General features: G+C 38.3%; 1 protein-coding gene and 1 pseudogene across 1 annotated transcript; both read left to right on the top strand.

Moving 5' to 3' along the window:
- The first annotated feature begins 9013 nt into the window (after positions 1 to 9013).
- LOC138887034 (uncharacterized) lies at positions 9014 to 10735 on the top strand. Its single transcript, XM_070168746.1, has 3 exons — positions 9014 to 9295; positions 9550 to 9837; positions 10217 to 10735. The coding sequence occupies exons 1-3, from the start codon at positions 9014 to 9016 to the stop codon at positions 10733 to 10735; spliced, it is 1089 nt and encodes a 362-aa protein (XP_070024847.1).
- Positions 10736 to 23358: 12623 nt separating this feature from the next.
- LOC104215562 (protein RRC1-like) lies at positions 23359 to 43279 on the top strand (annotated as a pseudogene).
- Positions 43280 to 66475: the final 23196 nt, after the last annotated feature.

Here is a 66475-nt window from a genome sequence, read left to right on the forward strand (position 1 = left end):
TTCAAGCCTAAATTAGCTATAGACCTCCAAAACACAATCCGAACATACCCCTAATCCCGAAATCACTCAACGAAGATAACGGAACCATCAGAATTCCATTATGAGGCCATCTTCATACTGTTCCGACTACGGTCAAATTTCCAAAACTTAAGCTCTCATTTAGGGACTAAGTGTCCCAAAACTCTCAGAAACTCCAAATAAACCCTCTTGGCAACTCACAATAGCAGAAACAAACACGAGGAAAGCAGTTAATAGGGGATCGGGGTGTAAATTCTTAAAACGACTGGCCGGGTCATTACATAGCAACTGTATAATCCCTTCTACAAGTGATGTCTTGTATCTGAAACTGTCCATACTTTGATTCATAGTCACCTAGAAATCATGTCTATAGGTTCAAGGTTCTGAATTTTTAAATCTCTCAATTTGCATATGTGTGTGCTTGCATTTGTTGTCTAAGTGTGGAGGTCAATGTGAGCCTTTAGTTGCCTTTATGTGAAGTCTTTATATGTTTTGTTTGTCGCTTAGTTTTATCATTTTGAGCAGCCTAAGTAAAGTCTAGAACTACCCAAATAGAGGTCCAAAACCTCTTGGACCGTAGGCATGGGACGAGTAGTGCAAATATAAGGCACGATTTAGAATCAACTAGTGCACTTTAGGTAACAACTTAAAGATAGTAATCGGCTAGTAGGAGATAATAGTCTGTGCCCGCTGAATAGTACGAGTAACACCCCATCTTGAGGGAGTTACGAAGTATTATTTATGTTGCACGAGGTGATCATTTAGGCTAAAAAATTTAGGACCCCCCTCTCAGCTTGTCTTTAAATCAATTATTTGTGTTTAATAAAACTTCCCAAACTTCTTGCTTTCTTTGTCTTTGTTTGTCTGACTAATTCATATAATTCGAGTTCGGCGAGACCCACAGTTGTGGACTTCGAAGAGTGCCTAAGACCTTCTCTTCGAGGTAATTTGAGCCCTTACCCGATCATTGGTGATGCAAATTGGTTAAACCAGAGTTTCTTGAAAATAGGTGCCCTAACGCACCTCAAACCCGTTAAGTGGAGACTCTCTCTTTTAACACCTTCCTTAAAAGAGTTGTCACATGTCGAAACTCGCTTTCGCGAGAAAAAGGGGCGCGACAGCATGACGACTCTGCTGGGGATATTTTTAGGCCCTTACCATAGCGAACTTGGTCTATATGAATTAGTCTTCTTTGATAAACATGTCTTTATTATTTTTGTTGTTACATGAATATCCCGCTCCCGTTTCCCTCTTATTGCTACTTGTACACCCTTGTCTTCTTTTTACCTTTATTTGAATTCACATGCAAATCTCTGCTTAATGTGGTCATAAAATGCGTTTTCCTTTAGACATTTTTAAGAATTGATACATCATGTCTCTCCCCACCCTCATTCCTTGTCTACTTTATTACAATTTTCATATTACGCGAATTAACTTCTTCCTTGTTTTCCTTTCTTTTATGTCTTTACGTTTCATTCAATACTGCATTTACTGTTTTTTATCATGCAAAATATTTGACAACATGTTGTTTTATCTTTACATAAAGCATGTTCCACATCATATTCCACTCGTGCGTAATTAATACCATAGCGACACTTGATGAGTGTCCTCTCTCTTCCTAAATCACCCTTTAAATTTGGAAAGGTTTATTTGCAGTAAAACTAGTCGATCAGCGGTGCAGTAGACGGTTCCATGTCTTTCCCTCTCAAGTTGTTCGCTTGAGGGTACCGGTCTAGACTCTTCTAGAAACCCCTGCTCTAATAATGTGCATGCATCATGTCCAAACCTAGTATGGGTTAGAACGATGTCCGCGTAATAACTCGCTAAGACAAGCCTTGTTCAAAGTCCACCAGAAATGGACACAATCACGATCTGTGCATTATGTGGAGAAAATATGCCAATATGTTGATCATTAACATGTAAATTGCCAAATCTGGAGGGGGAAAGAGCTAACTCTATTTGTTTTGTAAAAATGAGGCACGAAGTCCCCAAGTTCGGCATGATTTAAAATATCCCACATTTGCTGTTGGATTAGTGGGAAAATATCCCGCCAAGTGACAAAAATCATGTGAAAATGGTCCTCAGAAATTTACCCTCCTTGTTAGACATTCATCCAAACAATACATTAATTGAGGCCGCTACTATGTTTTGGGATGAGAAGAGAGTCGTCTTCCGTTTTGGCGACCTAGAAATGACTCCCCTTTTAGAAGAAATAGGAGGCTTCGCTGGGCTCTCATGGGATAGCCTTGGTTTGTTGGTACCGAAAAACCGCACTTCTCGAGGTTTCTTGAAAATGGTGGGTTTTAGGAAAAATGGTAAGTTAGTCTGTCTAAAGAAGTCTTACATACCATTCGACTTCCTTTATAAGCGTTATAGGTACAACAAGCCATATCGCCTTTATCATGATGAGTTTACCATCACTTCTTTGGGTTGGACTCACCGCCGAGTTTTTGTATTCATTATCTGCTTTCTGGGGATGCTGGTATTTACGATATAGGGAAAAAGGGTACACACTCGCCTATCTATGGTCATTAAGACTTTAATGGAGGGGATTGAGGGGCAAACTTACACTATTGTCCCTATGATTTTGGCTGATATGTACCGGGCTTTAGACCGTTGCAAAAAGGGGTATAGGCATTTCGAGGGCTGTAATCTGTTGTTGTAAGTATGGTTGTTAGAACACCTCCAGAGAGGAGAATACCGTCAAGAACCTCCGCGACGGCCATGGAGTGACCACATAGACTATCACCATCCGAAGAGAATGATATTTATCCCAAACAAGTTTTCGCAACCAGAAAACCCTGTGAGCTGGGTACATATCTTTAGAAATTTGACTGATGACAATGTACATTAGATGTTCGAGTGGTTCCCTAGCAGTAAATTCATCATCAGGTCAAGAGATACTCCTCATCTAGTGTTAATCAGATTGAGGGGGATCTATCCTTATGCTCCTATTAGGTTTATGAGGCAAGCTGGGAGAAAATAGGTTATACCACGAGTTTCCAAAATGGTTCAGTACAAAGCAGACTTCCAGGGAAACGCCATTCTCTTCAGGTTTGTGGCACAACACATGTGGCATAAAAAGATCATTGTGGAGAAAGATACCATCGAGTCAGATCGGTATCATGCCAGCCATGTGCACTTCTATCCATCATGGTTGGTAGATGATATAGTTGGGGATGTTAAGCCAGGGATTAATTTGAAGAATAGGGTTATAGACGATGTCGTTGAAGCACAAGTCAAATACAGGATGTTGCGCAAAAAGGTTTTTGAGTCTAAAGCCAGGCATTTGGAACAACATAAAGTGGACATGGAAGCAATCAACGAGTGGAAATAAATCGCTACTAAGTCAACAAAGAGGTTGGAGTATTTGGAGCAGGGGTTGATGGAGCTTGAGGGAATGATGATGGAAAATGATCTCGGACTGTCAGAATGCAGAGGGCAATGAAGGAGGGCATCTAGCAAGGGCGTATCTGTTGTTGGACATACGCGACCTAGGGAATCTGATCGATGGAGCAAATAAGGCCAAGCATGTAGAAGGTATCTCTAGGACTAAATAGATTAGGAAAGATATTTTACTTGCTTTCTAGACTCGTTTTAGACTTTGATTGTAATAAGGAAAATGCCATTAGTGACTCTTTATAATTATTATCGTTTTAGTAGGGATTTGGTTCATTTATCATAATAATAAGATGACGCATTTATTGGCATTGATTTTCTCCAAATCTATATGTCGCTTAGGCCCACCTCGGGCACTATGAGGTCCCCAAACTAGGACGCGAATTTATAATTCTGCAATATGTGTTTAAATACTGCAAATATCCTTTTAATACTCCTTACTGACTTGTTTACCTTTTGTTTTCTTCTTTTGTTTGTTTATTCCCATCCCCTAAGGTTGGTTCGTGCATACTGGCATCATCCGCATATCACGCCATATCTAGAGGTCCTCTACCTCCTTCTCCTCCGAGTAATCCTAAAATCAAAGGAAAAGCCATCATGGATGATATGAGCAATATCAGGAAAGGCAACGCTACGCATGAGGAGAATATCGAGACTTCGAATGGTCGGATTACTCTGGCCCATAATGATTTGGTCTTACGGTTGGAATAGAAAATACTGGAGTTACAAGGGGAACTTGAGAAGGTCCAGAACTTGGCAAACCTTTCCCTTACATCGAACGTCCCCGATGTCAACCAACAAAATGCCCAAAACCCAGCACCTCCCCAGAACACACAAAACCAACAAAATCCTCCCGCACCTCATCAGTATGACACACCTCCTCAAAATCCTAATCCTCTACTAGTACCAACCCCTCCTCAAAATCATCACCATCCGACCCAATATCCACAAACTACCACCTACCACACTCCTCAGAACGCACCACAACCTACCCCTAATCCCCAAAACTCAACCAACGACCACCACTACTCCCAAATTCCTGGAGTCCATCAAAGCAACCCCATATACGTGGAAACCTTACCCTATACTCCACAACAGACCCTGTACATAATGGAGTTTGCCGAGAAGGACCTATTCATCAAGAACATAGCAGAGGAGCTCAAGAAACTTACTAGTCGAGTCCAAGGTGTTGAAGGTGGTAAATGCATCAAATGTTTGAACTATGAGGATTTTTGTATTCAGCCAGACATAGAACTACCAGAGGGTTACAAACCTCCTAAGTTCGAAATGTTCGATGGGACAGATGATCCGAAGGTACACTTGAGAATATATTGTGACAAGCTCGTAGGGGTTAGTAAAAATGAAAGAATCCGCATGAAGCTGTTTATGAGAAGCCTCACTAGAGATGCCCTATCCTGGTACATTAGTCAAAACCCAAAGAAATGGGTTAACTGGGTAAGTATGGCACAGATTTTATGGATCGGTTCAGGTTCAATACAGAAAATACTCCAGACGTCTTCTACATTCAGAATATCAACAAGAAACCAAAAGAAACTTTCCATGAGTATGCTACTCGATGGAGGTCGAAAGTTTGAAGGTAAGGCCAGCACTAGAAGAAGAACAGATGAATAAGTTCTTTGTCAGAGCTCAAGATCCACAATACTATGAAAGGTTGATGGTTATTGAAAACCATACGTTCCCCGATATCATCAAACTGGGAGAAAGAATAGAGGAAGGAATTAAAAGCGGAATGGTGACAAATTTTGAGGCACTATAGGCTACAAACAAAGCCTTACAGTCAGTCGGTATTTCTAAAAAGAAGGAAGTAAGGGCAGTGATGGTAGCCCAAGGTCCAAAGTCTCCCCTCACATACCAAACACCACCACCCACATATCAGCCTTCACCTCCCAGATACTAATAACCTGCCGCCACTTACCATACTTATAACACTCAGCTAGAATACTACCACTCGCCACCAGCTCACTAAAACTACTAAAAACCCAAACTAAATTTTGACTATAGATCGCCCAGACAATACACTCCTATTGTTGAACCCATCGATAAGTTGTACGAGAGACTGAAGGGTGCCAGTTATGTCACTTATATTCCCGCTGTTGCCATGGAAAACATCTCCCAATGGGTCAATCCAAACAATACATGTGCCTACCACTCGGGCATGAAATGTTATACTATTGATGAATCCCACACTTTGAAGGATAAGATTCAGACATTAATAGACACCAAGGTTATACAAGCAAAAGAGGTTGCACTTAATGTCCGCAACAATCCTCTCCCAGATCACAAAGGCGAGGGGGTAAATGTGATAGAAACTTATGAAGAATAGGATCCGGAAGGGTCAATCAGACTCATTCGGGAAGGGGACGATCCTAAAATACCTCCAGTCGTTCTCACACCTATTGTGGTGCAGATTCAGTCGACAATTAAGGTTGAAGTAACCATACTAACCCCGTTTGAGGTTGAAGTAATAACGCCCTCAGCTACGCCAACTCCGTTTGAGGTAGAAGTGACCATACCCTTCACCGTGATGGTAGTACCCACACCATCCTTTAAGTCTAATGCCATACCATGGGACTATGTTGTAGAGGCGAGAAGGAAAGGAAAGGGGGAAATGGAAGAAACCGGTGCATCACAGGGTATGACCAGGACCGGTAGGGTTTACATGCCCGAGCATTTGGGAGGAACAAGTAAAGAAGCCCCACCCAAGCGGCCTATCATTGAAACTGGTCCGGATGATCTTTGGAGAAAGGTGCAAGCAAGAGAGTACTATGTGGTTGATCATCTGAACAAGACCTCTGCTCAGATATCCATTCTATCACTACTACGGAATTCTGAAGCGCATAGGAATGCATTGATGAAAGTGTTGAACAAAGCCTATGTACCCAACAACATTACTAGTGGAGAGATGGCTAATATGGTAGGACAAGTGTTGGAAAGCCACAAGATCAATTTTCACGAAGACTAGCTGCCACCGGAAGGACTGAGTCACAATAGGTCACTACATATCACAGTGCAATTTGAGGAGAAATTCATTGCCATGGTCCTGATAGATGGGGGTTCAAGTCTCAACATTCGTCCATTGACTACTTTAAAGAGATTGGGTAAAGACTTGCATAAAATACGAGCAGGAACTATGAATGTGAAAGCATTCGATGGGTCCCAAAAGGCCATGATTAGGGAAATCAACTTATGTTTGTAGTTGGGCCCGACTTGGCTTGATGTTGAATTTCAAGTATTGGACATATCTGCCACATACAATCTGTTGTTAGGACGATCCTGGATATATGTTACTGGAGCCGTAACCTCTACTCTACACAAGGCCGTGAAGTTTGAATGGAATCATCAGGAAGTAATTATCCACGTGGATGGAAGTAATCCCATTTACACTAATCAAACTTTTTCGGTTGTCGAGAATAGAAGGAAGTTGGGTGGAGAAACATACCATCGCATTGAGCGTGTCAATGCAATTGAGAAAGACAAATGGTGGAGTAACAAGATTGAAAGCGTATTGTCATGGACAGGGTATGAGCCCGACAAGGGTCTCGAAAAGAATCTCTAGGGTATCACCAAACTGGTGCAACCAAAGCATCATGGTACCACTTTTGGTCTTGGGTATGAATACACTTGGCATGAGTATTAGAATTGGTCGCTACCATGGCGTGATCCTTATTACCCTCTTGAATATCCAATGTCGCATATGCACTAGACATTTCAACAGACTGGCGTGATATGGGGATCTGAAGAAGATGAGGCTTTAGCTGGCCTGAGGAATCTATTTCTGGATGATGAAGACATGGATTGCAATACAGTAGTTGAGGAGGAGGAGGAAGAAGACCTTACAATTCAGACCATGGGAAAAGGAGTTGTTCTCAAGAACTGGAATGTTGCATCGTCCTGGGCCCGTCGAGTTCCTGGGTAGCCTAGCAATTAGCATGATCTATTTTTAAAAAGCAATTTTAAGCATTTAAGACATTTTCAGTATGTTTTAGACGTACTTTGTTTTGAAATAATTGCTCGAGTCATTGAGCCGTACTTATTTTCAAGATTTATTTAATGCATTGTTGTTTTAGTATTCATTATTATCCTTTACATTTCTCTACAACATTATTATTACTTATCCTGATGAACTAACAATTGTGACACGTAATGAGACAATGCAACATAAGGATAGCAATTCAGAGGAAATAGAAGAAAAAGACATAATACCTGAGGAAATTGTCAGAGAAGTGGAAAATTTTGAGAACAAGCCTAAGTCCAATTTGGACGAAACTAAGATAGTCAATTTGGGAGATTTTGAAACAGTCAAAGAAACTTTCATAAGTATTTACCTATCACCATCAGAGAAAGAAGAGTACATCCATTTCCTGAAAGAGTATGAAGATATTTTCGCATGGTCTTATGATGATATGACCGGTTTGAGAACATCTATAGAGTCTCATAAGCTACCTACCAATCCGATGTGTCCACCTATAAAGTAGAAACTCAGAAAGTTCAAGCCACATATGAGCCTAAAAATAAAAGAGGAAGTCACCAAGCAGATCAAAGCTAAGGTTCTCTGAGTGGTTGAATATCCTACCTGGTTGGCTAACATCGTGCCAGTTCTGAAGAAGGATGGGAAGGTCAGAGTATGTGTCGACTATCGGGATTTAAATAAAGTAAGTCCCAAGTATGATTTCACATTGCCCAATATACACATATTGATCGACAACTGTGCCAAGCATGAAATCCAATCCTTTGTGGATTGCTTCGTGGGGTATCATCAGATCTGGATGGATGAAGAAAATGCCGAGAAGACAGCCTTTATTACGCCATAGGGAGTGTATTGCTATAAAATGATTCCATTTGGTCTAAAGAATGTTGGGGCCAATTATATGAGAGCCATGACAACCATTTTCCACGAGATGATACACAAGGAGGTAGAAGTATATGTGGACGACGTCATCATCAAATCCAAGAAGGGTACAAATCACATGGCAAACTTGAGAAAGTTCTTTGATCAGCTTCGAAGTTATAATCTGAAACTGAACCTTGCAAAATGTGTTTTTGGGGTCCCTGCCGGGAAGTTGTTAGGGTTCATCGTCAGCCGCCGAGGAATAGAGCTAGACCCATCAAAGGTCAAAGCTATCCATGATTTGCCACCTCCGAAGAGCAAGAAAGTTGTGATGAGTTTCTTGGGGCGTCTCAACTACATCATCCACTTCATAGCATAATCGACCGTGATCTGTGAGCCAATTTTCAAAATGTTAAAGAAGGATGTCGCAACAAGTTGGACTGAAGACCGCCAGAAAGGTTTTGACAAAATCAAGGAATATTTGTCCATACCACTAGTCCTGGTCCCGCAAGAACCTAAGAGACCGCTTCTACTCTATTTGTCTGTACTAGATGGGGCTTTCGGTTGTGTCTTGAGACAACACGACAAGACGGGAGAAAGGAACATGCCATATATTATCTGAGTAAGAAGTTCACACCCTATGAAGTGCGATATTCTTTGCTGGAATGCACCTGCTGTGCTCTGACGTGGATAGCTTAGAAATTGAGGCACTATTTCTGTGCCTACACTACATATCTCATATTGAGGATGGATCCTCTGAAATATAGTTTTCAAAAACCCATGCCTACAGGGAAACTAGAAAAATGGCAGATACTGTTAAATGAATTGGATATTGTCTATGTAACTCAGAATGCGGTCAAGGGACAGGCGTTAACAGATAATCTTGCAAAAAATCCTGTAGGAGGAGAATATAAACCATTGCAAACGTATTTTCCTAATAAAGAAGTATCATTTGTAGGAGAAGATATCACCGAAATTTACGATGGTTGGAGAATGTTCTTTGACGGGGCTGCAATTTTAAAGGAGTGGGTATTAGAGCTATTTTGGTGTCAGAGACAAGTCAACATTATCCTATATCCGCAAAACTCAGATTTTTGTGCACCAACAATATGGCAAAATACGAGGCTTGCATCTTGGGGCTCAATTTGGCCATTGACATAAATATCTATGAGTTGTTGGTAATTGGTGATTCAGACCTTCTGGTACATTAGGTTTTAGGAGAGTGGGCTATAAAGAATACCAAAATACTACCGTATCTGTATCATGTGTAAGAGTTGATGAAGAGGTTCACAAAGATAGAGTTCAAACGTGTTCTGAGAATCCAGAATGAGTTCGCAAATGTGCTGGCCACTTTGTCCTCCATGATACAGCACCCGGACAAGAATTTAATCGACCTAATTCCAGTGGGAATCCATAATCAGCCAGCTTATTGTACTCATGTTGAAGAGGAAACATATGGGAATCCCTGGTTCCATGATATCAAGGAATACTTGGCAAAAGGAGAATACCCAGAGCATGCAAATCTACTCAGAAATGCATACTCCGAAGATTATCCAACCATTTCTTCCAAAGTGAAGGAATTTTATACAAAAGGACTCCAAATCTAGGATTATTGCGGTGCGTTGATGCCAAGGAAGCTTCCAAACTGCTCCAAGAGATACATGCCGGAACATGCGGACCATACATGGACGATTTGTTTTAGCCAAAAAAATATTGAGAGTATGATATTTTTGGATGACTATGGAAACGGACTGCATCAGGTATGTCCAAAAGTGTCACCAGTGTCAAATACATGTAGATATGATACAAGTGCCACCAAATGAACTCAATGCAACAAGTGCACCTTGGCCTTTTACCGCTTGGGGAATGGATGTCATCGGTCCGATTGAGCCTGCCACTTCAAATGGGCACATGTTCATTCTAGTGGCCATAGACTACTTCACAAAATAGATTGAGGCTACATCTTACAAGGCTGTAACCAAGAAAGTTGTCGTAGATTTTGTCAGGGACCGTATTGTTTGCCGATTCGGGGTGCTAGAATCCATCATCACCAACAATGTTGCCAACCTCAATAGTGACTTAATGAAGGGTATGTGTGAAACTTTCAAAATCAAGTATAAGAATTTTACAGCATACATGCCTCAAATGAATGGAACTATGGAGGCTGCCAATAAGAATATCAAGAAGATTCTAAGAAAAATGGTGGACAATCACAAGAAATGGCACGAGAAACTACCATTTGCCTTATTGGGGTATTGTACCATAGTCTACACCTCAACCGAAGCAACTCCCTACATGTTGGTCTACGGTACTGAAGCTGTCATTTCCGCCGAGGTTGAAATTCCTTCCTTAAGAATTATACAAGAAGCTGAACTCAGTGATGCAGAATGGATAAGAAGTCGCTATGAACAATTGGCTCTTATTTATAGGAAAAGAATGAATATGGTATGCCATGGTCAACTTTATTAGAACAGAATGTCCAGAGCTTTCGACAAAAGGGTCAGACCTAGACAGTTCACACCGGGGTAGCTGGTGCTGAAGCGAATCTTTCCACATCAGGATAAAGCCAAAGGGAAGTTTTTACCCAACTGGTAAGGTCCCTACATGGTTCACAGAGTACTAACGGGAGGAGCACTTATACTTGCAGAAATGGACGGAGAAATTTAACCAAAGCCTATCAATTCAGACGCAGTCAAAAGATACTATGTTTAGGATTGCTTACATTTCTTCATTTGATGTAACTGAACTACGCTTGACTTGATTCTCATTTAAGAGGGGATACGTAGGCAGCCCTGTGGGTTCGGTCACATCTTAATAAAATCTTCATTTTCCCCATGATCAGAAACTGGGGCAGAATTTTGAAGAGGGCCCTCAAAATTCTAAAGCAAGTCCAGCCAATTTCATCATATGCAGAACGGTCAAAGAATCGCTTATTAAATTGGGGCAGAATTTTGAAGAGGATTCCTCAAAATTTTAGTGCAAAGAAGTCGTAATGTCTTTGAAAGTGTCACAGTCATTGGTTCATCTAATTTACTTGTTATTACATACCACTATGTTTTTTAAATAACTATATTTATCAAATGCATGCATATTTTTCGAAAACTCTGTTTCTATGGCAGCCAGATGTTACCCAGGGTAACTCAAACAGGATCTCCAGAGCAAAGCGGAGCAAAGCAAGCAGACGAAGGCACAAGCCAACCTTCCCCACAAAACTCACAATGTTTTTTGGATGCAGGAACAAGGAATATTCACAAATACGTATACACACAAAATCACTATCTTCATAACGACAAAATTACCAAACACAAACATGTCTCCAGATAAGAAATACTCTACTTTCACACTGCCTTCTTATCACTTGCATGAGGCTAAGTCTTGCCTCCCTAATTACGTAAGGCTAAGTATTGCCTTCCATTGCATGACACTAAGCATTGTATCCTCTCCTTGCATGAGGCTAAGCCCTGCCTCCCTAGTTGCATAAGGATAAGCATTGTCTTCCATTGCATGAGACTAAGCCATGTCTCCTCTTCTTGCATGAGACTAACATTGTCTCCCATTCTACATGAGGCTATAAGCCCTGCCTCCCTAATTGCATAAGGCTAAGCATTGCCTTCCATTGCATGAGACTAAGCCTTATCTCCTTTTCTTGCATGAGACTAAGTATTGTCTCACATTCTGCATGAGGCTAAGCTCTGCCTCCTCAACTGCATAAGGCTAAGCTCTACCTTTCCTTGCATAATACCAAATGCTATGCTACTTGAAATCTCACACTATTTTTTGCTTTCCCGGGGCTAAGCTCTGCCCCAATCCTATACAAGACTAAGCTCTATCTTGTTTCAATTCTCATATGACTCAGTATCATATCTTTGCATCTCATGGAATGAAACATCGCCATTTTGTCCAAAGGCGTCATAGTCCGAAGGCATCACCCTCATAGCGGAAGACACCATGCCATGGCCTGAGGATCTCTCAATATTGCACATCATTATTCAAAGGTATCATAGTTTAGAGGCACTATTTTGATGGCCCAAGAACGTCATTTCATGGCCTGAGAATCCCTTATCACATGATTCATGGCCCGGGACGTCATGGTCTAGGGACACTATCCTCACCGTCCAAAGACAACCTTCATGGTCCAAAGGAAATTTGCATCATATTTAGATTCTCGCAATAATCTATATATTTGCATCCATCGTGTTTTGAGTTTTGCAGTTAATTCAAGAAGTAACCATTCTTCAAACGGGAGCAATCTTCGCTCCAATTTTCGTTTACAATGTTCACATCCTGCAATTATTTCAAAACGTAACCGCTCACCATCAGTTGCCCACTTTTACTTGATAACTATTCAGATACATGCCCTATGATGCCGCATAACATCTCAAATTCATATTCATGACTTCGCATAAATTCACCAGACACTGTCCTACCCAAAAGACCCCTTTCCAAAACAGACAAACATTCCTATAACAATTCCATCGGTTTCGTCCATCGTTGGATCCAAAACTACACACGGCCTGATTCCCGTAACACTAGGGATATGTAAGCAACTCAGGAACTAGGGTTCGACCCCCATTTTTTTAAAAATCACATCATTTTTCATTCTATTCGGCCAAAATTGGTCATCATTTTCTTTACCCGACAACTCTTCCATCAATCCCGGGTAAAGAGGGGCAGTTGTTGATATCTAATTTTTTCCTAATATTTTTTTAATTTATATATATATATATATATATATATATATATATATATATATATATACACTTTCAAAATGGTACATATGCATCATCATTTAGCTTATAAGCCTATACAAGCATTTTTCATAATTTTAAAAGGCTTTAAATTAATTTATTTCTGTATTTACACCAACATGCATATTTTTAAATATTTTATTTTATTTATCATAATTATATTTGCATTTTAGGCTAATTGCATATCTTTGCAATAATAGCCTATATTCATGTATAATTATATTATTTATGCAAAAAATATATTTTTATATTTTTATAATGTTAAGTTATTATTTTTAATCATTTTAGTGCACAAATAATATTTTTGCTATTTATTAATTATTTTTATAAATTATTTCTTGCTAAATATTGAGTATTTAGAAACTAGCCTAAATTCCTAATCAATTTCGGACCTAATAACCCATCCCAATTACTCAGGACCAAGACCAAATGACCATGTCTAATACCCGGTCGGTACCCGTTTTATTTTAACCCGCCCGATTTGTTTTTAATCCCAGCCATTGATTTTTCAAGATCAATGACCCTTATCCTTACCCCCCCCCCCTTTTAATTAACCAAAACCCCTAAAACCCTAGCCATTCTCTCCAATCTGCCGTCCTCATATGCTCTCATATCTCTTCTCTTCTGAAAAACCCTAGCCGCCTCCCTCTTAATCCCCTCCCCAAATCCCGTTGAAAAATGGGATTTTACCATTATTTTCTTAGCATATTTGGGTTCCTTCGGTATTGGTTACTCGATTATGGTAATACTTAAGTATTTGCCTAATTTTGGCAAATACCACCTTTATACCGGACGAGAATCGACTCAATCTTGAAGATTTGTGTGATATTCTGTCCATATAAACGAGATGAATTGGATCCTTCATACTAGTTGTCCGATTTCGAGTTTAAAACCCTAACTAGGGTTTGGACTTTGATACTTTTTCGTTTTCTGTTGTTTTACACTTGCATATGAGATTTCTCCTTTTCTTCGTCTGTGTTTATTCGATTTCTTTCCTTACCTATGTTTAATCAATTATTTTCCTTGTTTGTGCATCCGATTTTACTACTATATAAACCCACCCCCCATTTCCTTTAGACATACCTGAATCTAGATGATCTCACTAAAAACTTGAAGCTTTGCTCTGTAAATTCCTTTATTATCTTGTTCTTTGTTTTGTGGTGGCCGGCTGAAAGCCAAGGCCACAGAGAATTTACTGTCCGAACTCTTCTTAGTGAAACCATTGCCCAGGGTCCTCTAAAGCCCTTAGGAAATTTGATGCATTGAGGTTTCTGGGTTCTTGTTGATCTTTTGCTCTAATTTGTTGTCCACTTAACTAGTGAGTTGCTTGACTTCATAATTTCCTCCCTAGATGTCTTCGATTTGCATGTGTTTTCACCTCTGAAATCCTTGGGTCGATATGTTTTCTGGATTGCTTTTGCACGTGATTCTGTTAATTCTACCTTGTTCTAAGTCTTTTAGCATCAGACTCTCCTCCTAATGCTACTAATTATGTGTTTACCCAAGCCTAACTTGGGTAATCTGAGTGCAAGGGTGTCTGGATGTTTCCCTAATCATGCTTGTTTGTTTTATCTTTAGCTTTTATAATGAATGCTAGAATGTATGGTTTAATTATGACCTGTTCACTTGCTATTTTGTCAATCAGCATGAACCACATACCCCATTATAACTGATTGAGATCTTACATTTACCTCAACCTATTTTCCCATGCCCTGCTTGAACTATTTTGTGACATGATTTAATCTTCTCTAGTTGTTTAGTCTATTGTAACAGTCCCAAAATACCCATATGTGATATTTGGTATGAGTTTGCCATCTTACACTGTTCTAAGTCATTGCAATGGTTGTTCTGCATGTACAATGTGTTGCAATTTGCATTAAAACTATTTTCTATCGACTATGATCTTGCTTCTATGCTAATATGTTTTCCAGTCTGTTCTTTGTCCATTTGATACCGTGTTTCTTCCATTGTTTATCACAAAATATATTCCCCGTCATATCTAAATACTGATTAGCATAACCTTAGAATATATGTTTAGCTTAATCTAATCCTCTTAAGCCTCAATTGGTTTAGTGTCATGACTGCTAATCCTGCAAACTTGTTTCTTTCCCCAACTCTTTCAATATGTGGCTATATATGTGGTACTTTGCTCTGTGTTAGAAACCTGCTGAACCAGCTAGCTTGTTTGATTAGTTGCTCTCCATAGCTATGACTGCTTTAGGTTATAAGTGTGTTCCCCACTTTTGTCCCTCAGCTATTGTACATTTTCCTACATTGTCACTTATTCTATTCAGAACTCCTTATTCTTAGCTGGCTGAAAACCAAGGCTATCAAGGCTCTTACTACTGACCTCCCTAGTGTGAGCACTACTCGGGGTCCATTTGAGGCCCTTATGAACTATGACATATTAGGAGTTGGGGTCTTTTAATCACTCCCTCTACTGCTGAAACCTGCACTGTTCCTAACACTTAACCCTCTCTTCCTATGGTCTACTTAATATATAAATCGATTGGTCAGTCTATGGTTGTGTGATCTAGCTTAATTTCTGCTATGGATTCTGGGTTGTGTTGATTCCTGGGTATGCTTACTGAAGGTCCAAACAGTGTTGGGTATCTTAGTCGGGCATGTTGAAGGCTTATTGTCATCATTTTTGTAAAATATTTTGATTTTATTCTTTATTGGGCCTCTAATAACATTTGTATAAATGATTGGGGTGCTAGTAAAAAGGGGAAATGGGTAGAACTTAATATTTGCATGCAAAAATGGGTAGATAACATGCTTATAGGACTTGATAATTATTTGCTACACGTGTTGTTCAATTACTATTGTAGACATGTAATTTTTGACCCTCCCCAAGATTTTTCATATTATAGTACGTAAATATTTAATTTAGGCCCGATATAGCTATTTCAACTCATTTTTACTCTTTTACTCTATTTTATTACAAGAAAATGAAAATTAAAAAAAAATATTTTATTTTATGTACCTTTCATAAAGTAAAAATAAATAAATAAAAATAGTACCTTATTTTTATCTTTATATAATTTTGAAAAATACAAAAAATATGTAATAGTTTCATCTTTTAATATAGTTTAGTTTAATTAATTAGAATTTATTTTTGCATCATGTATTATAGTTATTTTATATTAAGGGAATTTAACTATGGTTTTAAATAATAATTTTTGGAGTCTTCTTAGCCCAAAATTGAGACACAAAAAATATGGTCCAACCCAATTACCCTTAGCCCATTCTTCCCAAACCATTAGCCCATTTAAGTGCAAGATTTAATCCTAGCCATCTATTTCCTTCTAATCCAATGACCATCATCCCTTCTCACTTCCATATAAAATACCCAATTATAGAAACCCTACCCTAAGTTTTTCAATTCCTAGACCCTAACAAAAACAGAAAACGGCGCCCAAGAGCTCCTTCTTCTTCTTCTTTCATTTTCTGAAAAATCCGCCGCACAACTTACCCAAAATTCCCTAAGCTAAGGGCCTTACACCATCAACTTCCCTGTTTACAAGAAATAACCGCCACCCCAGTTCCCTTCTCGTCGGTTTCGCTAAAATAGGATTAGATATGTGGAATTGGTAACAATGGCGCAACAAGACATTTGTATTTTATCAGACTGAAACTCTTTTGTTCCACAACAACTACGGCAAATGTAGAGCAACTTAATGTCAAAATTTTTGGTAATCTTTCATCTATCTGATCAGTATAGTCATCGAATTTCTAGTAATTTTTCATTTCTATTTCCCGTTATTATTTTTTACTTCATCTATGTGTTCGTCGCCACTCTAAAATGAGCAAAACTACTGCATTTTTGGCCAATATTGAATTAAGAGAGTTGGAAAATGTGATCAAAGGTTGTAATGTAGCCACACTTTTATGCACCCCATTAACTCTCTTTTGTCTTATAGTATTATATTTTTTGTCCTTCAGAATCTTACTTTTCTCTTATTACTAATTTGTTTACAATTTTTTGACTAATTGAACCATTAAATGATAGTAGTCGTACTTTTAGAAAAAATAAATAAATTTGAAGTCTTTGTTTAGGAGGAATAATGAATAACGCAATAACATCGTAGCTTGCTTTAGGCGCGTTAATTATAATAAATTATCGTGGCTATGGGTACGGTTCCTGTGGCATGGTCACAATACATAAATATCAATTGGGGTGTGCATTTATGTGACCCAAATCTAAATCTCACAACGTTAGGTAAAATGTGTCATGGACTGTGGGTGCATTTATGTGACGTGATTCAAAACATATTTTAAATGACGTTGCAATTTTCTTTAAAAATGAATAAAAGTGGTTAAAGGTTTAAAATTGCACCATAGGTTAAAACATGTACTAAAATCAGATAATAGGCCAATTATAACAGTTGAGCGACCGTGCTAGAACCACGGAACTCGGGAATGCCTAACACCTTCTCCCGGGTAAACAGAATTCCTTACCCGGATTTCTGGTTCGCGGACTGTAATACAGAGTCAATCTTTTCCTCGATTCGGAATTTAAAACCGGTGACTTGGGACACCATTAATTATCCCAAGTGACGACTCTAAACAACTAAATAAATAATCCCGTTTCGATTGTCACTTTAAGTTGGAAAAAACTCCATTTATATGCCCCTTTCGAGGTATAGGTAAAAAGGAGGTGTGACAACTATATGCACTATAGAAACCATGCCATTAGAGAAAAGCACGCGCACATACTGTTTATTAGCAAACACAAGTAGAAAATACTGCAATTATGTTTATTGCTATGTGTTACTAGAAATCCTGCCTATAGGACTCCAATTATTTTATTTGACGTTGTTCACGTAGAAAATATGCTCATAGGATTAAGATATGTACTATTCATTAGATATCATGCCTATAGGGAATAAACGCTAATAACATCCCTTTTAATTTGCACCGTACACTAGAAATTATGTCTATAGGAATTTGATCACTTCATTATTGTCTTTCACTGTTCACTAGAAATCATGCCCATAAGATTAAGTATAACGATAAAAAATGTGAATGCCAAGCATCAAAGGTTAGGGATCCTGCTTATAGGGTATAATTGCTCATTCTGATAGACCTCTAAAAACCCACTTACTACCTGTTCATACCGTTGTCAGCTAGCATGAATAATTTTGTGATTCTCCTAATAGACTTCCCCATCATTCAGCGTGTAGATCACTTAAGATTGCAACATCCGTAAGGTTTAATAACTTGAAACATGCGATTTTGATAATCAGCTTATAGCAACTGCATAATCCCTTCTACAAGCGATGTCTTGTATCTGAAACTGCCCATACTTTGATTCACACTCACCTAGAAATCATGTCTATAGGTTCAAGGTTCTGAATTTTGAAATCTCCCAATTTGCATATGTGTTTGCGTGCATTTGCTGTATAAGTGTGGAGGTCAATGTGAGCCTTTAGTTTCCTTTATGTAAAGTCTTTATATGTTTTGTTTGTCGCTTAGTTTATCATTTTGAGCAGCCTAAGTAAAGTATATAACTACCCAAATAGAGGTCCAAAACCTCCTGGACCGTAGGCATGGGACGGGTAGTACATGCATAAGGCACGGTTTAGAATCAACTAGTGCGCTTTTGGGTAACAACTTAAAGATAGTAATCGGGTAGCAGGAGATGATAGTATGTGTCTGCTGAATAATACGAGTAACACCCCATCTTGAGGGAGTTACAAAGTATTATTTATGTTGCACGGGGTGATCCTTTAAGCTAAAAAATTTAGGATCCCCCTCTCAGCTTGTCTTTAAATCAATTATTTGTGTTTAATAAAACTTCCCAAACTTCTTGCTTTCTTTGTCTTTGTTTGTCTGACTAATTCATATAATTCGAGTACGGCCGTGACCCACAGTTGTGGACTTCGAAGAGTGCCTAAGACCTTCTCTTCTAGGTAATTTGAGCCTTTACCCAATCTTTGGTGACACAAATTGGTTAAATCAGAGTTTTTGCAAATAGGTGACCTAACACACCTCAAACCCATTATGTGGCGACTCTCTTTTTTAACACCTTCCTTAAAAGAGTTGTCACGTGTTGAAACCCACTTTCGCGAGAAAAAAGGGCACAACATCACCTTCATATGGTAATGGCGATTTATCCTTCTGGAGTTCCTTGAATTAGTCATTTGTTCCTTTAATTCAAGGACTGTTCTATCCAACTTCTTCAGATGTAAAACTTCACCGGACAAAGCCCCTACATCAGCTATCAATTTCTGCATCAATTCACGTAGATCAACTGGTTCTTCAGTTGAATTGTTAGTCGATCGTGTGCCTTTTGCCATGATTCCAAGGATTGAGGGCTCTGATACCAATGTTACACGATTGCAGGAGCTTAGTTAACTAGAGAATCACAGAGTTGATTCAGGAGTGATTCGAGAAATCAATTTTAAGACGAGTGCAGAGTAGAAGGAAGAAGAAGAGAAGAGAAGTATAATAAGAATTGTACTATTATTCATGTCTGTAATTTATGTAATATACTGTATTTATATCTATTGCATTGAATGAAAAATCAAGAGCTTCCCTAACATATTCCTTCAACTAATGGAAGTTAGTTATTGTAACAAACTCCAACTAACTCTAATTACCTTTTGAATTCCTAACTAACTTCCCTTTCTAATAATCGTGTATTAATGTCTTAAAAATTCATTGAATATGTATAACTTATTAATCAAAATCTTGTAACTTAAAACAATTAAAATCTCGAACTCATAAGCTTGAAATCCAGGTTTTGTCTCTACTCACTATGTGTTTGTGGAAAAGACTGAAAGGCAAGGCTCTGTTTATAGAGAGGCTTTGCTAATGCATATGTATTGTCTTTTTTTTTTCCGACCCGCTCAAAAAAGCCTGCCTGCAGAGTTTTAGTGATGTAGTGGTTATAAGGGGTGTTCAAATCAAATCAAAATATGGAACTAAATCTATTGCGTAAAAATTTTGATATGCATTTAATTTAAAACTTTACATACGATTTCCTTAAAAAAATATATCTAACTATATTTGTGATCTTCTCATAACATATACTAATATTTAATAGAACTATTATAGTGCATTCATTTTACTTTATTTTAAATAATAACTGATTTTAGCGTGCATGGTCATAATTTTATCAAGCGTTGTTGAAATACTTCAATCTCTTTCTTCTTCCACACATGTCAACCCTAATTAAACTCTTACATCTTTTTCAATTTTGAGAGAGAGTTTTATTGGTGATTTGTAACATATCATTATTTAGGTTTCATATTGATATATACTAGTTAGTTCTTACTACTCTTTCAGCCTCAGTAGTAAATAAAGAATCATAAGACATTATACATGGTTGATAAATATTTCCCATCTTAAATTATCTTTAGAATTTTTTAATACACGCTTCTTAAAAAGATATAAATTAGGAGGAGTTTTTGACCATTTTAACCTTACTTATGTCTTAGGATATAATCTCTCTTCATTGAATATTTACTTCATAATTGATGAGTAGTTTTCAGGAATATGGATGACACTTGTCTTTGGCGAGGTCGTTGCCTTTCACTGCACGACATAGTGGGTCACACGATCCTCTGGGTCCGTCGTGCCGTCATATATTTTTAAGTACGATGGCATTTTGAAGGTTTTAGATATGACATGCGGTGGATTCTCATCATTGTACGATTGTTCCACGAATCGGCTGGCGTCCCTTTTTGGAAAAAGCTTTGGAGCACCCGGTATTTTGTCTACCCTTTCTTGATGTTCCTTCATTTGGTTGCAGAGCATTTTGTTCTTGTTCTCCATCTCCTCCATCTTCTTCAAAATGGTCATGAGGGTGTCGTTTCCTGCATCATTAGTATTGTGAGTAATACCTGTTACAGGGGGCGTGCTGCTCGTCAGCTGCTAATGCAATGCAGACCCTTGCCTCTTCTCTATTCGACCTTTGGGCAGGCTTGTCGAGGAAACTGGTTAGCGTGTTTGTCAACCACGCCTCGAGTAGCTTTTTCACTACTGGTGGTACCTCTTATGTTGTGGATGTAGAAGCCCTTTTACCGCGCGAAGTTGTAATGCTACCGTGAGGTGGGGGCGAGCTGTTTCACCTGGGAGAGGTGTTTGGTGTTATATCTTCCCCCTCCGTTTCATCCACTTCGTTGATGGTGTGGAGAAGGTTAGTGGTGAGGTCGGATATCGCCTTCCTCTTTTCCTCTCTGTTGCCTGACATGTTAGATTTGTGCCTACAAGGAAGTATAAGATTTTTGTAAAGTTTTTTCTTAGATTTCGAAGAAACTAAAATTTTAGCTAGAAAATTCCCCACAGACGGCGCCAAATTATTTGACCAAAAAGTATGAAATATTTTTATTAAACTAATTAAATAAGAAGATAGTGGGCAAATCCTATCTAGACATAATAAATCCTAGATCTGAAATGAGTTTACACAAGTCACATGGAAATGCGTTTAAATTAATTTAATACAATGGGTATTAAATGATGTTGTATGAATGAGTGGAGGGACAATGATAAGTAATAACTATATTAAATCACAATAAATCTAAATAGAGAGAATGATTCACCCAAATATTGAATGAAGTGAATGATTCTTATCTCTGACAATGATATAAGACAAATGAATGTTGGAATATAGGGGGGCTTTCTCGGATCTGATGAGAGAAGAATTGGATAAACAACAAATCGAATCTTTATGGAAAGACAATATTTATATTTTCCTTCAGAGTCAACTTTTCGTAAGAGATCTTATCATATAGAGTATTACATGTCTCTCTTTCTTCTCTCTACCTTTCTATTTATATATGGGATGTTCCCAAAGAACCCTAAAACTACAACATAAGGAATATTCAATGGAATATTTCCTTTGAAAGTTTCAAAGCTATACTTGCCGTTACTTCTACTCCTACCGCTCGACCTCGGCCCTAATGGGCCACTCAATGGCTCATTCTTGTTAATCGCTGATCGACCTCGGCCAGGTCACCCATGACGAGTTACAATTCTCACGTTCGATCACCTTTTCGTGCCGAATTTTCTCGATCGGATTTTGACCCATACAATAATGTCAATATTTATTGATATAGGTGTTCCAACAAATGGTTTTGTTTTTTCGACTCTTTGTTTCTCTTTGTTTGTATTACAGATTTACAGAAGAAAAGTAATCGATTTCAGTTATCGTTACAAACTTCCATTATATTACCATGAACCAAACAATATAACTCCATAAAATAAAAGTTTAAAGGGCTAAATATGCCATTAAAGTAAGCGCGTGGACCCAATATGTACTCCATATGAGATCGTATAAAATAAGGGCATAATGCATATTTGCGCCAAGGTATAAGGATGGACAAATCTGCTCAATTTCGCTTAATTTTAGGGCATATTTGAACCTTTTCGTAAACTCTATTAAAAAGGATAAAAAGAAGACGACTTCAAAGAAATTAAAAACTGAAATTCCAACAGAGAGAAAGCGAAAGAGGAAAAGCGCCAGTGCTAATCGAGTAGCGAATATCGTCTGAGTACTTGAACTTGTTCAGCAAAGCCCTAAATTTCAATTTTCTAACTTCAAAGTAAGCATTTTCTTTCTTTTTCATTGAATTGATTGAGAAACAACACTTCTATTACTTTGATTTATATGTCCTGGTTAAATGAAATACCACTATGCTGGCTGTGAGTTAAAGCAATAATTAATTTGGCTTATTGCAAAGCTTGAAGTAAACCAATGATCTATATTTATGTTTAAGTAGTCGTCAGAATCGTTTGACTCTTATAGTTAATTCATCCAACTTGACCGTCTGAATTTTGTCAACATATGTTTTTGTTTTTGCAATTGAAAATTCATTACTTGAATGCTCCCTATTTTTGCAATGTGGCACTGTTTTGATTATGACACCATACCCCTGATTATATTCTTTTACACAACTTGCATATACATTTTCAAGGATTCAAATTCATTTAGGTATATCAAATGTATAAGTTGGTGTAATGTTTTTTCCCCCTAGTGGAACGGACTTTCAATTGTTTTTCTAACTACTACTTTTACAATTTAGCAGTCAAATTAGCAGATGAAACTCTGTGATCAGTGAATAGTGTCACGTAAATTAGGAGAAATGGAGTAGTTGATGACTTCTACCTTAGTTTGATGCATTCTTACTATTTATTACTCCTCTCTCTCCCAATTTATGCGACACATAGTTCTTTTTAGTCTGTCTTAAAAAGAATGATAGCTTTCTATGGTTAGAAACAATTTAACTTTAAGCTTCTCATTTTAACCCTTAATAAGATGATTTGTTGTCACACAAGTATATTTTATTCTTTCTTTCTTAAACTTCGTGCCTTGTCAAAGTGCATCACATAAAGTGGGATGGGGGGAGTAATATGTGTAGGAATTTGGTCAGGTTATTAGATTTTGGACTAAAATCTCCCTCTCTCTCTCTCTTTTGGGATTCCTTTGTCGAGTTTCTTGTTGACGTTTTAGCTAAACTATTTATGCACGATGAGGTTGGTGATGATTGCTATTTGGATTTGGCGGTGATGCCCATTTTCTTGCAATGATGTTAATCACATAAGTGCCATGCATTCTAGTTTTTCTTATGGCCCATTGAATATGTTGCGTTTGATTCTGAAGTTATGATATCAGTGAATCAATTGGGGGTGGTTTTAATTCTGATTAAATTGTGCTCTGTTGTTCTTGTGATATGTCATATGTGTGGAGGTGGTGCTTCTCTTTTAATACACATGTGCTGCTGTGCAGTTTGTGCGTTCTGAGAAGATGAGTTCTAGGAAGAAGACACCTTTCCAGAAACACCGAGAAGAGGAAGAGGCGAAGAAGAAAGTATGAACCCTTACTGTCTTTGGTTTACTTTGTGTAATGAAGTTTCTTGATCTTGTAACATACATGTATTATGTTGGCAGAGAGCAGAGGACGAAACAGCTTGTCTGTACCAAGAGTTTGTAGAGTCATTTCAAGCGGATGATACACCTGGTTCTAAAGCTTTTGTTAGAGGGGGAACCATCAATCCGAATGATAAGTTGAAGATTGATTCTGATGGTCCGTTGCAGCAATTTATGTTCTTAAATTTTCATTATACTCCTTATATAGATGAATCATTCTCTATAAAATATGGATAAATAAATTCTCTTTACACGGACACATTTAATAAAAATATGGGCCTTTTCTATATATTCACCGATGGCAGGTTCCAAAGATGAGGTTTCTGGTTTAAAGAAGGGAAGTAGGTAAACAAATGCTTTTTGATTGACCGTGCTGTAATACTACTGTATAAATTTAGGCCTTACGTACTTAGTCTTTTGGTTATGATATCACTGTTAACATTAGGGTGCAAATGTTTGTGGTAAAATATTATTTTGTCATTTAGAGTCTTTCTGAGTCATTTGATTAACTTCACTGGCAATCTTTCCTTGAATTTATCTGAAAGATAAATACTAATGCTGCTGCATGTGTCTTGAGAGCATGTTCGGTCAATCTGAGCATCTAATGTTCTCTTTTCATATATGTTTAGCTCTCTTTTTGTTGTTTACTCGTGCTAATAAGCAGTGTTATCAAAGGCGCGCTTAAAGCGCGCTTAAGCCCTGAAGCGTGGCTCAAAACATGTTGAGCGCTTCGCCTCGCTTAGCGGATTATTCAGTGTTGTCATCAAGGCTCTAAGGCATACTTTCCCTTGCCAATGAGCGTAATATTGAAGAGGTGATACTAAACAATTAATATTTCACTTTATCGTAAATTTTCTTCAATTTCGTTGTCCATATATTTGGTATTCATGCTTATGGATATTAGTCTTGGACTATACATAGATATTTATAGTTTTTCTCCATTTGCGCCTTTCTTCATTAAAGCCTACGGTTTATTTGCGCTTTGCGCTTAAAGCCCCAACAGACCTTAGAGCTTTTTTGCGCTTTTTGCCTTTGATAATAAGATATACGGAAAGGTTAAGAGTACTACTGGTTTCTGGTGGTGATACCGTAATTATTAGGGCTGCAAAGTTAGTTACGTAAAATATTATTTTGTCCTTTTGAATTTTTCTGAGTCACTTGATTCACTTTAATGATGATCTTACCGTGCATCTCTCTGAAAGATAAATGCTAATGCAGCTGTGTGTGTATCTCAAGAGCATGTGCAGTCATGCTGAGGCGCTGAGCACTTAATGTTTTCTTTTCATTTTTGTATAGCTCTCTTTTTGTTAATTACTCATACCAAGAAATAGATAGTATAGAAAGGTTAAGAGTACTACCAATTTCTGGAAGTGGGATTAACATCCTATGTACTTTGCTGGGGAAAATTTTGTGCCTGCATGTTAGTTTCTGTTCTTATTGTAAAAGCACATAGATTATCAATGCTTGTTGCTAAATTTTGAGATTTAAAATATATTAGTACAATGAAAAGAAGTCCTATTGGATGGAGCATCTATTTTCAGCAGTCCTCTTGAGACAGCCTTTCATCACCAGAAACACATTACTAAAGATGGCCTTTCTAATTCATCACCAGAAACACATTACAAGAGATGAAAAGGCGAATGCTTTGGAATTACTTTTTTGATAAGTCAATATTTCATTAGAGAACACCAAATCCATGCCAAAAAATACATGGACACTGAGTGGCTCCAGCCGAGTCATCCACAGTGGTCTATTAAACTTTGTCAACTATCATTAGATTATAGTATTCTCCTTACACAAAAATGCAAATGAAATAAAAGGGATATTTTTATTGATAAGGTAAATTATTTTCTTAATGTTAGGAAGAAACTCATGTATACTAGTGGTAAACCAAAAAGTAGCCACTCAGTATACAAATTGATGCCTCATGGGTGCACCAAAAAGAAACAAGGAATATGAGGCTATTCATCAACAATACAAAATCTTCCTCTATCCTTCGAAAGGTCTCATATTCCTCCCTTTCCAACCTATCCACATGAGTGAATGGAGCAACATATAAGATTGTTAATAGTTTGGTTCAACCCGTAATTCTGAGAAATTTATACCATATATATTTTTTTGGCATATTACAAAGAAATAATGATTGTGTATAACCTAAATTAGACTTTTCCGAATCATCCCAATCATCTCGGTTTCTCTTCGGTTTCGGTTCGGTTCAATTATTCTTTAAGACATCAAATAAAAATACTTATGTTAATAAAATTTTCATTTGTTACAGAAAACTGGCAAACACAATATAAGATAAAAATAGCAATTATCCTGCTAAGAAACAAGGATGAGTTGAGTAACATTAACTTTCAAAATATACCTACTTTCAGAAGTACTTTTATGATTTCTTATTGGTACATTATACTTTACCATCAAGGTACAACATCTGAAACCATTGCTTTTCGTGGGCATTGTTCAGTTAATATATATTATAACAAGTCATTGCTAAAACTAGGTGACCAAAAGAAGGTTTTTCTTTTGATGAAAAATACTAGTGTAATTGATCTTGACAACATTATTTGTTTTCATTCATCCGTGTCTCATTTAAGGTCACTGGAAAGTATATGCAACAGCTAAAAATCCAAAAATTGTATAGTGTAGAACACAAACAAAAGCAATGAATGTAATGTGAAGTTATAAATTGTCATTTGAATTAAACATCTACTATATTACTTGTTGAATTTTCTAATTGTGAAAGTATACCCTCTCCATATTTCTTCACCTGCAACCAAAAGCTCCATAATACAAGGGTAAACTTTTGAAATCACTTAATAGTTGACTTAAACAGGTGGATTCATGTGATCGTTGAAGTGTCTTGATACTTCCCATGGCTCAAAAATTACTCCATCTGTTCCAGTTTATGTGAACCTATTTCCTTTTTGGTCCGTTCCAAAAAGAATGAACCCTTTCTAAATTTGGTAACAATTTAGCTTAAAGTTACAACTTTACCCTTAATGAGAAGCTTTATAACCACACAAATACTCTGGGCCCCATTTGGACTTGCTTTGGACCACAAATTCCAAAAGTCTTCATTTTTTTCTTAAACTCCGTGCTCAGTCAAACAGGTTCACATAAATTGGAACGGAGGGAGTAATGTTTTGTACGTGTAATTGATGTGTAAGTATTTTTATCAATATATTATTAGTAGGTTGAGTTTGGTATTTTCATTTTCTTTACGTGAAAATAAAAACCTTCTAGTTATCAAGTGCAGTTATAGGCTCACACATAAGCCTATGTATTATGGTGAAAAACCTAGAAATCGGACCGAGGTTTGGTTCGATTCAATTGTTTTTAAAAATCTTTGACACCTCTAGCAACAATCCATGCATTTCTTCTTCTCTTTAGCCTAGTAAAAGTTCATTTGAATAATGCCTCCATTGGGATCACTCAATATACCCCAAAATATCTGAAACTTTTCCGCCACAAGAGAGTAGCTACTTAGACATACTTTCATCTAGTGTTTCATGTGCAAATATCAGGTGAGACGTGGATCATCTGATGCTACATCGTTAGGTGGCAACTCGTTTGTGTTGAGAGATCATGGGATGGTTCGGGTTAGAATGAACAATGACAAGCACAATGTAGGATGCGCTGTTTAGTTGGATTACATGAGTGCTTGTGGGGCAACTATTTCACGCCATCCATCTTCTCTCCCTTCTAGAATTCCATCTAAACAATGCATCCTACACTGTGTTTGGCATTGTTCATTGTGTCCCAAACCATCCCATGATCTCAGCAGAAGGGAGTTGCCACCTAACGATGTAGCAGGAGATGATCCACGCCTCGCCTGATTTTTCGCACATGAAACACTAGATGGACGTATGTAATCTTCTTTTTTCGCAAATTCTCAGTTGTGAGATTTTTCTCTCTCGTTGTCAACGAACTAAAAAGGCATATCTTTCTTGACATGCTGATAATTCAAACCGGTTAGTGCCGAAGATCTTATGGTAATGACTTTACTGGGAATGATCCTTTTCTCCTCGCTCCTCACCTCCACGAGTGTTGGCTAGCACACATCCTTTGCTTGTATAACCTTTCAACTAGGCCCTAACACCCAGTGGAAAACTATCATATTGGATGGAAAAGTAAAATTGGGACGTGAAGAAACACCCCTGGAGTAAAGCTGGTTGTAGAAATGGATCTGATGCCATTAAACTAGTCATTGTTGCAAAAAGAACACTTGTATGGATTTGGTACCGAAAACGACAAGGTCTTCTCTTCTCTTCTTGGAATGATATAGAATGGCTAATAATGCTTTAACTGTGTGGTATAATGAAGGTACTGTGGTAGTTCCATAAAAAACTGTGTGATGAAAGGGGTGTGAATTAAACTTTTACTCCCTTTACCGATATTATGTGACATTTACATACTTTCTTTTTTAGTTTGTCCCAAAAAGAATGACACATTTCTATATAGGGACACAATTTAACTTTAAATTTTCCATTTTACCCTCAGTTACATGATCTCATAGCCAAACATGTCTATGGCATGTTTTAGACCACTTGTTTTAAAAGTCTTTTTTACTTTCTTAAATCGTGCCCAGTTAAACACCACCACATAAATTGGGACGGAACTAGTTTATTTCTCATCCAGCGGGAAACTGTCAGATCTGAGGGCAAAGTAGAACTGGGAAGTGAAGAAACAATAGCAAAGGAGGCGGTAAAAATGAATTTTATGCCCTTAAACTAGTCATTGTTGCAAGAAGAAGGCTTTGTATGGATCTGGTACTGAATTCTGCAAAGTCTTCTCTCCTTTTCTTGGGATGATACAGAATGGCTAATAATGCTCTAGCTGTGTGGTATAATGATGGTACCATGGTCGTTCCACAAAAAACTGAGTGAGGAAAGGGATGCGTAATATATTTTTAGTTGAAAAAGCGACGGAACAACGAGTGTTCTTCATGATACCTTATGTCACAAACTTGGCATATCATTATGACTCCTAAACCTAGTAATTTCGCAGAAGTAAACTCCTCTTAAAATGACTGAAGAAGTTACGCGCAAGTTAAGAACATATGGTAGGTTAGGATTTTTACTGTAGTAGGTATTGTTCCCTGGTTTAGACAACAATTTAATCAAAGCTTTTATGAGGAGGGATGGAACACCTGTCACATGTCAGAAAGAGGAAACTGTAAATAGTGAGAGTGACTTTGTAAGCTGAAACTTGGGTGATTTTCTCTGCCAAAGTGGCCATTCTTTCAGAAGATATATACATCACTTTCTTTCTTTGTTAAATGCTTGCATTGGTAAATTGATTGTGTCAACTGAAAGCATGTTCAATTCAGCTAATGATAATATCGCCACCCACATGTAAAAGATTGATTCTATCATTGTTTAAGAATATGTTTTTAAAAAAAAAATGTTTTCAGTTATTGGTGGTAGATTCTGGAATGTAGTTCATGTATCTGCAGGTATGTTCCATCTTTTTTACCACCTCCTACGGCAACCAAGAGCAGAGATTATGAGAAGGTATGTTGGGCAGTTGAAACATCTCTAGTACTAGAGTAGAAATGTTGTACCTTTTTGATATTTACATATGAATATGTTGGTCTACATTATGCAGAAGGAGGAGAAAACAAGGGAAAAGGAGAAAGGAAAACCAAGGAACATCGACTATTTTATGGAGGAACTGAAGCATGAGCAAGAAATGAGGGAAAGGCGTAACCAAGAACGTGAACACTGGCGCGATCGTCATACTGATAATCCAGCTGTAAGTGGCTCTAAGGATATTGGTAGAGTCAAGAGTGTATGAAATTAAGCCATTCAATCTTCCGTTCCTTTAAGATGAAATATCGGACAAACTTTTTCTTGTCTTTTTTCAATGAGATTCTGTTTAAATGGGTTGAAACAATTGCAGTCCAACATGAATGTTATGATTTAGATGGTTGATGCTCTTTGGCAGTGGTCTGAGTACTTGAATCTTTTTGGAAGAAGATAAGTTATTGGTTGTTCTTAGAGCATTACTGGTGCCTTTCATCTGCTTTTGATACACATTTTATGCACAGACATCAGAGTCTTCCTTGAAACATCATGCCACATCTGCTGATATATGCACGATACATTTATTAGTAAAGTTTCTGCAATAGTGCTAAAATTTACTGTAAAAATCACTTATTGTCAAATGTCTCTTCTTTTTGTGGTATCTACTTCCTTTTATATCTAATCTGCATTTTTGGTGTGCTTTGTATTACTTTTCTCATGTTTTATGACAAACTTTCCTCAGCCGTCTAGTCGGTTTGATGAGCTGCCAGATGATTTTGATCCTAGTGGAAGGCCTGGATCATTGGATGATGGGGACCCACAGACCACAAATCTATATGTTGGAAATTTATCGCCTCAGGTAATGCTTTTCTTATTAATGTCACTTTTGTTGCTTTAAGCACTGTGAAGCTGTCTTGAGTTTCTTTATCACCCTATTCTCCTTTCTTGTTTGGTTTACCCTTTTGATTATTTTCCTTATAGGTTGATGAAAATTTCCTTTTGCGTACTTTTGGGAGATTTGGCCCTATTGCGAGTGTAAAAATAATGTGGCCGAGGACAGAAGAGGAAAGAAAGCGACAGAGGAATTGTGGATTTGTATCTTTCATGAATAGGGCTGATGCTCAGGCTGCAAATGATGAGATGCAAGGTTAGGCTTTAGCTACTACAACTGACACTTTTGCTTAATCCTATATCTGTGAATAGCGTTTCCCTCTTCTTATTTTCCTTCCGGTGATATTTTCATTTTAAAGAAAAGTTAAACATCTTCCCTTGCTATTTTGTTGATCAGGTAAAGATAAATTTCATTCATCAAGCATCCAGTCGATGCAAATGTGTTATAAAATAGAATTAGCTCCTGTACATGCCTTTGACTCCTAGCTAAAACTTAAGGAGATGACAAATCCAAAAAAAGATATTATTTCAATATGAAGTTTACGTCAAGCAACAGCTTAAGGAGATGACAAAATCCAAAAAAGATAACATTTATTACAATATGAAGTTTAGACCAAGCAAAGAGATTCGTCAAACATCCAGCCTTCAAAACATGAGTCGGAGTTGAAATTCCTTGCTATTGTGAATGTCTCATTATTCTTTTCCCAGTTTCCTACAACATAACAAATTTACCATGATGTTCTTGTTGTTCAAGCTTTTAATGCGCAGTTATAAGGAGTTAGAGATGCTGATGTTCAAGCAAAACTATGCCATATTGATAAGTGGAGTAGGTTATAAGGGTTATTCCACTACCTGCATTTATAGCTTTTGAGTGTACAAACCTGTTAAACTGAAGGGAAAATGTTTTGATGGTGCAATATTGTGTATTATGTACTTGTACAGTAAGTGCCCGTTTGCTTAGCGTTTTGAGGAGAATTAATCTGTTGCTAAAACCCAACATAACATTTACTTTGTTTGGTTGGTGAAATAAGGAAAGTTAATCTATGCATAGAAGCCAACATAGCATATACATTTTTTTTATTTGCACCGGGTGTCCGAGTCTCTAAGAGCCCCGACTAATCCCGGGGGTGCACAGACCCTCGGCAAGGAGTTTCCCGCAAGTGCACTATGGTTAATTCAGGTTTTACCCAGTCCGATGGCCCTCAGAAATTGTTTGCCCCCAGTGGGTTTCGAACTTGAGACCTTGAAAGGGAGCAAACCCCAAGACTCAAGTCAATTGCCACCAGGCCAACCCCTGAGGGTTAACATAGCATATACATTTTCGGTTAGCATTTTACTTTCTTCCTAACTTCCGTACCAATTCGGTCGATCCGGAATGGATCGGTTAAACATTCACCGGCACAAGTTATGAGGAAATACATGTATTATTTTATGTGGGATAGGGTATCGAATAAGAATACGGGTATTACTAATACATGGATTAAAATAATATGATAAAATAAACTTGATGTCACCTGGATAGAATAGAAACTTCTTGCAGCTTATTTACTGGAAAAATGCAGAGAACGTCACCCCAACTTCTTCGGTACACAGATTAGATAAGTGAATCACTGTAATTTAGAGTCTTTAGTTTTTCTTCTGATAGAGTTGTGGTTGTACTGAGTATTGCTGTGTTTAAGGAGCAAAACTTGAAGTTGTCTACTACAGAAAAACACCCTAGCCCATTGACTCTTCCCTTATCTTTAAATATAAAAGGAAGACACACATATTAAATCATACAATGTGTACTATTTTTTAATACAAAAAACCAAACATCCAACTAGAAATAATTCTTACATTATAATCCTTGCATTACTATTTCCTGCATTACTCTAAAAAAAAGGATAACCCGGTGCATTAAGCTCCTGCTATGCGCGGGGTCGGGAAAGGGCTGGACCATAAGGGTGTATCATATGCAGCCTTACCCTGCATTACTCTCTCCCCATTAATAATCCCTGTATAACAATCTCTAGTTCTCTACAGTACTAATCCTTGCATTACAATCTCTGCATTACTAATTTCCACATAACTTGTTTTTGAACCAAACGACGACGACAACAACAACAACATCATACCCAGTGTATTCTCACAAGTGGGGTCTGGGGAGGATAGTATGTACCAGTCCTTACCCTACCTTGTGAAAGTAGAGAGGCTGTTTCCGGAAGACTCTCGGCTCAATACAACAAAATCACAGTAGTTATGACAACGAACTACGTAAAACGAACTAGTAACAACAGCCAGAAATTATAAAAACGAAGGACAGGAAACATCAGGTAATTATATCGTTCTAAAAAAAGGAACATGAGGAGTTTTTGAACCAAACGATGCCTAATAAATGTGTCTTTGTTTTGCGTTGCTTTTTTTGTCTTCTCCTTGGGAGATTCGTCCCTTCAACTCTTGTGGGTGTCGCCTCCTGTTTGCTATGCCCATTTTGGGTTTGCTGGCACTGGAGATATTTGGCTAACTAAGAGGGAATGCAGTAGATATTAGAATCTATATTTCTAATATTTGCTCATGTCTATCCAGTATATATCAACTCTTGCTCAGTTTCCCAGTGTTTGAACTCATCCTTGTGCAAAGATCTTGCTTCACTGGGACACAGTAGTGAGAGGCAGAATGGAGACTGACGATGGACTTGTTTTGGTTGTTTTAACAGCAGTGTGCTCTTGATAATGTTACCTGCTACATAACTATTACACAGAGCTCATGGAATTTGTTTTCTTGCTATGTGGCTGTCTACTCTGTTTGCTTATGTCATCGTTCTTTTTGATTATTATTCATTATCTCTTGCAAGTACATACAAGTTTAAGCAGTGAAGCAATTAAATACCAAATTTTCTTTTTATGATCCAGGAGTGGTGGTTTATGAGTACGAGTTGAAGATCGGGTGGGGCAAATCTGTCTCTTTACCATCCCAATCACTCCCTGCTCCCCCTCCGGGACAAATGGCAATCAGGAGCAAGGAGGTTCGTCGTGCTCTATAGAGAATATGATTTGTTAAATGCATGTTATGAATGCATAACTTGGCAAGCTTAGGTGTTTATCTTTCAATATGTTCTAAAGGTGTATGATTTCTTGATGAGCTATATATGTGTATAGATACTACACTGATTCTTCTATCTAGGAATGTATGATCAGTTGAATGCATGTCATGAAGATAGATGAATGGTCAAACTTGTGTGTTTTTGCTTCAACTAGTTATATATATCAATCATGTTAATTTAATAGATAGATACAGAGTACCTTCTATGGGTTAATTATTCATTCTTGGCAATGGATATTTGGTTTTCTATCTGAAGCTAGTTATATTTCCTTTAAAACTGCAATTTTCTGTGGCAAGTTTTCCCTTCTGCTGTCCTCTCTGCCTTCTCTTTCTTAATACATTCCTTTTAGCTCCTGAAACTAATTTAAGTGATTATCTTATGTGGTTTCAGGGTAGCACTGTCATCTTATCTGGTCCATCAGGTCCTCCAGTTACTTCTATACCAAGCCAGAACTCTGAACTGGTATGTTAGCTGTCTGAATAGTTATATAATACAAAAATCAAATCACAGTTGAATGGTGCAACATAAAATTGGATGGAGTAGTCCTTAAGAATTCTCAGTTTTCTGGTAGTCTTATTAACCAGTTGGTAATATGCTTGTGCTTTGTAGGTTCTTACCCCAAATGTACCTGATATTATGGTTGTCCCACCGGAAGATGATCACCTTTGCCATGTTATTGGTACCATGTCTCTGTATGTTCTCGATGGAGGCTGTGCTTTTGAGCAGGCCATAATGGAGCGAGGCCGTGGGAATTCTCTCTTCAACTTCTTATTTGAGCTTGGCTCCAAGGAGCATACATATTATGTTTGGAGACTTTATTCTTTTGCTCAGGTAAAGCCTATCATGGCTCTGAAATATGAATTGATAAAATGACCTTTCTTCCTTTTGTTTTCTGATAAGTAAGTGACCTCGTGACCTAACTTCATCAGTTGCTTTTAAAATCAATCCATATTTCTCTTATAAGATGGTGAAGAAAAATATTTACACTGTGCTAGCTAAGATCTTTTTGGTTCTTGTGAAATAATAGGGGGATACTCTTCAACGCTGGCGCACAGAACCTTTTATCATGATCAGTGGTAGTGGAAGGTAACTAACTGTTTTTTTTTGCCTTTTGGATTGGAGTTTCTGGTGCAGATATTGTGGGTCCTAATGCAAAGCGTTTGAAATCAGTCTACACTTTATATATGCATATAAAGGGGTCGTCTGATATGCGTTACTAACCACATGGAGCGGAATGATTTTTATTCAACCTAAACCTGCTATTGGTAAGCCTCCGGGTAGATTAAGTTATATGGATAAACCTCTCTTATCCCATGGCGTTGCTCAGATAAGTTATCGGGGCCAGGGGATACCAATCTCTGAAAGGGCCAACATGACTAAAATGTCCCGCTAATATAAGACATTTTTATTTTCTTTGTTGGCAGACCTACTTTCATAAACTTCTAAGTGAAGAAGGGGATCAGGATATTGTACTAGGGGAATTGAGGAATGCCGACAGTCCCCATGAATTAAATAATCGTAGGGACATAGAGATCGATGAGGTCATGGAGGCAATGCGTAAGATGAGAAAGGGCAGAGCTACCGGGCCAGACGAAATTCCGGTTGAACTTTGGAGGTGTGTGGGTAGAGCAAGCTTGGAATGGCGTACTGGATTGTTTAATGTTATATTCAAGACTAATAGGATGCCTGAAGAGTGGAGGTGGAGTACAATGGTTCCGTTGTATAAGAACAAAGGTGATGTCCAGAGCTGTAACAACTATAGGGGTATCAAATTATTGAGTCATACCATAAAAGTTTGGGAGAGAGTGGTAGAAATGAGAGTGCGAATGACGGTGTCTATTTCAGACAACCATTTCAGGTTCATGTCGGGGCGATCTACCACAGAAGCTATCCACCTTATTAGGAGGATGGTGGAACAATACAAGGATAGGAAGAAGGATCTCCACATGGTGTTTATTGATCTGGAGAAAGCGTACGACAGGGTTCCTAGGGAGGTCTTATGGAGCTGCTTAGAGGATAAAGGGGTCCCGATTGCCTACATTAGGGTGATTAAAGACATGTATGCTGGAGCTAAGACTCGGGCAGTAGGAGGCGACTCCGAGCATTTTCCAGTTGTTACGGGGTTGCACCAAGGGTCTGCGCTCAGCCCATTCCTATTTGCCCTGGTGATGGATGCACTAACTCATCATATTCAAGGGGAGGTGCCATGGTGCATGCTATTTGCTGATGACATTATTCTAATTGACGAGACAGGAGGCTGCGTCAACGAGAGGCTAGAGGTTTGGAGACATGCTCTTGAGTCTAAAGGTTTCAAGTTGAGCAGGACGAAGACGGAATACCTCGAGTGCAAATTTGGGGTTGAGCCGACGGAAGCGGGAGTGGAAGTGAGTCTTGACTCTTAAGTCATTCCCAAGAGGGGTAGTTTCAAGTACCTTGGATCGGTTATTCAGGAGATCGGGGAGGTCGACGAGGATGTCACACACCGTATAGGGGTGGGGTGGATGAAGTGGAGGTTAGCGTCGGGAGTCCTGTGTGACAAGAAAGTGCCACCGTTACTAAAAGGTAAGTTTTATAGAGCAGTAGTTAGGCCTGCCATGTTGTATGAGACTGAGTGTTGGCCGATTAAGAACTCGCACATCCAGAAGATGAAAGTAGCAGAGATGAAGATGTTGAGGTGGATGTGCGGGCATACAAGGATGGATAAGATTAGGAATGAAGATATTCGAGAGAAGGTGGGCATGGCCCCCATGGGGGACAAGATGCGAGAAGCAAGACTCAGATGGTTCAGGCACATTCAGAGGAGCACTGATGCACCGGTGAGGAGGTGTGAGCGACTGGCTGTGGTGGGCACGAGGAGAGGTAGAAGGCGACCTAAGAAGTATTGGGGAGAGGTGATCTGACAGGACATGGCGCGACTTAGGATTACTGAGGACATGGCCCTTGACAGAGAATTGTGGAGGTCGAGCATTAAGGTTGTAGGTTAGGGGAAAGTTGTGAAAATTTCTACAGCATAATAGAGTGAGACAACCAGTTAGGAGTTAGTCTGAGGATGCTACTGGTCGTCTACTTATGCGGGGCTTTATCTGCTGGTTTTTACTATACCATCCATCTATTTCGTATTCGTATTCCGTATTTCGTATCTCTTATATTGCTGTTATTTTATTATGAGTCTATTGATGGTACTAATATATCGTCTCTTGTTGCTTTCTTGAGCCGAGGGTCTCCTGGAAACAGCCTCTCTGCCCCTCGGGTAGGGGTAAGGTCTGCGTCCATATTACCCTCCCCAGACCCCACTAGTGGGATTATACTGGGCCGTTGTTGTTGTTTCTTGTGTATTCCTTTTCTGTGAATTGTTTTGAGATTTGATGAGGGGCATTTTGGAAATGACGGTGAAAATTTCAATCCCCTGTATAATCTTCTTTAACAATCCAATCCGGAGGGACTGGATACCACCTTATTCAGTCCCTCATATTGAACGACCTGAATACAAAGCATCTGGAAAGTACCTTACATAGTGGATATGCTTAATGGAAAACTTAAACTATCTATTTAGTATGTAACTGAACTCGTCTATTTTATTGTTGCAAAAGTTAGAATCATGTGTGGATGGAGAGACGGAGCCCTTTGTTTTTTTGAGTTTTCGATTGAATATTGTATGTCGTTGACCAAACTTTTGTTAATACTTGTAGGTGGATACCACCTCCTCTGCCTACATCAAAAGGAGACGAGAATGAAAAGGAATTGGGGACTGCATATGCTGCTGGAAAAAGCAGGGTACATTCATGATGCTAGAGATTCATGTCAAGTTAATTTTGATTTTTTGGGATCTTCATTCTGAAAGTGTAAGGGATTTTCTTTTCATCTGACAAATGTTTTCTTATTTAACTTTTTATCTTTTAACATTTGCAGCGTGTAGAAGTAGAAAGGACATTAACTGATGCACAGAGAGATGAATTTGAGGATATGCTACGTTCATCGACTCTTGAAAGAAGTCAGATAAGAGAAGCAATGGGTTTTGCTCTAGACAATGCTGATGCTGCTGGAGAGGTAAATTTTCAGTTGGTGTTTTACAAATTTTCTGTTATTTTTGTACTGCACTTTTTTGTCTATTCAAATACTTGAACCGACTGGAAGTGGAAGAGGGCATTCTGTTGAGGCTACATTCATTATTTGGTATTTTACTATTTTACCTTTCAAAGCTTCTATTTCAGGTTTAGCAGTTGAATAAACAAACCTGCTGGTTATTTCCACATCTAATTTTCAAAGTGCCATCAGCTTCTTTGAAGGTTTTTTTTATATTATTTAGCATAAAGATGAGACTTGAACATTAATTGTAATTGTAATAAATAGGACCATGAATGAATTGAGGGATCCTGTGATCGTAATTGTTTCCATTGTATTTTCCTGAAACAGTTACCCTGTTGCTACTGAGTTGCAGGTAGTTGAAGTTCTAACAGAGTCTTTGACGCTTAAAGAAACTCCAATACCAACAAAAGTTGCCCGGCTTATGCTTGTCTCAGATATTCTCCACAATAGTAGTGCTCCTATTAAGAATGCATCAGCATATCGCACTAAATTTGAGGCCACTTTACCAGACATAATGGAAAGTTTCAATGACTTGTATCATAGTATTACAGGAAGGATTACTGCTGAGGCCCTCAAAGTAAGCCATTCCCATTACCATACTGGTTTTGCACATGTTGGATTTGTAGCCTGTTTCTATCCTCGATGTGTTGCTAAGCTTTGCTTGACATGTTGCAGGAGAGAGTTCTGAAAGTTCTTCAAGTGTGGGCTGATTGGTTTTTATTTTCCGATGCTTATGTCAATGGTTTACGTGCAACTTTTCTTCGATCTGGGAACTCCGGTGTCATCCTTTTTCATTCTCTTGGTGGTGATGCCCCTGAACTAGAACAAACGATCAGTACTAAAACTGCACTGGATGGTAACAAGGTTAACCAAGATGCTGCACTGGCAATTGGGAAAGGAGCTGCCATGAAGGAGCTACTGAGTCTTCCCCTTCCGGAGTTAGAAAGACAATGCAGGCACAATGGTTTGTCTCTCATAGGTGGTGGGGAAATGATGGTTTCTCGGTTACTTTACCTTGAGGAAGCAGAGAAACAGAGAGGATATGAACTGGATGATGATCTAAAACATGTAAACCGTCCAAATTCTGACAGATACCTTAGTAGCCAAAGAGAGACCAATAATAAGTTGGATCAGATGGCTTCAGGCTGGAATAGTTATGTGAATGACGACAAACAACTCGAAGGCGAAGTCTCTATGTCGTCGGTTCCCTCAAATTCTAGTCCACAGCTTGATTCAAATGACTTATTTGATGAGGGTAAAAATCGGTCTATTTTGCCAGCCTCTAAATGGGCCAGGGAGGATAATGAAAGTGATGATGAACAAAAGAGAGATATGAGAGACCTGGGGTTGACATATTCATCTTCTGGAAGTGAAAATGCTGGGGATGGCATTCGTAAGATTGAGGAGACGGGACTTACAACTGACACGAGCAATTCAACACATCTAGAAAGTGGAATGACTGAAGAACAGAGGTAAATATGTAAATATAGATGTGTTGTTTGATGCATCGAAATAGGTTTTGTTTTGCTAAAAAATTTTGATCTTCAAGTCTTCATGTCGTGTTAGTTTTTGACATTTGAGTATACTCCTTTTGTCGAAGGAAGGTAGTAACATTTACTTACTATTTTCAAGTAGATTAGTCTTGAATTAGATCGTCTTTTATGGGTAGAATGTAGAGAAGTAGTGAGTAAATGGAAAAACTATGAACAATGATTTTGTATTTCAAGTTTAATGCTTTGACAAATTTGGTTGAAGAATTTGAGTTTCCGAAGTGAAAAAGAGACTCTCTTTTTGGACAAAAAGAATAACACACTACCTAATGAGTCTTGCTTTTTGCATACACACTATCCTCCCGAGACCCCACTTGTGGGATTCCACTGGGGTGGTTGTTGGTTGAGGGGTCTGGTGTCATGTTCGTTTCTTGTTTTTGCCCATTCATAAAACTGAAATCTCCCTCTAACGCACCATTATTTCAGAGAAATCAAATACGGTCCTTCATTATTCTTTTCCTGAATGTTACCATATTTGCAGTGGAAATAGGTTATTAAGCCCCTCAACATTTGAAAATCTTGCAAATTACCTCCCTTCTTGTTAGTGTGTTCCAGAGCTTAATTTACGGTTCAATGACGTGTACAACCATCAACTATACGTGTATCTTAATTGAGATGATGGATGTGGCCCTTACAGTTTAAAACCCAGCTTTGTTGACGTGTAGCTTTAACATAATTTTGTCAATCATTCCTTTTTACAGAATGTGGAATACTTTAGACAAAATTATAAACTACAGGTGCAGAAGTAGCTTTAGTTTTGATCTAGCAGAATCTTTAGAGAGAAACAGAAAGAATTAAAACTAAAATGGCATGACAGCTCTGCATTCTTAATGTTGAGTCAGAAGTTTGTCAGAGGGGTACACTCTGTGAAAAGAGTAAGAGAAGGGAGAAAACTTATTGAATTGGTTATTCACGACGTACGAGATGGCTCCTTATGTAGGAGTTCTGAGCTACATGAAATTGAGTTTCCTAAATCGTGAAATTCCTTATTATTATAACATGCGCATTAATAATATTCTACTGTTTTTGGAACAAGTACAGAGTCATTAAGAGCATTCTACATAATATTCGTAGCAATTCTTTTTGACCCTGAACTGAAAGATTGAAATTTTGGCATTCTGTAATTGCCCAATAATCATGATAATGTGATTAGCAGGAAGCTACAAAACCTGGGTCCTAATCTTGCGGTAGATCAAGTTAAGATTTACCATAACAACAACAACAACAACGGCCCAGTAAAATCCCACAAAGTCTGGGGAGGGTAGTGTGTACGCAGACCTTACCCTACCCCGATGGGGCAAAGAGGCTGTTCCGATAGGCCCTCGGCTCAGGAAGACGGAAATAAAATAAGAAGAGACAATTCATCAGTTTTGTCAGCAGAAACCATAGAAATAGTAATAGAAGCATAAAAACCATAAAATAGATGACATGCAATAACCATAATTAGTAATTAAGGCCTGAGGCTATGATAAACAGAAAGGATAATGTGGACTCAACATTAACCACTAACCGTCTAAGATCAACCCTATCAAACCCGCCTCACCCCCGGTATTAAGATTTACCATAAAACTAAAGGAAATTGAAATACAACTTCTTCTCCATGTTGTACCTTACTTACAAGTGGTTATCAGTTTCGGAAAAGAAAGCTAGCATAAACCTACAACTTGAAGAAAAGAGAATGAAAGAAAGGATAAGAGAGGAAATGGATTGGAGAATGTCGGACTTCAACTTTCACATATTGAGTTTTGAAGATGGATAGGCAAACTCCTGTCTCTGCGCACACAGTTGACCTAGACTAGTTCCTTTTTGTGTCTTCTTTCAGTTGAATACTAGTTTTTAATGAATAAACATGTGCTCAATGCTTCCTCAAAGTATGATGTGCATGCTACGCAGTATAGTAAATGACAGCCTGAGGTCATTTAGTAAGCTTAGTAAATTGGAGGAGGTAAAATGAACTATGAATTTCTGGCAACTTACAGAGAAGATTTCATCTGTCACAATCTTCAACTAATATGAATAGAGATTTTTATCTTTCTATCGATAACTAGATCTATTGAGAAATGGATATTGATCTGGTTTCAAGATCTATGAATAAGAGAGATCCCTAAATATCTATTTGAGAAAATAGATGAATAGATAGGGCGAAGCCAGCTGAAGGAAGGTCGCGTTAGCGCCCCTTATTTCACTAAAGCAAGAAGGGAGAAAGCTGACTTTGAAGAAGAAGGGCTTCTATTTAGATTAGTTTCTTAGTAAAGGATAACAACAACATACCCAGTCTTATCCCACACCGTGGGGTCTAGTGTGTACGCAGAAGCAAAGGCGGATAAGGCAAGAAGCAAAGACGTAGCAGCTGCGCGAAGTTGCGCCGTAGCGCATCCGTTTTCTTGCTAACACCATTGAATTGCTATAAATTTGATTCCGAATTTTTTATATTACATTCTTCAATCCTGTCTTCTCTTTTGGATTTTGATTGGTATACGACTTGCTCATGGCAGACAAAAGTTGAGGCGCTTTGAGGTTGCTTTGATTGAATATCGCGAATCTCTTGAAGAGCGAGGGATAAATAATCCAGATGAAATAGAAAAGAAAGTTGAAACCATCGGCAACGACTTCAATCTGAATATGGTTTAGCAAATTTCAGTCAAGATGTTTCAAGAAAGAGTAAGTGATAAATCTGCAAGTAGTTTGACATTTCTATATCTTTTGTGTTCAGGTTTAAGATTTCTCAGATTCTTCGGAAAAGATATCTTCTATCATAAAATTTTGCACCCTTTATGGCTGTCCAATTTCCTATTGATCTCGAAGTAGGTTAATTCCAATTAACAAAAGCTTGTTGCTTCCTTTTATGTCTAATCCACTTGACCCCTCAAATGGCATTCTTCGTTCTCCAAGAGTTTAAACTAAGATGCAGGGAGTATATCTTGATGTGATATCTTTTCAACTAAATATTTTGACTTTGTACTTTCAATAACCCCCCCTTTTCTGTACAAGTAGTTACTTATTTCTGCTTTTGCCAGTGGTCTTTCTCTTACACAGTTAAAGCCTGCATTTTATCTCGGTTAAGTTGATAAGTTCTCGGATACCCAGGTGACTGGTGGAAGTTAGGATGTTCTCATAACATTAACTGAAGCCTGGTGCTCTTTGGAAAGCACTATCAGATATTTTGTGTCGAGCATCTCTGACTCCTCTTGTTTGTAGAGGAGTGTTTTTCTTCTTTTGTGTCTGGTGATAAACACAAAAATGGAGTGAGGCAAATATTATCAGATATCCTTTTTTCTTTTGACTGAAATATCATGCCTCGAACACTTGTTCATCTTCTTTGCATTTTTTTGTGAAGGCAGTGATGTTTAATGTTTATTGCCAACAGTTATGAGATTCCTCATAGTTTATACCTTATTTGGAGGGCATGTATGAGATGAATCGTTTCTTTCTTGAGACTGTTAATCATCTTCTTTGTTACATTAATATATAGATGTACATTTCCCAGATAATAGACACAGCAAAATTTTGCTGTCTGCACACCTACCAATGTGAAGGTGCTTTACTTTCTGCCTTCAAGCTGAAACTAATTCCTGTATTGTATCTGTTCTTCCAAATTGAACAGCGAGTAGGTCAACTTCAGAGAGGAGGGACAAGAGAGAGGATCCCCGGGAAACTTCAAGGAAACGTCATCGAAGCAGAAGCGGAAGTGAAAGTCCTCAGAGGAAATCTTCCAGCAGAGACAGGGAAAATGATGTGAACAGAGACAAGGAAAAACGACGAGAGAGGGAAAGAGTTCACGATGTAGAAAGTGAAAAACAGAGAGACAGTGGACGGGAGAGGAAGAGAGGAATCAGGGAGAGGGATGACGATAGTAGAGACAGATCCAGGGAGAGAAGACGAGTCAGATGAATACATTGTGCTGTTACTGTATCCTTATAGATGGTAATCGGTTTGCTCACCATTCATTTGTAGAAATATCTTTCATTTGCTAATCTTGTTTGCTCTTGTATGTAGCTTTTTGACCTGTAGAATGCATTATGGGCCGGAAAAGATGCATCGCTTGGAGAGAGTCTCATGTTTGTATTTCTAAATAGACCTTTAACAGTAGATTTTGCTCTTGTATGTAGCTTTTTGATCTAAATCTTAGAAAATCGTTTGGATTTCTTATGAAGATTTGCATTTCTCTCGGGCGGTTGCCACCAAAACTCGGTTCTCTTTTGTATTTGACTCAAAAAAGTGCAAATATTTGGCGTGCTCCTGCTCGGTTAAATTTAGGCTATTATTATTTACTTATTTTTGATGATTGTAGCAAACTTTTCTAGACTTATTTAATGTGTGACAAATCAAAAACCATCGCTAGATTCTAAGAACTTCACGCAGTGTTTGTTCATGTTTGGTTCATTTTTGGATGTCTGTACAACCCATTCGAGAAGATTTAGCAGAAAGGACTTTACAAATTTGATTTAATAAAAGGCGACTCTTTGACCAAACTTTGTTTATCCTTTACACAATATATCCTATATGCACAAGGTTAAAACTTGATTAAGTAAATGGGGGCAGGATTATAGGGAAAAAGTGTAAACAAGAGAATTTTGCAGCTGCCTGAAAACCGAAATAGGTAAAAGGCAAGTCAAGTAACAACTAGTACCGGATACAACAATTAGAAACGATATGGGGTAAATCCTGAAGGGAGCGTAGCCAAGGGGAGCAGATCGAGTATTTGCCATCGGATAACATTCAATGAGAGAATATTCTCTAACATTAAATGGACAACCATTACGGAGAATATTTGCATTTATGATCTGCCATTACATATTCATTAATGACACTTTTTATTATCATTTAAGAGGAGCTTGATCTTAGAATCTTACTTCCCTAGATAAAGCTAATAAATAGTAGGTTCAATAGCCATTGTAAGGAAGGAAATTACTTGCAAACATATGCTATATCTTACTTTTGCTTTCAATCAAACAACTTTACTTGCTTTATTATTGCTTTCACTTTTATCCCCGGAGATATTGCGCCCGGAGCCAGGCTTGTCATCTTCTTCAATTTTAATTGCTAAATCTCATTTTCAATCTTATTTCTTTGTCATTTTTGGATCAAATCAGTTCGCCTGTCTATAAACCACTTAACAAATTTAAATGTACCATTTTATAGGTAAACAGTTTGGCACCTACCGTGGGGCTTAGACAGTTGCGCAATTGCTTTGATCCTTACGTTTGTCACTAACTTGTTTGATTTTTTCCCTAGTAAGAAATCAGATATGATAGCTAATGATGTCAACATCACACACAACGTAGAGGGGCACAAAGATTTGCCTCAACATGATGACTCAATCAGCGACACCCGTAACGAATGGGATGAAACAACCCCGATTCGTGAAGGGTGCAGTACCTCCAACACGTGCGTGAGACAAATCCCGATGATGCGGAGGAGGAACATGTCGTGGAAACAGTGAAAATCTTAAGAGAACGGCATAAAGCAATCATGAGTTAGTCACATCTCAAGGCAGAACCAGGTAATGCCAAAGTTAAAAAAGCATTGTCAGGTGCTTCCAATAAAACAAATAGAAGGGGTCCGGTTCCTCCCAGTGTTCCTGCAAATCAAATGGCTCAGAGGGTCAACAATAACACCCCAAGGGGTGAATTCGATTTCAATGGTGCTGGGAGAAACAATAGCAGATATGGGAATGACAATAGGAATGACCCCTTCAAAACTGAGCTCATGAGGTTTTTGAGGGAAATGAACGAACAGATGGATCAAAATACAAAGGAGTTTCATGCTCGGATGGATGATAATAATCAAAATCTAAGTGATTTAGCTCTTGTTTATGCTTCTGCTTGATGATATTCCAATGATATATTGTGATTAATTGATGAATTATGGGCTTTAATAGTGAATTGTATATATTTCAGGTAAAGAAGCCTATATTACGTAAATCAAATATGATTGGAACCATTTTAGAGCAATAAAAAACCCCTCGGAACTAATTATGGTGGAAGAACAAGAAAAGAATCAAGAGCATGGGACAACTGGACTAGCGCGGTCAGATGCGCGGCCGCGCTAGTCCAGATTTCAGAAAAGTTTGTTTAAGGGGTAAAATTGGAATTTCTTCTTAATCCCACTCAATTTACATAAAGCAAAAGCTCCATTATTGGATTGATCAGATTTTAGAGGAAGAAAGAATTTTAGAGAGAGAAAGTGAAGAGAAGACTCAATCTTGAAGTGAAGAAAAGAAGGGGATTACAATCTTGAAGCAAGAACTTAAAGAGTTTTTCTAAACTTTCTTCTTGTATTTACTTATATTATGTTTAAGACTTTTATTGTTGATATTTGTATAATTATGAGTAGCTAAAAACCCAAGTATTCTGGGGTTATGGGTGTTAGATGATTATGTTGTTTGAAGCTTAAATTGATGATCTTGAATTTATCATTATGGGTTGTTTATTTGATTCTGCTGTTAATTATTTTACTGCGTAGCTAACAGTAAAATACTATTTACGAATCTTGAGTTAAACTTGAAAAAGGAAATTCTTGATTGCATATAGAATCAAATAGAGCAAGATCCGGATCCTGGGCATCGGGTGAAAGATTCGCAATTAAGATAGAACTATACTTAATTGCCTTGCTTGGTTGAGAAATAGGATTTGTAAATGCATTTGAGTTAATATTAATACCATAGAAATATAGGTATTAATTTAACTTGAATAGGCACATAAGAAATTGATAGATTCTTATGGGTATTATTAACCATATAATCAATAACCTAGATAATTCCATAAATTATCTTTAAGCTAAAAGTGTAGCATGATCTCTAGCAAGCCCATGACCCCGGAATATCTCTCTTATTAATTGTTAAAAGAAAATTGTATAAGTGGTGTAGTAACTTTGTGTAGTATTATTGTTAAATTACCAGTCAAGTTTTAAGTTGGTTATTTATTATTTTGTAAGGAATTAGCTTCGATCGATAATTGTTTGAGTTTGCATCAGTTGATAAGTTAATCACAAGTCCTCGTGGGAACGATACTTTACTTGTTACTATATTACTTGTCGATCGCGTACACTTGCGTGAGTGTTTAGGTCCCAACAAGTTTTTGGCACCACTGCCGGGGACTTTGAAATTAGCTACTTGACTGAGTTAAGCTTTTATCAGCTATTGGTTTAAGCATTAATTTTCAGTTCACTTTGTTTGTGTCACGCAGACTCTTCTCTTGAATGCGGAGGAGTAGAAGCACAAGCAATCTCTTCCCTCTTGATCCTGAAATTGAAAGGACACTTCATATGGCAAGGAAAGAGTTGGAAGCTAGATACAAAACAAAAAGAGCGTTGGACATCTTAGTTCAACCACAGCCAGCAGTGATGGCAGGTAATGGAGGGCGTCCAGTGATAGAAGCTGCAAGGCCAAATCTTGCTAATATGACTCAGGCTATTGTGAAGCCTGATATCACTGGTTACTTTGAGCTTAAACAGTACATGGTATAGCTGATTCAGTCCACCGGGCAATATGTAGGTCTATCTCATGAAGACCCGCAAAGGCACATTCAGAATTTTTTGGAAATCACTGATACTTACAACTATCCAAATGTTTCCAAGGACTATGTCAGGCTGACCTTGTTTTCGTTTTCATTGCTGGGGGAAGCTAAAGAATGGTTACAGAAGGAGCCTGCTAATTCAATCCATACTTGGGATGATTTAGCAAAGAAATTCTTAATCAAGTTTTTCCCCACTAAAAAGACAAAGTCTTTGCGGAGTCAGATTCTTGGGTTTCAACAACGGGATGGTGAAACTCTTCGCCAAGCTTGGGAAGATACAAGAAATTACTTCGAGATTGCCCACATCATTGTCAAACTGATGAGGTATTGGGCCATACTTTTGTTGATGGATTAGATGAGACTTCAAAAATGAATCTTGATTCAGCTTGTGGAGGTAGTTGCATGGCGAGGCCGTATAGTGAAATACAACTTCTGCTAAACAACTTCACTACTAATGATCATAATTGGCAAGGTGAGGGAGAACCAAGGAGAGCAATAAAACAGAAAGCAGCAGGGGTACTTGAACTTGATGACTTTTCCGCCATGAGAGCAGATATAGCAAAATTGGCGAATCAAATGAATAGAATGACAATGAACCAAACACAACAAATGCAACATGTTCAACAAATGTCGATTTGTTGTGAAATGTGTGGTGATAATCACACAAGTGACATGTGCCCAACGAATCCTGAATCTATTTATTATGTGGGGCAACAAAGCAGAGGTCCGATGAACCAACAGACACAATATGAGAACACTTACAATGCAAATTGGAGGAATCATCCTAATTTCTCTTGGGGTGGAAATCAATCAAATCAGAATCAATATAGACCCCAAGGAAATTTTAATCAACTACAAAGGCCACCCTAGCAGGTAGAAGAAAATACAAATGATTTGTTGAAGAAATTGTTGCATGACAACCAACAACTCAGAACTGATTTTAGAAATCTTGAAAGACAATTGGGACAACTAGCTGCAAATCAAAATACTAGGCCTGCAGGTGCTCTTCCAAGTGATACAGAGAAAAATCTGCAAGTTAGTGCAATTACATTTAGAACTGGAAGGGAATTAGAAGAAGTTCCAAAGAAGAGAAAAGACAAGCCTGTACCTGAGGGTGAATTGATTCCCAAAGCAACACAGGAAGTAAAGAAAGATGATACAATTTCAGCACCTGTGAATGTTCCAAGGCCACCACCACCTTTTCCACAAAGATTGCAGAAAAAGAATGACGATCGCATGTTCAACAAATTTCTCTCTATGTTGAGTCAGATTCAATTGAATATTCTGTTGGTAGATGCGATTCGTGATATTCCAAAATATGCCAAATACATAAAAGACATTGTGGCTAACAAGAGGAGACTGACTGAATTTGAAACAGTTGCACTTACTGAGGAGTGCACTTCAAGGGTCCAAAATAAGCTTCCTCAAAAGCTTAAGGATCCTGGCAGCTTTACTATCCCTGTGAGAATAGGCAATGTTGATGTAGGCCATGCACTTTGTGATTTGGGAGCAAGCATAAATTTGATGCCATTATCTTTGTACAAACAATTGGGTTTGGGGGCTCCAAAACCCACCACTGTGATGTTGCAACTAGCAGACAGGTCCATAGCTTACCCGGAAGGGGTGATTGAAGATGTGCTACTGAAAATTGGGAAATTTATTTTCCCAGCTGATTTCATTATCTTGGATTTTCAGGCCGACGAAAAAGTTCCTATTATATTGGGAAGACCTCTCTTGGCTACAGGTGATGCTATAATTAAAGTAAGAGAAGGAAAAATGATCATGAGAGTTGACAACGAGGAAGCTGTTTTTAATGTATATAAAGCAATTCAACTTCCTCGCCATTATGAAGAATTGTCTATGATATCTGTCATGGAGATTGATGAACAACTTATTACCCCAAGTGTATATTTGAAGGATTCTTTAGAAAAAGCAATTGTTTTATTTGAGAGTTTGGAGATTAATGATGAGGTTGAGGAGATGAAACATACTTTGAATGCAACATGTGAATATATAAAAGGTTTAAATCCCTTTGAACCTTTGAACATGCCAGATGGTCCTCCTCTGAAGCCCTCAGTTGAAGAAGCTACCAAATTGGAATTAAAGCCTTTACCTTCTCACCTTCATTATGCTTATTTGGGTAGTTCTGAAATGTTACCTGTTATTATTTCTGTTGACTTGTCTGAATTGCAGGAAGAGAAATTGTTAAGAGTACTACGTGAGCATAAAAGAGCAATTAGGTGGACAATGTCTGACATAAGAGGTATTAGTCCAGCCTTTTGCATGCATAAAATTCTCATGGAGGAAGGGCACAAGCCAAACATAGAACAACAACACCGCCTAAATCCGAACATGAAAGAGGTGGTAAGAAAAGAAGTGATTAAATGGCTTGATGCAGGTATTGTATTTCCAATATCTGATAGCAAATGAGTAAGTCCAGTCCAATGTGTTCCAAAGAAAGGAGGAATGACCGTAGTAACAAATGAAAACAATGATCTGATTCCCATTAGAACTGTTACTGGGTGGAGGATTTGCATAGATTATAGAAAATTGAATAATGCCACCCGAAAAGACCATTTCCCCTTCCCTTTATTGACCAAATGCTTGACAGATTAGCCGGGCAAGAATACTACTGTTTTTTGGATAGCTACTCGGGATATAATCAGATTGTTATAGCCCCAGAAGACCAAGAGAAGATCACATTTACATGTCCCTATGAGACATATGCATTTAAAAGAATGCCATTTGGTCTTTGCAATGCACCTGCGACTTTTCAAAGGTGTATGATGGCTATTTTCACTGATATGGTTGAAAGATTTGTGGAAGTATTTATGGATGATTTTTCTGTATTTGGATGTTCTTTTGATGAATGTTTAATGAATCTTGATAAGGTCCTTGCTAGGTGTGAAGAAACAAATTTGGTACTAAATTGGGAAAAATGCCATTTCATGGTACGAGAAGGCATAGTCCTAGGGCATAAAGTGTCCAAGAATGGATTGCAGGTGGATAAAGCAAAGGTGGAAGCAATTGAAAAATTACCTCCATCGACATCAGTTAGAGGCATTCGTAGTTTCTTAGGCCATGCGGGTTTTTACCGTCGTTTCATTAAGGATTTTTCAAAAATCTCATCTCCTTTGTGCAGGCTTCTTGAGAAAGATACGTCCTTCAAGTTTGATGATGCTTGTCTGAAAGCATTTGATGAGCTGAAACGAAGATTAGTTACTGCACCGATTATCATTGCTCCAGATTGGAAACTTCCATTTGAATTGATGTGTGATGCAAGTGATATAGCCATTGGAGCTGTTTTGGGGCAGCGGAAAGAGAAAATATTTTATTCCATTCACTATGCGAGTAGAACTCTTAATCCAGCTCAAATGAATTACACTGTTACTGAAAAAGAGTTGCTCGCAGTAGTATGGGCATTTGATAAGTTTAGGTCCTATCTAGTGGGGACCAAAGTCATAGTTTACACAGATCACTCAGTTATAAGGTATTTATTTGCAAAAAAAGATGCCAAGCCAAGGTTAATTCGATGGGTTCTTCTTTTATAGGAATTTGATTTGGAGATTCGAGATCGAAAGGGAACAGAGAATCAGGTTGCAGATCATTTATCCAGGCTGGAAAATAGAGGCCATGTCACTGAAGGAGAATCAATCAAAGAAACATTCCCTGACGAACATTTGCTAGCCATCACTTCGGATGAAACCCCGTGGTATGCTGATTATGTGAATTTCATTGCAAGTGGGGTGACTCCACCAGAATTCACAGCTGACCATAGAAGAAGGTTCTTACATGATGTGAGATTCTACATGTGGGACGAGCCTTTTCTATACAAGCAATGCGCAGATCAATTGGTAAGAAGGTGTGTCCCTGAGGAGGAGATGAATGCAATATTGCATGACTGTCATTCTTCTCTTTATGGAGGTCATCATGGTGGAGACAGAACTGCACAAAAGGTTTTGCAATCAGGTTTTTACTGGCCAAAATTATTTAAAGATGCACATGCTTTTGTTAAAAATTGTGACAGGTGCCAAAGAACCGGAACGATCACGAAGAAGCACGAGATGCCTTTACAAAATATTTTGGCAGTAGAGCTCTTTGATGTCTGGGGAATAGATTTCATGGGACCATTTCCGCATTCTAATGGGCACAGATATATTTTGGTTGCAGTGGATTATGTGTCTAAGTGGGTTGAGGCCATTGCTCTTCCTACTAATGATGCGAAGGTAGTGGTAAGTTTTGTGAAGAAACACATTTTCACACGCTTTGGAACTCCAAGGGTGTTGATAAGTGATGGAGGAACACACTTTTGCAACAAATTGTTGAAAAATGTTCTAGCAAAATATGGTGTAAGACACAAGGTTGCTACTGCATATCACCCTCAAACGAGTGGTCAAGTTGAAGTGTCAAACAGGGAGGTAAAACAGATTTTGGAGAAAACTGTGAGCGCAAATAGGAAAGATTGGTCCGGTAAGTTAGAAGATGCATTGTGGGCTTACCGAACTGCATACAAGACTCCAATAGGTACTTCTCCATACAAGTTGGTTTATGGAAAAGCATGTCATTTGCCTGTTGAGATAGAACATAAAGCTTATTGGGCAATCAAAAAGCTAAATATGAATATGGACTTAGCTGGAGAAAAAAGACTGCTACAACTCAATGAACTTGATGAGTTTCGGTTGCATGCTTATGAAAATGCCAAGTTATATAAAGAAAAGACCAAGAAGTGGCACGACAAACACATCCAACATCGTGAGTTTGAGCCGGGTCAAGAAGTTCTTTTGTTCAATTCAAGGCTAAAGCTTTTTCCTGGAAAGCTTAAGTCCCGTTGGGCAGGCCCTTTTGTTGTAGTAAGTGTAACTCTTCATGGAACAGTTGAATTGCGAAACATTAGTTCAACAGGCACGTTCTTGGTAAATGGTCAACGAATTAAACACTATTGGGGTGGTGACATTCAATGTCACAAAACCTCAGTAGATTTAATTGATGTATAATGCAATATGGCATCGTGCCGCGACGTAAAATAAGGCGCTGGTTGGGAGGCAACTCAACGATTGTGGTATTTGTGAATATATAATTTTTTTTTATTTTGTGTACTAATAAATGCAGGTGAACAAGGGCGGATGCTAAGGTAAGAATTAAAAAAAAAAAAAAATCTAAAATCGCCCAGGTGCGCGGCCGCGCGTTTTACCGCGCTAAGTTGAGGTGCTCTCTGTCTTGGCCGTGCATCTGACTAGCGCGGCCGCGCATATGCCCGCTTTAGTGCAGAATTTTTTTTCGTTTTTTTATTTTTTCTTTTTCTTTTTCTTTTTGTTTTACTTTGTTAAGTAAATTACTATCCTACCCCCCCTAATTACCCTTCATCTAAAAACCCTCCCCTCTTCAATAATCCCAAACCTTTCCAAACCCTTCTCTTCTCCAAACCTTTCTTCACCATTTTCTTCCAAACAAACCCAACCCTTAAAAACCAAACCCAAACGATCCCCCATCAAAAATCTTCTTTTCCATCTTCACATTCATCTTCTTCACCATTCTCTTCCAACAAAGGTATGAACTCTTGTATCTTTTTCTTTTATTTTTCTAATTTTTTTTCCAGATTTTGTTTATATGCAAATAAATTAATTATAGTTGTTAAAGTTGATTTTTATGTAGATATTTTGATAACATTGGTTGAAACACTAGTAAGAAATTAGTTTTAATTTCTTCTTTCTTGTCATCTTTTATTTTTATTGTTATTTTTCAGATTTTATTGTTGAAATTTTTATACATATGTTTCATTAGTTGTACATAAATTGTATGTATAAATTAGTGAAATACTTTGGAGTGTTGTTGGTTGATGAGAGTGGGGTGGAGACCCACTTGATTGGTGATATTTTTATGGGTGAACAAGGATGATTATTGTTTATTTAAAAATTATAAAAAAAATAAATTTATTTTTGGAAATCGCCCAGGTGTGCGGCCTCGCATTTGACCGCGCTAAGTTGAGGTGCTCTCTATCTTGGCCGCGCATATGACCGCTCGAGTGCCGAATTTTTTTTCGTTTTTTTTATTTTTTATTTTTGTTTTTGTTTTTGTTTTACTTTGTTAATTACAATGCATACAATATGTTTGTGGAAAAGCCCAAATGAATAAGCAAATGTAGTTTGTGACCAATGATGAGTGTGAAGTCTAAGTAACCCCATTGAGTCGCAAATTTTAGATTGGGCTGTGTTGATATGTTATTGTTCTGCAGGTACCATGACTAACTCCAGGAAAAGACGTACCGCAGATGCTTCATCGAGCAACTAGGCAGGCAGAGCTAGGTCACAGGGGCAGCAATTGCACGCCCATTTGATAATACAAAGTTTGTTTCGGCCAAGGCTCAGGACCGATTTGTAGAAAAAGCTGAAAAGAAGCCAATTCCTGAAAGAGGTGTTGACATGAGAAAACTTCAGCGGTTATGCCCTCGTATGCACGATGAGTTGCTGAGAAGGGGCTTGCACACATTCGTCAATGAACCCGGTGAGGCAAATCTCATGGTTGTAAGAGAATTTTATGCCAATACTCCAGAGCATAACAATGGAATAGTTACAGTGCGTCGAAGAGAAGTGAATGCTTCACTCGAGGCGATTCGTACTGCTTACCAGCTGCCTGCACCTCCAGAGGAGTATAATGACTTCTATAACTATGGTAAGAACCCCACATACGAAATTTGGGCAAGATTTTTTGAGACCATTTTGGCACCTGGCAAAGAAGTTTCCTGGATGACTTATGGGCAGAAATTTCATTCTAATGCACTCACATTTGAAGCAAAGTGCTGGTTGCATCTCATATGCGCCCGATTGATCCCATCACACAATAAAACGGAAGTCAATGGCCCCCGAGCTTGTTTTGTCTGGTGTTTTGTTAATGGTCACGACTTTGACGTAGCTAAAGTCATGTATGATGAGATGTTCACCCGCAGCAAAATCAAGAGGTATGGGTTCTTTTTCCCTTCACTAGTTACTCAATTATGCAGGGCTGCTAGTGTGCCAGAATATCAACCTGCTGATGGGTTGGTTGGAAAGGAAAGCAAGTTCCGAGCTGATAAAGTGACAACGAGGAAAGAACCGGAGGAAGTAGAGGTGGTAGAATCAAGCAGCTCTGATGATGATGACGACGATGACGATGAGGAGGAAAATGAGGCAATGAATGTTGAAAGTGAGGTGCAGCCAGAAGCACCCCGTGCATCAGCTGCAAGACTATCAAGATCAGCATCACAAGCAGCACCAGCAGCAACACTATCACGAGCAACTTCATCTTCCCGATCTACCAGATTGCCTTGTCAAAACACATTGGAAAAAGAGGTGGAGGATCTTCGCATCACTATGACTGGGTTGGGCAACCGTGTGGAGGAAATAGCTGACCGACAAGTCAAATCAGAGAAAAATTTATGGGTTGGCTTAGAAAATTGGGGCGTGCATGTAATGTGAATCTTGACACTGTCTCAGATCAGGATTGAAATTTCGGGGAAGTATCTTTGCCTCTTTTCTTTTTAGCAATGAAAGTCATGAGGACACGCCTAAAGTTTAAGTGTTGGGTGTGGGGTTATTTTAACTATTATGGATTGTAGGATTGTTTTGAATTGTGTGATTTGTTTTTGTTAGATTGGTACATTATTATGGATTGTATATGCTATTTTAGTTAAATTAGGTTGTTTGTTTGGTATTGTTTGGCTAGATAGTTAGCCAAGTGGAGTAGTAGAATTTAAAAATTATAAAAAAAATAAAAAACTTTTGTTTGATATGGCTCGGCCTGATGAAAGATTTCTTTCAAAAGGAGTTCTTGAGGGAATGAGTATATAGAAAACAACAAAAAGTTTTTTTAATTTTATTTGTATTTTTAGGATAATTTAACAACTTCCCCTTGGTTTTTCTTTAAGCCACGGTTCTTTTCCAAGAGTTTATCTTGAACCGAGCATAGGTAGTTTTTAATTTATGTTTTATATATTTTTTTATTTTTAGACTAAAATAAGGAGTTATAAGCTATAGAAAAGTGAACCCATAGCGTTGACACACCTGAACACAATAGACCCTAGAGTGTAACGCGCTTAGTCTTAATTGTTGAATCTCATTGAAAGTGCCTTAAATTGTATGTTTGTTACTGAATTGACCGCTCACAATGTGATGTCTTGATGAGCTAATCTGAATGAGTTATATGCCATGTGTGGTGAGAATTGTGTAGTCCATGCATTGTATTTGTGTTTAGAACTTACCCGGTATGTGAATTAAAGCAAAATATTAGGTGATGCTCGATTTGAAAAATGATTTTAGGCTTTCTTTGACCCTTTTGAGCTTAATTGCTTATCGCAAATAAAATTTATCTCTAGTTAACCCTATTGAGCCTATAAACTTTTGTTTGGCAACCACATTACAAGCCTATATCCTTTTGTTCTTCATTGATCTTATTTTGAACCTTTTTCCTCTTAAAACACTTTAATTGTGAAAAGTATGCTAAAAGAATTAAGAAGGAATTAAGTGTGGGGTGACTTTTTAGTGGAGCAAATGAAAAGTTAGAAAATGCACTTGTTTTGTAACATATACACCATTAGCTGAACTTGAATGAATAAATACATGAGGTTTAGTTCCAGCTAGTGGGTAAAAAAAAATAAACAATTAATTGGGTGTTGAAAAAAAAAGGGAAGGGGAATATTTGGGTGATATATTGTTTGTGAATAAAAAATGGGTTGGATAAATGAAAGTAACATGTGATGTGTTAAAGTGCTTAGAGAAGTTAGTCACTATTCCTAAATATTTCCTACCTGTCCCTTAGCCCACATTACAACCACGAAAAAGTCCTGATTGATTTTGAATTGAGCTAGCCTACATTAGTAAAAATTTACATTACGGGCAAGCTTATGGTACCAATTGCATGTATGAGACTTCTATTATGAGAGTGGGCGCTTTCATTGATTTATGTAAGTAAATGATTTGAATGTGCGGAATAAATTCCAAATCTCTCTTGTTGGTGTGATGGTGAGGGCATATGATTTGTGACGAAAAAGCAATTCTTGATTTCTGTGTAGAGCAAGTTGAGGAAGTTTGAATATGCATGGCACTTGAGATTCAACTTTAAAGCTAGGATTGTTCACTGCTAGGAGCAACATATGTACATTGTTCTCGGTGTAATGCGTTAAGGGAAATGGTTGAGTGAAGGGATCTTTAGAGATAGTTCTAATATAATAGTTTGATTGCTCGAGGATTAACAATGGATTAAGTGTGGGGTGTTGATAATAAGCGAAATCTAAATGATTTAGCTCTTGTTTATGCTTCTGCTTGATGATATTCCAATGATATATTGTGATTAATTGATGAATTATGGGCTTTAATAGTGAATTGTATATATTTCAGGTAAAGAAGCCTATATTACGTAAATCAAATATGATTGGAACCATTTTGGAGCAATAAAAACCCCTCGGAACTAATTATGGTGGAAGAACAAGAAAAGAATCAAGAGCATGGGACAACTGGACTAGCGCGGTCAGATGCGCGGCCGCGCTAGTCCAGATTTCGGAAAAGTTTGTTTAAGGGGTAAAATTGGAATTTCTTCTTAATCCCACTCAATTTACATAAAGCAAAAGCTCCATTATTGGATTGATTAGATTTTAGAGGAAGAAAGAATTTTAGAGAGAGAAAGTGAAGAGAAGACTCAATCTTGAAGTGAAGAAAAGAAGGGGATTGCAATCTTGAAGCAAGAACTTAAAGAGTTTTTCTAAACTTTCTTCTTGTATTTACTTATATTATGTTTAAGACTTTTATTGTTGATATTTTCATAATTATGAGTAGCTAAAAACCCAAGTATTCTGGGGTTATGGGTGTTAGATGATTATGTTGTTTGAAGCTTAAATTGATGATCTTGAATTTATCATTATGGGTTCTTTATTTGATTCTGCTGTTAATTATTTTACTGCGTAGCTAACGGTAAAATACTATTTACGAATCTTGAGTTAAACTTGAAAAAGGAAATTCTTGATTGCATATAGAATCAAATAGAGCAAGATCCGGATCCTGGGCATCGGGTGAAAGATTCGCAATTAAGATAGAACTATACTTAATTGCCTTGCTTGGTTGAGAAATAGGATTTGTAAATGCATTTGAGTTAATATTAATACCATAAAAATATAGGTATTAATTTAACTTGAATAGGCGCATAAGAAATTGATAGATTCTTATGAGTATTATTAACCCTATAATCAATAACCTAGATAATTCCATAAATTATCTTTAAGCTAAAAGTGTAGCATGATCTCTAGCAAGCCCATGACCCCGGAATATCTCTCTTATTAATTGTTAAAAGAAAATTGTATAAGTGGTGTAGTAACTTTGTGTAGTATTATTGTTAAATTACCAGTCAAGTTTTAAGTTGGTTATTTATGTATTTTGTAAGGAATTAGCTTAAATCGATAATTATTTGAGTTTGCATCAGTTGATAAGTTAATAACAAGTCCTCGTGGGAACGATACTTTACTTGTTACTATATTACTTGTCGATCGCGTACACTTGCGTGAGTGTTTAGGTCCCAACAATGGACCATATTTCGAGCTCACTACCTGTTCTGAAAGGCCCAGATTCGAAAAAATACATGCAATTACCATTTAAGCCGAGTGCCATGTCAGAGTTAATTCCGAAGAGGTTCAAAATGTTGAACATACTAAAGTACGATAGGATCTCGGTTCCATAAGAGCACATAACAACCTACACCACCGCTGTGAAGGGGAACGATTTGGCTCAACATGAGATCGAGTCGGTCTTGCTGAACAAGTTTGGCGAAACCCTCACAAAAAGGGCCTTAACATGGTATTCACTCTTACTCGAGCATTCAATTTACTCTTTTGAGATGCTTGCAGATTTATTCTTTAAGGCCCATGCGGGGGCATTGAAGGTCCAATATATGAAGGTGAACATATTCAGGATTGTTTAAGGTGAGTCCGAATTGCTGCGAGAATTCATGATCCAGTTCCAGAAAGAGAGGATGTTGCTACCTGCTGTACAGAATGAGTAGGAAACGGAGGCATTCACAAAGGATTTGAATCCACGGAGCTCCGACGCCACCTGAAAATTGAAGGAAAGCCTGCTCGAATTCCATGAAGCCACATGGGTGGATGTTCATAACTGTTATGAGTCAGTAATAAGGATAGATGACGATCAACTCGAGTTCCCGACATCAATCAAGGGAAGGGACCGAGATAAGAATCAGGACAAGTTTAAAAGTGACTTAAATGCGGATTGACGACCTTCTAAAGGTCGTTTCCTGCCATGTGAAAGAACCACGGGTTGCAACAACAAATGGTTTCGGTCCTCGGATAGGTTCTCTCCCGATAGAAGAACCCATCATGGCCGGAACATTAGGGAATTACAAGAAAATAAGGTACTAGGGGATTGGGACTCCACTTATCCTAAGGTTATCGGATTATAACTTCAACATCAGCTTAGTGGAGTTGGTATCAGCGATAAGGAATATCAAAGAAGCACGATTTTTGAAGCCAATCATATCCGATCGCAGCCAAAGGGATCCCAAGTTGTGGTGTGAATATCATGGGATTCACTACCATAGAGCTAGGGACTTCCAACATCTATGTGAAGTGGTGGCGACATTATTGAAGAATGGCCATATCAGGGAGTTTTTAAGTGATCGAGCCAAGAACAACTACGGCTGAAGTCGGGACAATGCAAAACCTTTAAAAACGGTAGAAGACTCATTTCGTTTGGCTATTAACATGATTTTTGGAGGGAACAAAACCAACGGTGTAACCTTCTCGGCAGCCAAAAAAATAAAGATATCGGTAACTCACAACAAGAGACGCGAAAGATGATATCACCTTCAGGAGGAAGACGTTGACAGATTTCTTCTGCGACATAATGAGCTCTGGTAATCTCTATTAATGTTTCATATTTCAAAATTAAGTATGTTTTGGTTGACCGAGGGAGCTTAGCCAACATCATCCAACGGAGACTGCTGGAGCAAGAAAAGCTGACTGGAAGCATCATACCGACGATAAAACTCTTAGCTGGATTCAACTTGACAAGTGTGAAAATCCAATGAGAGATTCTGTTGCCCACGAACGCCGAAGAGGTAACCAAAACTACCTTATTCGAAGGTGTAGATGGTGATATGGGCTACAATATAATCCCCGAAAGGCCGTGTATACACGAGATGAAGGCCGTACCCTCGACATATCACTAGTTATTGAAATTTCCAATACCGGACGAGATCTAGCAGATAAGAGGGGACCAACCAGAAGCAAGGTAAATGAACGCAATAACAATTTCTATCAACAAGAGGAAAGAGCCCAACAAATAGCAATTACAGGAACCAATTCCTTTCCCCTTTTCGGATGAAGATGGTAAAGGCAAGGAGTCATCGGAATCCCACCAGGTGCCGAGATACTTTTAGGTACCGGAGGAGACATATGCGACTAAGTCAACCACAGAGGACCTCAAGCAAGTGGCCTTATTTGAAGAGTTCTTGGAGATGAAGTTCCACCGGGGGACATGATTAAACCTTGAGCTCAGGTTAGAGTTTATAAATTTTCTTAAAGCTAACGTCGACTATTTTGCGTGGTCGCACTTGGATATGACAGGTTTCCTATTAGAGATGGCAATGCACAATCTAAGTCTGGGTCCAAATTTCCGACCGATAAGGCAAAAGAAATGCCCGATAGCGGAGGTCCAAAACAAGCTTGTTAAAGAAGAGGTAACCTGATTACTAGATATTGATTCCATCACTCGATAGGTAAAATACCGAGAATGGTTAGCCAACGTAGTTGAAGTACCAAATAAGAATAACATAGAATGTGCATAGTCTATATGGTTTTAAATAAGGCGTGCCCTAAAGAGACATTTACATTGCCAAACATTGATCAAATGATTGATGCTACGGCTGGACGAATTAATGAGTTTCCATGATGCTTACTCCGGGTACAATCAAATCAAGCTGACCCCGGAGGATCAGGAAAAAACTTCTTTCATAACAAGCTTTGACACATATCAGAGGTTTGTTAATAAAATATTTGAAAATCAGATAGGCAAAACAATTGAGGTATACATTGATGACATGTTATTCAAGTCTTTGAATGCAGGAGATCATTTGAATCACCTCTAAGAAACCTTCGATATCTTGAAGAAGCATAACATGAAACTCAACCTGGAAAAATGTGCGTTTGGGGTTGTTTTAGATTTTTTTTTTGGATTCCTGATCTCACAAAGAGGGATCGAGGTAAATACCGACATAATCAAGGCTATCGAGGACATTTCAAACCAATTGACAAATGTAAAGGAGGTACAGAGGTTGACCAGAAGACTGACAGCCCTAAGTAGATTCATCTTGAGATCCCGTAAAAGTGTCATTTCGTTTCACTCCTAAAAAAAATATTTTGAATGGACTTTAGGATGCCAACAGGCTTGAAAGACCTAAAAATGTACCTATCAAGGCCCCCATTAATGTCAAAATCGGGGGAAGGAGAGCAATATATCTAGCAGTCTTGGAAGTAGTGATAAGTGTCGTTTTAGTCTGAGAGGAAGAAGGTACACAATTTCCTATTTATTATGTTAGTAAAATACTATTCGGAGCGGAGACTCGCTATCCACATCTCGAAAAGCTAGCTTTAGCTCTAGAGTCACCTCTCGAAAGCTTAGGAAGTAGTGCTGATGTCAGAAATAACATAAGGAGTGTGGACCTTGTTTACGGATGTAGCTTCCTACGTAAAAAGGTCCGGTCTCGGGATAGTTCTAGTCACGCCCTCGAGAGAAATCCTGAGGTAGGACATTAAGACCGTTCCATTATCTAACAATGAAGCCAAGTATGAGGCTTTAGTTGCAGGACTTGATTTGGCCCGGGGACTCGGCTCTGAGGTTATCGAGATAAAATGCGATTCCCAACTGGTAGTAAACCAAGTATACATGATTTTTGATGCGAAAGAAAAGCGCATGAACCAATATATGAACAAGGTTCATGTATTGCTCGCATGATTTAGGGAATGGTCGATCTTACACATTCCAATGAAAGAAAATATGGAAGCATATGCATTGGCCAATTTGGGTCATCTATGGAGATGAAAGGATCTGACTCTGGTATAGTTGTTCAACTTCTGTACTCGGTGTTGGATGTTGATGGTCACTTTGAGGTCAATTCAACTAATTTAGTCTGGGACTGGAGGAATGAGTTCTTCAAATACCTTCGATATGGCAAGTTACCCGAAGACTCGAAAGTATCTCGGGAATTACGAACCAAATCAGCTCGTTACTACCTCATAGATAGACAGTTATATAGAAGGTCGTACCAAGGACCATTGGCCTAATGTATGGGAGCCTTAGAGGTAAACTACGTGATGAGAGAAGTCCACGAAGGAATTTGTGAGAACCATTCCGGTGCAGATTCGTTAGTTCTAAAGCTGGTTAGGGCAGGTTACTACTGGCCCCTGATGGAGCAGGACGCAAAGGCATTCATTCATAAATGTGATAAATGTCAACACCATGCGCAATTGGTGCACCAAACAGCAAAACTATTGCATTTAGTATTGTTCCCATGGCTATTCATGAAATGGGGAATAAATATTGTCAGTCCTCTACCACCGGGCACCGAAAAGGTAATATTTCTTTTAGTTTTAACTGACTACTTCACTAAATTAGTTAAAGCATGTCCTTACCAAATGACCGGTGAGCGCAAAGTGGTCGATTTCATATGGGACCCCATAATCTGCCGATTTGGAATAATGAAAGAGATTACCTGCGACAACGTACCACAATTAATAGGCTCAAAGATCACAAAATTTTTGGAAAATTTGAAAATCAAGAGGATTACATTTTCACCATATCAGCCGAGTGCTAACAGACAAGCGGAGTCAACCAATAAAGTGATTATCCAAAACCTTAAAAAGAAGTAAGAAGCTGCTAAAGGCAAATGGCTCGAAGAGTTACTAGGTGTCTTATGGGCATACCGAATAACGACAAAATCGAGCACGAGAGAAACACCTTTCTCTCTCGTATATATAGTGAAAGCTCTGATATCGGTGGAAGTAGGGGAGCCAACTTCAAGGTTTTCCTGAACAAATGAAAAAGCAAACAATGAAGCGCTGCTGGTGAGGTTGGACTTGATAAATGAACACACGGACTTGGCGTATGTGAGGATAATGACTCAAAAGCAAAGGACAGAAGATACTATAATCGAAGGGCCAATCTCTGCTACTTCAAGGTAGGAGACTTGGTTTTGAAAAGGTGACTAAGAGCACTCGGGAAGTCAATGCCAAGAAACTATGTCCAACATAGGAAGATTTTTACCGTATTTCAGGTTTTACCAATAAAAGGATCATACGAGTTTGAAAATCAAGATGGATTCAAGTTTCCCAACAATTTGAACGTAACTCACCTCAAAAGGTATTATTGCTGATGGATCCTATCCATACTGAAAGTATGTGCTGCACTCTTTTTTACTTCGTCCAGTTTTTGTCCTAATCGAGTTTTTCTGGCAAGGTTTTTAACGAGGAAACAACGGAAAACATACTACGAAGGGAATGTCATCAACAAAAGGAAAGACCTTTAAACACTAAGGCACCAAAATTTTCACATCGATGACAAACGACTATATGGATGGTTAAATAATCTTTGGTTCAATGTCAAGCTTTGTCTTCGATCACTAAAAAAAGAGTATTTAACCATTCATAAGTCGTTTTCACTAGCGAAGCAAGACTTCCAGTGTTTCAATTCTCATACTTTGCATTCAAACACTGGGGGGGGGGATAATATAAGATACGACAACAAGAATGCCACGAAAATCGGGGACTCATAGATTCAAAAATAATAATATCTCATCAGGACCATGGAATACATGATCAACCTCGTAGAAATAAGTTGTACAAGTCAGCCACATGTATTGGCAATTTTTACTTTAGCAAATGAATGTTTATGTACTTTTAAAAATGGAAGGAATAAAATAAAGTCCTTTTATTTTTATCTTATTTCTTGTCTAAATGATGAGTTATTTTTATCATTTGAAAGTTAACAACAACTTCAAATGCTTGTGTCGGAATGAATATGAGACGTCCTTTTCAAGTGCACCATAAACATAAGAGGTCCCTATATTATGAAACCATCATAGTAAAGGGATGATTCCTGAAGAAGTTATGCCCAGAATCAAAAGCTATCGGATGAAAATATATCCGTAGCTTTAACCAACTCAATGCAAAAGAAATGTATTTTGTACAACACTTAAGCAAAAAACTCTTTATTTATAAAAGTTCTAAATTCGATGAAAAGTTTGTCATAATTCCAAAGTACAAAAAAAGAGAGAAAAGAAGAGAAAAAAAATAAACTAAGCACATTACCGCCGGAGCCCAAAGGGAGAAAGGGATCCACATTTCCCCGGTGGAGAAAGGCGGATCAACTACCGATTCAGGGTCTTCGTCTTCTTCTTCCTCAATCTCACCTTAGGTCCCCGAATACTTAGAACCATTTCTTGAGGAGTCAGTTGGAACTGACCAAGCGGGAAGGCGTTCACGAGCAGACAACTCCAGTTCTCGGGCATGGGCAATACAATCATCTATATTAGCGATGCCTGCTTTGGTCTCTTTCAAGATTTTCCTCCTCATATGATATATAACATAAGTCTTTTAAAAAAAGGAGGGAATCCTCTTGTTCTTGGAGCTTAGCTTGGAGCCTATCAATTTCGTCTTGAAGGCGGTCTCTTTCGGATCTCAGGGCACTAAGGCGAGAATCGAGCTCAATATTTGTAGTTGAGTGGATCCGATTTTGATCCATGGCCCTCTTAAGACTCTCCTACATCTTGGCCCTCTTATCCTCAGAAGCATTGGCCTTCTCGGTATTAGATCTTAAGCGTGTCTTCAAATTATTTATTTGCTCCTCGAAGGCATACCCACACTCGGCAGCAGCAAGCACAGTGTCGTGGATATCGGCCCACTTAGCTTTATTCTTTTGAAGTTGCTTGTGTAATTGAGTGGCTTATTAGTTGTGGGCCATTTTATCTTGCTCTCTTTGTTGAAATCGGGCCTCAAGCTCACCCATCTCAGCAAATTTTTCCTCCAACACGGGAGGCGCGCAGCAAGTTGATTCCTGTCAGCCAACAGTTGATCTCGCTCGGAAGCGAGTCCTTGCTTATTGAGGATCAATCTCTGTAGGCCTTCAGAAGCAAGAAAGTTGGCCCGTAAAAAAGAGTATCAAAGTTAGGATTACCATTGCAACAGGTAAATGGAAAAGAAGTTATAATAAAATAAGTACGGTATTGTTGCCGCGCATTGCATTGCATTGTTTAACAAGCATTCTATCGATATAGAATGCATTTTCTTCCAATATTTTTCAAAGGCGAATGGCTTCAGATAGTTCGCATGCTCCACCGACTTGGACAACAGATGACACTCCTTCGAAACTGAAAGAGTAGCATTTCTCCTCCCTAGAAGATCTGTTAAAAAGGGTGAATAACTGTGCCCCAAATTCCCATGGTCGGGAGATCGAAGAGGAGAAAGACCCCTCTCTCGATCATCTGTTACTGGTGGAGGAGATGAATTTGCTGTTGATGGTGAAGAAGCAGCTGGTGTTGAGGGGCATGAAGTTATTGGCATGAAAGGATGAGAAGCAGCTGCGGCATGGGCAACATTGATTGCTGTTTTCCGAACTCCTTGGACCGGAGATAGCAATGGGGATTGAAAATCGCAAATAAACATTATCCACCAGGTCTTTCTCGCCACAAAGTGATTAGGGTTCTCCTACAGACGAGTTTTGAAGCTCCCCTAGTTAAGCATCCGGATGAGCTGATGAAGTTCATTTCCTCATATGAAGGAAATCCTCTCCATCACTAGCTTCTCCTTCATCATCAAGGACAATTGTGACTGTGGTCATCTCGGTCGTTGTTTCCTTTATCTTCTTCCTTTGAGACCCAGTTGAGGAAGAGCGTCGTCTTTTTGGTTGCTTGTTCTCCGAATGAGGATTGCGAGAGGAGGCACCCTCACCGGAAGCACATCCGCGGGCACTGCTTCGAGCAAGGGCACTTTGCAGCATCCTCTTAGCCTCTTTGGGGTCAGCTAAGATGTTGACCTTGGGGCAGGTAACAAAGCCTTGCAGAAGTCCTGAATTAACCCAAAAAATGAAGTTAGCAACTTTTTTATGAAGTTACCTGTATTCGTACAAAGATAAAAGGAAGAAGGACTTACTATGATTTTTGGCATTCCACTCATATTTGAGGGCCATCTCCTTCCACCAGTGGAATTCTGGTGTTGCGATTTCTAGAATTTTTTGAACCTATTGGTCCGGCCTTGAAACTCATGGTGGCTCCCATCGGGTAGCTGGAACAAAAAAAACAAGAAGATCAGCAACAACAGAGAACAATCTTTTCATTAAGGAAGGAAATGAATAAATCGAAAACATACGAAAGCTATTCCACGACTCAAGAAAAGACAGAGTTGTTGCCGGGACGATATCCCTAGAAGGGATGATGACAAATTGCTCCATCCATCCATAGTCGTTGTCATCATCCACGCTAATAAAAAGAGCATGGTGGCCTCATTTGCTGAAGTTTATTACTCCCCACAAAAATATTTAGTGGAGAAAAGGTTCATCATGTGTGCAAGGGTTAGGGTTTCCTCGGTCTCCGTGCACAGTTGGCAAAAACAAGCCACCATTCGCCATACCAGTGGGCATACTTGGGCTAGGTAGACCTAATACCGGAAGCAAAACTCCTAAATAATGGGGTTGACCCCTTCATTCGAGCCTATGGAGAATGGACCTAAGGTAAATAGATATGTATAGACATATGTAAAACCCTTCTTGGTAAAGGTAACCCGTTCTATCATGTCCGGGGCAAGGATTGCAAGATTAGGGCAGTTACAATCCTCCTTCACAGTAAGGATATTAGAAGGAGGAATGGAGGAGGGATAACTGCTAACAAACCAAGCACGGGAAGACGCAGAAGGGTCCTTCTCTTAGAAGTCATGAGTAGTACTGCGATATTTGGTATGATGGTGCTTACCGTGGGAGGTTCAGAATCGATATTAACTTCTTTGTCCTTGTTTTTCTTTGAGTCTCTACCGAAATAATGACCATCGAAAAGTGCATTGAAAGAAGTCATGATAACAAAGGGTCAATAAAACTTTTTGCTAAGAAGGTTGGAGAAGATTGAAAATTTTATAAGCAAATGCACAGTGAGAAGTGAAATAATGAGTAGAAGGGAAGTTATAAACGGCAAAAATCCTGGTCATGATTACCTCAAAAACCCGAGAAAATATTTTCTGAATCGTGGGGAAATTCGTATTCGGGGTATTAAATGTGAGAAGATGTGCGTCCTTTCAAACGTCAGAGACTGTTCAGGAACTTTCTCTCCAAGAAAGGGATCTTCACCAACTTCCCGGTAACACAAAAATATGTCACCGAAAAGCAGGGGGACTATCTATAGGCAATAAAATTGGTTTATAATAAATGGTCGAATGGTAGCATGACACGTAAAACCGAAAATAGGCAAAAGACAAGTCAAGTAACAATAAGTATCGGATACAACAATTGCAAGCGACATCGGATAAATCCCAAAGTGAGTGTAGCCAACAGGAGCAGATCGAGTATTTGCCACTGGATATCATTCAATGAGAAAATATTCTCTAGCATCAAATGTGCAATCGTTACAGAGAATATTTGCATTCATGGCCTGTCGTTACGTATTCATCAATGACACTTTTATTATTATTTAAGAGGAGCTTGATCCTAGGAACTTGCTTCCTAGATAAAGCTATAAATACTAAGCTTAATAGCCAGGGTAAGGGAGGAAATTCTTTGCAAACATATACTGTATTTACTTTTGCTTTCAATCAAACAACTTTACTTATTTTTTATGATTGCTTTCGCTTTTGTCTTCGAAGACAATGCGCCCTTAGTCAGGCTTATCATCTTCTTCAATTTCAATTGCTAAATCTCATTTTCA

This window comes from Nicotiana sylvestris, chromosome 3 (genome assembly GCF_000393655.2).
Source record: "Nicotiana sylvestris chromosome 3, ASM39365v2, whole genome shotgun sequence".
Classification (NCBI taxonomy): domain Eukaryota; kingdom Viridiplantae; phylum Streptophyta; class Magnoliopsida; order Solanales; family Solanaceae; genus Nicotiana; species Nicotiana sylvestris.

Coding starts and splice junctions, on each gene's coding strand:
- LOC138887034 (XM_070168746.1), top strand. CDS start 9,014: ATGGATCCTCTGAAATATAGTTTTCAAAAACCCATGCCTACAGGGAAA. Junction 9,296..9,549: donor CTGCAATTTTAAAGGAGTGG/GTATTAGAGCTA, acceptor GAGTTGATGAAG/AGGTTCACAAAGATAGAGTT. Junction 9,838..10,216: donor ATCCAACCATTTCTTCCAAA/GTGAAGGAATTT, acceptor TTCACAAAATAG/ATTGAGGCTACATCTTACAA.